Source organism: Oncorhynchus nerka, linkage group LG7, assembly GCF_034236695.1.
Source record: "Oncorhynchus nerka isolate Pitt River linkage group LG7, Oner_Uvic_2.0, whole genome shotgun sequence".
In the NCBI taxonomy this organism is placed as follows: Eukaryota; Metazoa; Chordata; class Actinopteri; order Salmoniformes; family Salmonidae; genus Oncorhynchus; species Oncorhynchus nerka.
Genome location: NC_088402.1, coordinates 59,340,950 through 59,413,038, shown reverse-complemented (window position 1 = coordinate 59,413,038; position 72,089 = coordinate 59,340,950). Strand labels below are relative to the sequence as shown.

Here is a 72,089-nt window from a genome sequence, read left to right as displayed (position 1 = left end):
TTTTAAAAATATAACAAAAAAAGACATCAGCACAGACCATTCTGGGAGCAAACCAACAACAGCTGCCGTGGCAACACAGCAACACAGTGTGGACACAATGTCACGCCCTGGCCATAGAGAGGTTTTTATTCTCTATTTTGGTTAGGCTAGGGTGGGCATTCTATGTTATTTTTTCTATGTTTTTGTATTTCTTTGTTTTGGCCGGGTATGGTTCTCAATCATGGACAGCTGTCTATCATTGTCTCTGATTGGGAACCATACTTAGGTAGCTTTTTCCCACAGGGTTTTTGTGGGTAGTTGTTTTCTGTTTTTGTGTCGGCACCAGACAGAACTGTTTCGGTTTCGTTCGATCTCTTTGTTATTTCAGTGTTCAGTTCAAATAAAAGTATGAACACGTACCACGCTGCGCTTTGGTCCACTTCTTCATGCACCGATGACCGTTACACACAAGACATTCCACTGCATGCAAACTCTACCCGTGCAGTATTAAGTGCCGGATTTGAAGAAGCCATCAGAGCCAAATGTGTCACCAAGACAAAGTCCATTGCAGTAAACAACGCGCAATACAATGTAGGAGATTCTTCAGTTTTCCTACTCATATTAATTCACACTAATAACCTTTTTACACCATTGAGCCTACCCAGGCCATAATTTGCTGACTTGAATATGTTCTTCTCACATTGTTAAACCATCACATTTCCAGCATCATAAGAAGACCATCTCTAGTCTGCTCCTCTGACATCAGTCCCAATAATCCGCCATGACATTTCTCCTCTCCATATAACATTTTTTAAGGAGTGATGGCAAGGCATGATAAGTAATACATACAAATAAGAAAGGCAGCCACTTGCACACGTTGCATAAGTGCAGGAAATGCAGAGGCTTGGGAGGCAAGGGAAAAAAATAACCCAGATGACACCCAAAACTGAAGACCCAACTAAAATAGCCAAGGTAACTGCATACAAATAATGGCCGATATTCAGTGTTTCAAAGTCGAACCGCTGATCCCGGATTAGTTTTTAAGATCATAAATAAGATTGTATGTAACGGTGAGGACCTGATCCTAGATCAGCACTCTGAGATGTTTTGTGAATACGGGACATTTAGCCTTTTTCTATACTTTGATCTTGTTTGATGCTGTATGTATCAATATTTGATCATATTGCCAGGTTGCAATTGTAAATGAGAACTTGTTCTCAACTTGCCTACCTGGTTAAATAAAGGTGAAATAAAATAAATAAATAAAATACTTCATTTTCAGATTGAGACTTGTGAAGAATCCTTCAGTCAGAAGTTGCATGTTGAAAAGTGCCAAAAAAAAGAGGCCGAACATAAGTTCTCTACAAGACCAAACCAAAAGGACTGAAAAAGGAACCTTTTTATAAAACAAGGCACCAAGGACATATTAAAACAGTACCCAGCACTCCGTTTGTCAGCCATTGTAAGTAGACAAAAAGTCTGATAGAAAGAAATGGTAAAAAGCACAACTAATGTAACATAGCCAAGTACTGTCATTTGAATCCAAGATATATTGATGATCCATTATAAACAAATTGACTTTCAGATTTTCTCAGAGATGAGAAGCAAATTCTGTATGGATGTGAACGGAAATATTCCGAAATATGGCACAATAGCTGGCAAAAATCGTTGCAGAAACGGAGAGGAGGGGTATGGCCGTGGAATTGCTAAAGCTCTACAAGACAGCACTTCTCTCACACACGGAGGAGGCTCACAAAGTTGTTGTTTTTTAAATCAATGTTACTGCACTGCATGTAAAATATACCTTTAACAGAATGGAACCATTCTAATTCTATTCATTCTAATCCAGCCTTTTTATTACACACCCTCCAATTTAAGGTCTGAGGATAACTGCAGCCATTTTGCTCCTCCCCTATCTGTACGTCACACACAGTATGTATTTCCCAGTAGAAAAATAAATACATGTAAAGTTAGTAGTACTGTGTAAGGTGTACTGTGCTCAGTTGTCAACTTACGGTTTGAAATATGACTTGAGTAACCTTCATTTGACTTTTTATTTTATTTAGTGTGTAAAGTTCCTATCACCAACCATTAGAATAGAGGGGAATCCCTTTGCGGATGAGAGCCACATCCAACTCTTCCTGGATGGAAAGGAGCTACACATTGAAGAGCCGGAGGACATCTCCATGGGATTGGGAGTGGCAAATAGATGACACTCAAAAATATTGAGTATGCAGTATCAGTGAAAAGCACTATGTTGTTCATTCAGAAATGTGTTCTGGGCATTGATGACGGGGGCAAATCACCAACAAATGTTGTACGAATGACAAACTTTTTTGCTGTAGAGAGGGATAAGGAAGAACAGAGATTTCTGTGATGTCTGCAAGTGAGATTTCCGTGACTTTTAAAGTTAATCAAATTAATTTGTGAATTTACAAGTTTGCCACTCAATGTTATTTGTATTATTGTTAATATTATTATTATTCAGAATAGAATACATGGGACAAATGGTTCCTACAGTTCCTACCTTAACAATCTGAAAGGTTCTTCGAGGGGTTCCGCAGGTGTTGCCATCTGAGAATCTCCGAAAGGTGCCACCAGGAACCTTATCTTTTTAGAGTGCAGCTTGAAAGAAGTACTCTATGTTCTCCATTGGCTTTTTCTGTTGAGTGTCTGAAAGCACATTTTTCAAAGGTTTATCACTCTCTTCCCACTGGGCACACACTGGATGAATCAATGTTGTTTCCACGTCCTTTCAATGAGATTACGTTGAACCAACGTGGAATAGACGTTGAATTGACATCTGTGCCCAGTGGGTACACACTTGAATTTATGTATGTAATTATACCGATTTGTCATTTAACTTCAATACTAGATCTTCAGAGCTACCATTAATAAAATATGAAGTCATTTTCAATAGAGGCCAAAATGCAGAGGATTTCCTACCATGAAATGATGTGTCAGGGGCGCCCCATTCTATTGAGTAGGGTCATAAAATCCCAGTGATTGCGTGCTTGAACAAGTACAGCATAGTCTAGCGAGCTTGTGACCATCAATGTTTTGGAACATCTAATGCATAGTCTCCACAGGTCTCGCTGAATAAATGATAGGGTTAGTTTATCTTGGATATTAAACTGGATGTTATATTGAATGCCTGCTGAGATGGCAAATGTCATGGGCACTAATGATGAGTTAGGCCTATAAAAGTGTATGCGCCATTGGTACAGGAACACATTAACTTCAGCCTTAGTCAAGTGTGTGCCATGGCCATAATTGTGCTTGAGTTTTTATATGTCTATATGGCCATTTCAGTCAAGTAAAACTTCCATGAATGGTTGGAATTGTTGCCTTGTGACCTATGTTTTTCTCCTCAACATACGAAGCCTACTCATGAACAGTCATTGGTGACGTCAACGTCTTTCAAACGTCCTTTCAACGTTGCAACACTTGGTCTCCTTTTCTCATCTAGCGATCAACAGAACCCTCTCATGTACAGTAGCCATTAGCCAATGGCCCATGGGGTTGCAGCCCTCAATGCCATTGATAACTTTGCATGCGTTAATTGGCAAAGACACCCTTATCTTTGGGATGAGGAACTCATTAGGAACAAAGAATCGTGTCGTGTTGTCAGTCCGTGGTCATAATTGAGAAACCGACGCCAGGGACACGGGACCGCAGGGACCAATAGTTACCATCCATGTGAATTAAACTGTCACAACAGTTAATGCACAGAAAAACAACTGTCACAAAATGTGGCAGGGTGGGTGTGTGTGCAATTAATATCATACGGAGCAATACAGTCCACTGACATAATTTACACAAAAACAAATAGTTGAAAAGCTTAAAGGGCTCTCTGGTTTATAAGCCAGCCAGATTGCTGTTGTTGCGGCATTGATCTGTAAAGGCTGTGTTATTGGTCTCTGCTAGCCTCTTCTACTCCTTTGTGTCCAGCACTAAAAAATACTCCACCCTAGACATATCTTTCCCAAACAGAGGAATACAGGCCAGACCTGAGTTCAAATATGATTTAAAATCTTTCAAATACTTGTAGCATTTGTTTTAGCCTGCCTGGAGTGCCAGGTGGGCAGGATTTGCAGTTTTGCTGCTATTCTATTGGTTCATTGCACTAGGCAAACTCAACTAATCCCAGCTAGAGTACCTAAAATGATTTCAAATAGTGTTTGAACCCAGGTCTGATATAGATACACAGTGTTGACATTTAGATGCTGAAGTTAGTGATAGAATCAGGGGTATGGGATCATATTTGAGAGCCATTGTCCCATGGGGAATCCATTAATGCAACTCGAAAGATTGTGTATTGAGTGCAAGACATAGAACATGGGTAAAGCATGGTTGTAAAAATAAGATTGATTCTGAACACTGCAAGCTGTCATTGAAAAAAAGGTAGTATCCATCCCAAAAAGTATCCCCCAATCATCATTTATTGCATTGTTTTGTTGAATGCCAGAGGTGTTTTGGTCCGAATTGTGAACTCAATATGAAGCAATTTGCTGTGGGTAATTTCTAAACTCTGAACCAAACAACTTTAGTCTATACAATATTATTTGGTGGTATTAATCCCTGGACCCCCAGGATTAATGGAGATCCGGTCCAGTAGCAAGCATCAGTATGGCTTTGGAGGAACCTGCCATATACTAAATCAAACAGGCTCATAATTTCTATAGACAAACCTAAACAGGCTTTTCATTTGCTCTGGAGAGGAAAGACAATACTCCTACAGGATTAAGGCAAACCCAGCTCCGGCATATTTATACACAACTATAAAAATAAGCCTCTCGATTCGACAACTCCACCTAGTCTCTATAAATACAGCCTATAAAGTGCCGTGTTGTGCAGAACACTTCCAGACTCAAGATCTCATGAATGAATGCCTCATAAAACATGAATTCTAATGTCTGAGCCAATGTGACATATCTGTGAATTTATATAATGACCTATTCATGGTGCTGTTCTATGACAGCTTGGACTAAGTCTCAGTCTCTGTCTTTGTCTCACACATGTAAAATAATATAATTAGTTCTTTAGGTTGGTGCTGTTTGGGTGAAGATTATATATGAGTAGGTTATAGAATAGCCTATAGAGATGACCAGACACTTATAAACAATACAACAATAACTATATTATAAACATACAGCTTGGTCAGTGTTAAAAAGAAAGTCTAGCTTAGGATCATCTGATAGCCACTAGGGGGAACTATTTATCTAATTCTATGGCAAACCCAATAACCTGGTACAGAAATGGGTAGTGTAGAGCAAGGTTCCCCGACTGGCAGCCCACGGGTGGTTTTATTTGGTCTCACAAGTTTTCTGAGAAAAATATATATACGTTCCCAAGTATTCCCACGCATAATAAAGAGACACATGATCGTATATAAATGTAAGCAAGGTTTGAAATGATTATATTTAGTCAAATATTATATCTGTTTGGCCTTTTTGCGGTCAATTTGCAGTCTAACATTTTTTTGTTGTAATTATGTTCAGTCCCCCTGACCATCCGCTCAAGAACAAAATCTGCCCATGGCTGAATCTAGTCGATGATCCCTGGTGTAGAGGTTCCAGCCTTTCATAAAGTCTTGAACTGTACTCCCGGCACTCAGGGGTTGTTGTATTCAGAAAGTCAGAACCCGATTCTCAGTCATGTATAAATAAGACACTATGTCATCTCTACATATTACATGTCATTTTTCCCCATTTTTTTTCGGGGGGGTGGCCATAGAATTGAATTGCACTCCATTGGGGGCCATGCTTGATTTGGCAGTGCTAACATTTGATCAGACTTAAGAGTCAGGTCTGTCCTAAGGGTTGGGGTGGACATTCACGACATCCACATTTTTAAAGATAATACAAAACTTTTACATCAAGTTCCTTTACTGTCTTGACAGCCTGGCTTTGTCACATCGTCTGAGGTTTGTAGGTAATGGATCTGTATGTGTTCCTACCTGACAAGAAGGTGATAATACTGTCATAGTATCTAACATTCAAATCAGTGCTCACTATTAATCTACATTTCACACCCCTTAGATTTCAATACCCCATATTGGTATTGAACATAATGAATGTGGTCTCTTGTTTTCTATGCGATTGCAACACATTATGAGACAAATATATTTGTCACAACCTACTATGCAAGCCAATTATGTGTGAGCGAGGTTTGATCACCCTTCAACCTGTGGAATGAAATCAAATGTTTAGGGTGTGAAGTTCCCTAATGCATACAGTACTAATGTGAAGAACTTGGTGACAGGAGGACATTTGTAATCGTTTTCTGAAGATGTTGCTCTTTAATAAAAAATCCTAATAACACAGTTGTCAAAATGCTATAGGGACGGCATGAAATACACAAACCGTTCCAAACTCCACTTCTAAGCTGACACTGATTCAGGAAGCTTTGTTTCAATGAATATCTTCTCATTTCAACAATAGGAGGCGCTATTGTTTATGTTGACGAATGATCCATGCACTTTCCTAAGAAAAGATTGTGTAAAAAAACACGATTGAAAAACAACAACGCTAGCTCGATGATGTAGCACTCATTAAATCAGCTGAAGGACACTTTTTGTAGTCCACTTGATAGACAGACAGTTTATCTTCTGGCAATATAGCTGCTGCATAGGCCTATTCTTCACCATAGTCCTCCTTTGATGCCACAAAATTATGTTTTGTCCATCCTCCTACACCATGGAGGAAGCAGCAACGTTCCAGTGATAATCCATGCCAAGGTCCGAGTCATGAGAAAACAATGACAAAACACACTTTGGTTCTCTATTACGCATCTGTCCGTCGGCTTCGATGTGGGCGATGTGTTTGGAGAGTTCTCGTCTTTTGAGCCACCGGCATCGAACTCAGAGATTAGATAGACCAACTGGGGCTGTAAGGGAAGACAGACTAAAAGACGCCCACTCAACTGTATTTACATGGCAAGGTCATCCCTGTCTTTGTTGTGAATAAACCCTGTTTGCGGTCCAGGGTGGGGGTTAGGTTATATAACAAACCTATTGAACAGTACACGGCGATGCTCAAACCTCCAGGTCTCTTAATAAGTAGACAGGTTAACGATAACTGGGAGATAAATTGCACTTTTATTTTGGCACTAGGCATATTCATTTTAGACTCCAGTAATCTAACATAGCCCTTGAAGTGAATTGCTCTAAGGGGTAGCCGGTGAATTGATTGGAGGACACACAGGGGCTGTAATTAGTGGTCCGGCAATTAGAAACTGAAAGGTCAGGCCTTCTTTTTGCAGGCATGTTTGGAGGTGCTGTCAATCCCTCTTCCTGTTTTTACGGCAGGGGTCTCAAACTACTTGGTGGCCAATGTGATAGTTCTATTTACTGTTCTCATAGGGGCCATTTCCAGTATCGCCAGCATTGCGCAAAATCGTATCATATACTGTGATTTCGGGGGCTCATTAACATTCCCTGTTAGTGATTGGAGTTGTTCCACAAGATTGTTGTACCGGTTTACGTGTGTAACGATGTGCACTGAGAGTTGGGAAGCAAGTTCAGGGAGTGAGTGTTTTAATCAATGAAAATGTAATACAAAACAAGAACGCACAGACATGACCCAGGAACAGAAACAATGACACCTGGTGAAGGAACCAAAGGGAGTGACATATATAGGGAAGGTAATCATGGAAGTGATGAAGTCCAGGTGAGTCTGATGACGTGCAGTTGCGCGTAACGATGGCTATAATGCGCCATAATGAACAGCCGGGTGACCTAGAGGCCGGAGAGGGAGCACACGTGACAGTACCTCCTCCCTGACGAGAGGCTCCAGACGCAGAACGCTGACCAAAAAGATGATCCCGGGGATCAGGAGTGGTCACCTCTGCTGAGGCGCGGGAAACCTGTCAATCTGGCTGAGACGCAGGAACATGGAGACCTAAGAGCGCTGGAGAAAGAATCATACGTGACGGTACCCCCTTGCCGGCGCCTCCAGCCACAACCAAAGGTACGATCCCGGGGATCAGGAGCTGACCGGTCACCCCTGCTGATGCACGGGAACCTGTCGCCGGCTGAGACAAGGAAGCCTGGCGATTTGGTTGAGGTATGAGAGCCTGACGAGCCGGTGGAAGCAGGGGAGCCTGGCGATCCGGCGAAGGCATGAAAGCCAGACAAGTCGGCTGAGGCAAGGGAGCCTGTAGAGGCTCCCGGACCCAACGTCATTCCCACTGAAACAAAACAAAAACTTCCTGATGCTTCCCTTAGGTGAGGCGTTATTCTTTAACGATGTGCGCTGAGAGTCGGGAAGCAAGTTCAGGGAGTGAGTGTTTCAATAAATAAACGAAACCATAATACGAAACACAAACAATGCACAGACATGAAACAGAAACAATAATGCCTGGGGAAGAAACCAAAGGGAGTGACATATATAGGGAAGGTAATCAGGGAAGTGATGGGGTCCAGGTGAGTCTGATGACATGCAGGTGCGCGTAACGATGGTGACAGGTGTGTGCTATAATGAGTAGCCTGGTGACCTAGAGGCTGGAGAGGGAGCACACGTGACAATGTGGTTTGTGGTTACTTAAATATGGCCTGTAATATGCCATAGTACTAAATAAACCTGTTTGTGTACATGGCTTGATTCCAAATAGTATAGAAATCAGTCTAGGGGCCACAAAAAATCTGCTTTTGGACCTGATATGGTTCCCAGGACTTGAGTTTAAGACTCCTATTTTTCTGTTTCCCTCACTAAAGTTATGTTCTTTAAACCATTCAAGTCATTGAAATGAAATGTGCTCTCCTTCCCTTGACCCCAATTATAGAGCCCTGATCCCTTTCAGTCTTCTAATTCCTTCCAATGGTGAGAGTCCAGTGCACTGGACAGGCCCTATCCTATAGTATCTTATCTGGGCTAAGACGCTGACGGGTCTACCTCCTCTGGTCTACATTGGCCAGGCGATTAGCGTCCTCTGGGCTAAGGATTAGGAGGAGCTTCAGATGTAGGATTTTAATTTGATCACCCTTTTGCAGGAGAACTTTCCTGCAATGCAGATCATTTACAAGTTGTAGTGTATTTGAGGTTTGAAAAGGCTTCTGAAGCTTGTAATTTCCACTTTGAAATGTCAGAATTGATTTTCCCTTACGAAAAATATTTCAACCCATAAACAAATTCTCCATGAATTATAATCCACATAATAATTCACATTTCCCATTGCTGCAGGATTATTTTCCTGCTGTAGCAAACTGGCTCAAATAAAGATCCTACATCTGTAGCTGTATGTGACAATACAACATTATTTCTTTATTTTACTCATAACACAAGCCAGTTAATTAAATTGTGCTAATCCTTCTTACAAACAATCTACTCCCCTTTCTTCTCTCCATGCAGGACCTTTTTGGTGACAGACTAACGTCACACTGTTTTTTTTTGACATGCCATCAGATAAAGTGTGAATGGACACGTCACTGCATGGCAAAGGACGCATGTTGTGAGTCCCTTGCTCTGTGGTTTCAGGTTGGCCCGTGATTTGTACTCGGTTGTCAGTGTTAATGAGGCATAGAGTGGATTAACTTTAGGTAGGTTAACACACCAGATAGCATTGGTTACATTTTTTTTTTCACTAGTATGTGGTACATTTTCAGAACTGGTAGTACAAATATTTTCTATAATCAAGCTAAGTACATTTTCAATTGACTGAGTACAACAAACAAAGTCACTTGTTCACTGCACCAAATCAATCTTTCAATTTGCGTACATTTTCATTTTAAGTATCTTCTTTTCAAAATGAAATATTCACATTACTTTAATATGACTATCTTGCTATTTGTTAACAATACATTTAACTATCCCTTAATAAAACTGCTCAAAACTGATGACTACTGAACCAAAACTGTATGGTGTTTAGTTTACGTACTGTATAAAGTGTGAGAAATGCTGAATACTGTAAATTCAATATTTTTAAATCATGCATAAAACAACTGACATCAATTTACTTTGAAATGTTAACAACTATACCAAATACTATGTGGATGTGGCAGTAAATACACATTATCATTCTCCATCAGCCAGTGTGCTTCAATAGGACAAAGTGGAAAGACAAGTGTGTGCTACTATTTGAAATGATTGTGTAGTGTATGTACAATGCAGTGGTGAAATACCTGGGTTGTATATAACAATATATTCCACCCATTATCGGAATTTCATTGATACACTTTAAGCTGATCAATTTCAAGCAGAGAGACAGGCGATACTGTATCAGAAAAGGTAATCGTGTACAATGTTGCATCAGGCAGAAATGGAATACAACACTGTGCTACGTTTTTACAGTAGCCAACTGGTTAACACTTTACATTAAATTGCCCCTATTACTATGTAACAAACACAGTAATAACGATGTTATTAACATAGTAGTTCTGTAAGGGATATTTAGTGAGAGGCTATGCGTTCCATAGAAAAATAATGAACGGCATGGAAGGTGTGTTCCATGATGCGCTAGAGGTGTGGAACTATAACCTTCCACTGAGTTGCATTATTTCCCAGAGAATGCAGAGCCTTGAGTTGATTATCCCTTTTATACCATGGCTATAAATTACCACATTTGCCGCTAGCAATGTGTTCATGAGCAGTTAAATGTGTTTACTAGATAGTTACAGTAGTTGCCTAGGTAACCAAACAAACAGACTTGCTAGTTTCTCTAACCAATTACACTTTTCCTTTGAAAAGCAGCTCAAACATAGAACCTGTAAGAATGAACTAAAGCCATTGCATTCTACAGGGCTGATTATATACCGTTCAAAAGTTTGGGGTCACTTAGAAATGTCCTTGTTTTTGAAAGAAAAGCAAATTTTTTGTCCATTAAAATAACAGCAAATTGATCAGAAATACAGTGTAGACATTGTTAATGTTGTAAATGACTATTGTAGCTGGAAACGATTTTTAATGAAATATCTACATAGGCATACGGAGGCCCATTATCAGCAGCCATCACTCCTGTGTTCCAATGGCACGTTGTGTTAGCTAATCCAAGTTTATAATTTAAAAGGCTAGTTGATCATTAGAAAACACTTTTGCAATTATGTTAGGACAGCTGGAAACTGTTGTTCTGATTAAAGAAGCAATAAAATTGGCTTTCTTTAGACTATTTAAGTATCTGGAGCATCAGCATTTGTGGGTTTGATTACAGGCTCAAAATGGCCAGAAACAAAGACCTTTCTTCTGAAACTCGTCAGTCTATTATTGTTCTGAGAATTTAAGGCTATTCCATGCGAGAAAATGCAAAGAAACTGAAGATCTCATACAACCTGTGTACCTACTCCCTTCACACAACAGTGCAAACCGGCTCTAACCAGAATAGAAAGAGGAGTGGGAGGCGGGTTGCAGGGAGCCAAGTGCTGAGGCTAAGGCTGGAGTGAGGGGCAGTTTCCAGGTACAATAGTCATTTACAACATTAACAATGTCTACACTGTACTTTTGATCAATTTGATGTCATTTTAATGGACACATTTTTTTGCTTTTCTTTCAAAAACAAGGACATTTCTTAAGTGACCCCAAAATTTTGAATGGTAGTGTGTGTTATATATAATATATACACGCAGTACCAGTCAAAAGTTTGGACACACACCTACACATTCAAGGGTTTTTCTTTATTGTACTATTTTCTACATTGTAGAATAATAGTGAAGATATCAAAAATATGAAATAACACATACGGAATCATCTAGTAACCAAAAAAGTGTTAAAGCAAATCCAAATATATTTTGGATTTTAGATTCTTCAAAGTAGCCACCCTTTGTCTTAATGACAGCTTTGCACGCTCTTGGCATTCTCTCAACCAGCTCCACCTGGAATGCTTTTCCAACAGTCTTGAAGGAGTTTCCGAATATGTTGAGCTTATTCTCCTTCACTCTGCGGTCCAACTCATCCCAAACCATCTCACTTGGGATGAGGTTGAGTGATAGTGGAGGCCAGGTCTCTGACGCAGCACTCCATCACTCTCCTTCTCATTGTCCTGTTGAACAACAAATAATAGTCCCACTACGCGCAAACCAGATTGGATGGCGTATCGCTACAGAATGCTGTGGTAGCCATGCTGGTTAAGTGTGCCTTCAAGTCTAAATAAATCACTGATAGTGTCACCAGCAAAGCACCCCCACACTATCACACCTCCTCCTTCATTCTTCACGGTGGGAACCACACATGCAGAGATCATCCTTTCACCTACTCTGCGTCTCACAAAGACACTGCGGTTGGAACCAAAAATCTCAAATTTGGACTCATCAGACCAAAGGACAGATTTCCACCGGTCTAATGTCCCTTGCTCATGTTTCCTGGCCCAAGCAAGTATCTTCTTCTTATTGGTGTCCTTTAGTAGTGGTTTCTTTGCAGAAATTCGACCACGAAGGCCTGATTCACGCAGTCTCCTCTGAACAGTTGATGGTGAGATGTGTATCAGGTATGAAGGTAAGACCCAGATGCAAACAACGTCGAATTAACAATGGTTTAATAATACAACAGGGGCAGGCAATAGACAGATCAAGGCAGGCAGGGGTCAGTAATAATCCAGAGGTGGGGCAAAGGTACAGGACGGCAGGCCGACTCAGGGGCAGGCAGAGAATTCAGGCAGGTGGGCTCAGAGTCAGGAAAGGTAAGGGTCAAAAGCAGGAGGGCGAGAAAAAGAGAGACTGGGAAAAGCAGGAGCCGAGGCAAAAACGCTGGCTGACTTGACAAACAGAGAACACAGGTATAAATACACAGGTGATAATGGGGAAGATGGGCTACACCTGGAGGGGGTGGAAACAATCACAAAGACAGGAGAAACAAATCAGGGTGTGACAGTACCCCCCCACCCCCCTTCTAGGGGAACCACCTGGTGTCCTACCTGGGCGCATACCTGGTTGACCGGGGTGCCAGTGGTGGAATTCGGCGATGAGGGCTGGGTCCAGGATGTCTTTAGCGGGGACCCAACACCTCCCTCCAGTCCATAACACTCCCAGTCAACCAGGTACTGGAAACCAGGTGAGGAGTCTCACAGGGTTTGCCGGATGGCCATCAATGACACGGCGGGGGAGGTGTGGGCCTGGAAACAGAAGGCAGTGAGATACGGGCTTAATTCTAGACACATGGAAAGTAGGGTGAATACGGAGGGTACGGGTTAACAAAAGACGAACAGCAGTGGGGCTATTGACTCTAGAGATGGGGAACAGGCCAATGAAACGGGGGAACGTTTTCAGGACTCCACCCGGAGGGGCAGGTCCCGGGTGGAGAGCCTTACCCTGCCCGAGCTGATAGCATGGAGCAGGGGTCCGGTGGAGATCCGCTTGACGCCTATACCTGGAAGTGGTCTTCAACAGAGCGGCCCGGGCTCTCTTCCAGGTACGGCGACAGCGGTGGATGAACATCTGGGCAGAGGGATTGCTGACCTCCTCCTCTTGCTCAGGGAAGAGCGGAGGCTGATATCCCAAGGAACACTCGAAGGGCGAGAGACCCCTGGCAGAGCAAGGAAGGGTGTTGCGGGCATACTCAACTCATACCAGTTGCTGACTCTAGGTGGTAGGGTTGGTGGAGACTAGGCAGTGAAGAGTCATCTCCAAGTCCTGGTTGGCTCGCTCCAACTGGCCGTTGGACTGGGGGTGGAATCTGGAGGACAGGTTGGCTGACATCCCAATGAGCATGCAGAAAGCCTTCCAGAACCGGGACAAGAATTGCAGACCCCGGTCGGACACCATGTCCACCGGGAGTCCGTGGATTCAGAAGATGTGCTGCACCATAAGCTGGGCCGTCTCCTTGGCCGAGGGTAGTTTGGGGAGAGGAATGAAGTGGGCGGCTTTGGAAAACGGGTCGACCACAGTCAGGATGGCAGTGTTCCCCTCAGATGGGGGGAGACCCATGACAAAATCCAGGGATATATGGGACCAGGGACGATGAGGGACAGGCAGTGGTTGGAGAAGACCAGCCGGAGCTTGCCGAGGAGTTTTGTTCTGTGTGCAGACCGTGCTGGCGGCAACAAACGTGGCAACATCAGGAACCATAGTAGGACACCAAAAGTGTTGTCGCACGAAGGCCAGGGTCCAACTAGAGCCCAGGTGACAGACAAGCCTGGAGGAATGGGCCCACACCAGGACCGTGGAGCGAACAGCGCCAGGCACAAACATCTGGCCAGGCACAAACATCCGGTTATCTGGGCCTCCCCCAGGGTTCGGCTGGGACCTCTGCACCAGGCACGAGGTGGGAAGGATGGTCTCGGGCTCCGGGGTGGTAACCGTGGGGTTATAGCTGCGAGACAGGGCATCCGGCTTGACATGTTTTGACCCCGGCTGGTAGGAGAGGGAAAAGTTGAACTGGGTAAACAACAGGGCCCATCTCGCTTGCCTGGAGTTGAGGCGCTTGACAGTGCAGAGATACTCCAGGTTTTGTGGTTGGCCCACACAATGAACGGATGTTCTGCCCCTTTTAGCCAGTGCCTCCATTCCTCCAACACCATCTTCACCACGAGAAGCTCCCAATTCCCCACATAGTAGTTCCTCTCTGTGACGTTGTGGCGGTGGGAGAAGAAGGCGCAGGGATGCAGCTGAAGGTCTAGCGCAGAACGTTGGGACAGGACAGCCCCCACTCTGACATTTGACGCATCGGATGTGGTGGTGAAGCTGTCTTTAAGGTCCCGGAACGCCCGGTCAGCGGCAGAGGACCACGTGAACGGAACCTTGGTAGATGTGAGTGCAGACAGGGGGGTGGCCATTGTGCTGTAACCCCGGATAAAGTGGCGATCAAAGTTGTCGAACCCCAGGAAGTGTTGCAGCTGCACACTGGACGTAGGCTGAGGCCAATCCACCACTACTCTCACTTTCTCTGGATCCATCTGGACACTCCCAGCAGAGATGATGTAGCCAAGAAAGGGAATGGTGGAGCGATGGAACTCACACTTCCGCACTGTTACTTGAACTCTGTGAAGCATTTATTTGGGCTGCAATTTCTGGGGCTGGTAACTCTACTGAACTTACCCTCTGCAGCAGAGGTAACTCTGGGTCTTCCCACTCCTACCTTGTCACAACACAACTAATTGGCTCAAACACATTAAGAAGGAAAGAAATTCCACAAATGAACTTTTAACAAGGCACACTTGTTAATTGAAATGCATTCCAGGTGACTACCTCATGAAGCTGGTTGAGAGAATGCCAAGAGTGTGCAAAGCTGTCATCAAGGTAAATGGTGGCTACTTTGAGGAACTGTAAATATAAAATATATTTTGATTTGTTTAACACTTTTTTGGTTACCACATGATTCCATGTGTTATTTCATAGTTTTGATGTCTTCACTATTAGAAAAATGCAGAAAATAGTAAAATAAAGAAAAACCCTTGAATGAGTAGGTGTGTCCAAACTTTTGACTGCTGCTGTATATATATATATATATACACACATTATTTGGCCAATTTGAAATACTTCACATGTATCCTAAAAAATGTATCTAAAAATATATTTCACATTTATTTTTTACCATATGGGAGTGAAGAGAAATAGTGATATTGCAAAGAAATAGTAGAGTATGTTTGCGTGTGTGTGTGCATAGCCACGAGAAATACGGGTGCTGAGGGCGCTACAGCACCCAATGAAAAAAATCTGATTTTGTAAAAAGAATAATAATAATAATTGCACTGGGCCTTTACTAGTCCTGTATTAGCAGACCGATATAGCCATCTGTAGCGGGGGGTAAAAAAGTATTAATCATCTTAAGATAGCTATGTGGGACAACCACATATCACAGTCATAGTAAATACATAGTAAATACATTTTTCCTCATAGCTTTCAGCAAAGTCAGAGCTAGTAAGAGGGAAAGAGTAAAGTGCAAGAAACGAGTCAAGTGCTGTGGGTTTATTTAAGATACTCTTTTAAGAGGTAAGGTTTCAGATGTGGGAGAATTTTAGGAAGGTTAAACACCAGGCGGGCTGCAGCGTTCTGGATAAGCTCCAACAGTTTGTTGCAGTAGTCCAGACGGGTGATGATAAGTGGCTGGATTAAGACCTGTGCCGCTTTCTGTGTGAGGTAGGATCGGCCTTCCCCGGTAGGAAGAGCAACTCTGTCTTGTCGAGGTTGAGCTTGAGGTGGTGGACCGACATCCAAGCTGAGATATCTGCCGGTCATGCAGAGATGCGTGTCGCCACCTGGGTGTAAGAAGGGGGGAAGGAGAAAAGTACTTGCGTTTCATCCGCATAGCAATGATAGGAGAGACCATGTGAGGATATGACAGAGCCTAGCATAGACAGAAGGGGAGAGGACCTAGAACCGAGCCCTGCGGAATACCAGTAGTGAGAGTATGTGATGCAGACACAGATCTTCTCCACGTCACCTGGTAGGAGCGGCCTGCCAGGTAGGATGCAATTTGAGAGCGTGTAGAACCTAAAACACCCAGCCACGAGAGGGTGGGGAGAGGGATCTGATGGTTCACGGTGTCAAATACAGCGAATAGATCTAGGAGGATGAGAACAGAGGAGAGAGAGTCAGCTTTGGCAGTGCGGAGAGCCTCCATGACACAGAGAAGAGCAGTCCTCGTTTGAGTGACCCGTCTTGAAGCCTGACTGATTAGGGTCAAGAAGATCATTCTGAGAGAGATACCGAGATAGCACGCTCAAGTGTTTTGGAAAGAAATAAAGAAGGGATATCGGTCTGTAGTTTTTGACAACGGGTTTGAGTGTTGCTTTCATGAGGAGGGGAGCGACTCGGGCCATTTTGAAGTCAGTGGTCAGTTAATGAGGGAAGTTAGGAATGGGAGGTCTCCAGAGTTGGTCTGGAGAAGGGAGGAATGAGGTCGAGCGGGCATGTAGTCAGGAAGCCAGACCTCACTAGTCGCAGGATTTCATCTGGAGAGGGAGGTGAGAAAGAGGTCAAGGCTTAGGGTAGTTATTTGTAAGCAGGACCAGTGGATTCAATAGGCTGAGTGAATGAGGAGCGGATATTGTGAACCTTCTTTTCAAAGTGGTTGATGAAGTCATCCACAGAGAAGTAGGAGGGAGGTGGGGTGGAGGATTAAGGAGGGAGGAGAAGGTGGAAAAGCGTTTCCGAGGGCAGAATCTTGAAATTTAGAGTGATAGAAAGTGGCTTCAGCAGCGGATACATTTTTGCACAGCTGCCCACAGCCCTGCTCTGTAAAGCTTGCAATGAGTCACTCAGAGCCACAGAGCAGGAGGGGAGGTCCGAGCCAGCCGGGAGGAAAGGGGACAGTGCGAGTTTTTCTAGTCTAGGTGTTTGTCTATGGTTGCCTAGATTGGTTCTCAATCAGAGGCAGCTGTTTATCATTGTCTCTGATTGGGAATCATATTTAGGTAGCCATATTCCTTGGTTATTTTGTGGGTTGTTATTCTATGTTAATTAAGTTGCCTGTTCTGCACTAGCCATATTGCCTCACGGTTCATTTTGTTGTTTTGTTTAGTTCTATTCAGTGTTCTCTCTTTTATTAAAGAGTTATGTTCGCTTATCACGCTTCGCCTTTTTATTTATTTTATTTAACCTTTATTTAACCAGGATCATTGAGATAAATCTCTTTTTCAAGAGCGCCCTGACTAAGATAGGCAGCACCAAGTCCTTACAAAGAAATTACAGACAGACAACATGAAAAACTACAAGTAATCTAGTAAAAACCATTGAATTCACAAGAGTATAAAACAGCAAATTAAAAACATTGACAGGTCAGGGAATCAGCCTCAAAATCCTTCATCAGTGATTTAAAAGTATTTTGTAAGGTGTTCCAAGACGATGGCGCAGAGTACATAAAAGCCCTTTTACCAAATTCAGTTCGGACATTTGGAACAGTTGGCAGGATAAAGTCCAGCGAACGAAGAAAGTACCCACCACATTTCTGAACAATAAAAATGCACAAATAAAAAGGTAGTAAACCCAAAATGGCTATGTAAATAAAAGTATACCAGTGACTAGAAAAGGCCAGCCAACCCTGGTATACAAAGTGCAGTGGTGCGTAAGGGTTTTGCAGTTTAAAATAAATCTCAAAGTGCCATGGTAAAGAGTGTCAATTGATCTCAAACACTGAGCGGAAGCATTCATATAAAATATCCCCATAGTCTAGTAAAGGCATAAATGTAGCTGAAACTAGCCTCCTTCTGGCTTCAAAAGAAAAACAGGCCTTATTCCTAAAATAAAAGTTGTTGAATATGCACTTTAAAAGAGAGGCCGTCATTAATTAAAATTCCAAGATATTTATGAGGTTACAACCTCAATCTCCTTGCCCTGACAGGTAGTAATAGGTGAAAGGTTCAGAGGTCTATTTATTGCATTACAAAACACCATTAGTGTAGTTTTGTCAGTATTGAGGATAAGCTTCAATTGACACAAGGTATGTTGAACAGTATAAAAAGCAGTTTGCATGTTCTGGAAAGCTTTTGTAAGAGACAAGACACAACAGTAAATAACAGTATCATCAGCATAAAAATGAAGTTGTGCATTTTGGACATTTTTGTCTAAATCATTTATAGAAATAGTGAATAAGAGAGGACCAAGTACAGACAGACAATTTAACAGACATAAGCCCATCAAATTGAGTGCACTGAGTCTATCAGACAGATAGTTAGCAAACCATGCAACTGCATGCTCCGAAAGACCTACACTCGACAATCTCTGCCTTAGTATAGCATGATTAACTGTATCAAAAGCCTTAGAGATCAATAAAAAGTGAGACAGTGCTGTTTTTTGTTAATGGCTTCAGTGATATCATTTAAAACCTTCATGGCTGCTGTAATTGTGCTATGCTTCTTCCTGAAGCCCGATTGGTACATTGATCAAATAGAGTTAGTAAATAAAATACTCTTTTAGCTGTTCACTTACAACGGCTGTTCACTTACAAGGGTTTCAAGTATTCTCACCATTTTGACAGCTTTGAGATTGGCCTATAATTATTTAAAAGAGTTAGATCTCCCCCTTTTAAAAGTGGTAGGACAAATGCTGATTTCCAGATCTTTGGAATTTCATTACATTCCAGGGTTAGATTGAACAGAGATGTAAGTGGTTCAGCTATGAAATCAGCTGCCAGATTTAAAAAGCAGGGATTCAAAAGATCAGGACCTGCAGGCTTTCTCTGATCTAAGGATTTTAGGGCTTTATGTACCACCTGCACTAAGAATGGAAAAAAGCTAAAAGTTTGAACAGTTGTCACTGGTTCATCCACACAGGGTTGTACAGAGACAGAGGACACTGAATCAAACAGCCTACCAGATGATACAAAGTGCTCATTGAAACAATTCAGCATTTCAGTTTTGTCATACAGTGGGGCAAAAAAGTATTTTGTCAGCCACCAATTGTGCAAGTTCTCCCACTTAAAAAGATGAGACGCCTGTAATTTTCATCATAGGTACACTTCAACTATGACAGACAAAATGAGAAAAAAATCCAGAAAATCACATTGTAGGATTGTTAATGAATTTATTTGCAAATTATTATTAACCCATCATGGTCTCATCAATATAACGAACGTGACAATCGCCATAAAAAAGTCAGACTACGGTTTGCAACTGCACATGGGGACAAAGATCGTACTTTTTGGAGAAATGTCCTCTGGTCTGACAAAAATAGAACTATTTGGCCATAATGACCATCGTTATGTTTGGAGGAAAAGGGGGAGGATTGCAAGCCGAAGAACACCATCCCAACCGTGAAGCACGGGGGTGGCAGCATCATGTTGTGGGGGTGCTTTGCTGCAGGAGGGACTGGTGCACTTCACAAAATAGATGGCTTCATGAGGAAGGAAAATGATGTGGATATATTGAAGCAACAGCTCAAGACATCTGTCCGGAATTTAAAGATTGGTCGCAAATGGGTCTTCCAAATGGACAATGATACTTCCAAGCATACTTCCAAAGTTGTGTTAAAATGGCTTAAGGTGAACAAAGTCAAGGTATTGGAGTGGCCATCACAAAGCCCTGACCTCAATCCTATAGAAAATATGTGGGCAGAACTGAAAAAGCGTGTGTGATTAAGGAGGCCTACACACCTGACTCCGTTACACCAGATCTGTCAGGAGGATTGTGGGAAGTTTGTGGAAGGCTACCCAAAAACGTTTGACCCAATTTTTAAAATGTAAAGGCAATGCTACCAAATACTAATTGAGTGCATGTAAACTTCTGACCCACTGGGAATGTGATGAAAGAAATAAAAGCTGAAATAAATAATTCTCTCTACTATTATTCTGACATTTCACATTCTTAAAATTAAGTGGTGATCCTAATCGAACTAAAACAGGATTAAATGTCAGGAATTGTGAAAAACTGAGTTAAAATATATTTGGCTAAGGTGTATGTAAACTTCCGACTTCAACTGTAGCTTTTAGGGAATATGGTATGGCTCATAAACCCCCCCGCCAGATCAATATATTTAAAATCATCCAGTGTAATCCAGACTCCACATCACCTGACAACTTCAAATGTCATAACAACAGAACAGAGAAGTGCATAAGATGGACAGATGCAATGCCTATGATGGCTCATAGGGGGCACTCTTGCCACGGTATGTTAGTTCAGGGCCATGTGTGGGTTTAGTGGTCTGTAGCCTACTGCCTATAGACGTCACTTCTCTAACCTCTGGTCCCAGCCTAGCTCACAGCACGCAGTCCACTCACAATACAGAACACTATGTACTAGTGGAGACATTGTACTAGTGAACATTTGTTTCTTTATCTGTGTATTGTAATGTGTCGTTTAAAAAAAATCACTGATTGACATAGGGGCTCATTTTCTTAGGACATTTTCGTCTTGTTTTTGTTATACAGAACATAGAAAAGCATGTCCTAAATCTCTCTCAACCCTCTCTAAAATCATTTTGTGTGGTTTGTGTATCAAGTTCATGTGAGGCTCTTGTCCAGATAGCATTTACAACTCCAGTCTTGGAGGGCTACTGGGCTTTTACTAACACACCTGATTAAAATATTAATCAACTAATTATGGTCTGCAGTTTGGAACATGATTAGGTGAATCAGGTGTGTTATTGCAACGCTAGAAGGAAAGTCCTGAAGTTGGAGTGCTCTTGTCAGTTAGATATTGTGAAATGTTTCATACCTGTTTGTGTCTGTTGTCACAGGGAAGGGGTCCTTTAGTCATCCTGGAAAGTTCTATTTCAATTCAGGAAATTATTCTAGAATCATTTCCATTCATCTGCCGATTTAGTTTGAAGTTAGTAGAATTAGCCCTGAAGTTAGAGAAGGATGTTTGGAGGATGAACCCTGTTGTAGAGGCTTTAAGAGTGGTGTTACATACTAAAAGGACACGCTTTTCATTCACTTTCCCATTATATTTTCCATAAGCCATCTAGCCAGTTGCCTGTCAGTGCTATACAATTGTATTCAGCAGGGAAACCCTTGTGTGGTGGCATCAGCAGATATTGCACCAATTGGATTCCCATTACCTACATGCAGTCTATTTAAGTTGACCAGTTCTACACATCCCACTGGGCACACACTGGTTGAAGCAATATTGTGAAATGACATGGGAACAATGTTGTATTGACGTTGATATGATATGTGACCAATGGAATGCTTCCTCAACGCTGGATGTCACGTTCACGCAAGCGCTGGTGTCTCTTGCTGCCATTGTTGCTGCTGTAACTAGCTGTTACTCGCTACGCTTGCCGTTTTCTGATATCCCCCTTATTCCTTCAGGGGTTTTGGTAGAGCATATCATCACGGAACAATGAGACAGATATTTCACCGGATGCATCCGCTTGGCGTTTCCACTCACTAGTGAGAGGAAGCCCATTGCCAGAAGTGAGAGAAGATGGAACGAGATGGATTTTTGGCCAACATTCTGCTAATCTTCTCATCAATGAAACATTTGATCTCAATACCGTTTTCTGTTCCCAAAACTAGAATATGTTACGAACAAATCAAATCAAATCAAATTTATTTATATAACCCTTCGTACATCAGCTGATATCTCAAAGTGCTGTACAGAAACCCAGCCTAAAACCCCAAACAGCAAGCAATGCAGGTGTAGAAGCACGGTGGCTAGGAAAAACTCCCTAGAAAGGCCAAACCCTAGGAAGAAACCTAGAGAGGAACCAGGCTATGTGGGGTGGCCAGTCCTCTTCTGGCTGTGCCGGGTGGAGATTATAACAGAACATGGCCAAGATGTTCAAATGTTCATAAATGATCAGCATGGTCGAATAATAATAAGGCAGAACAGTTGAAACTGGAGCAGCAGCACAGTCAGGTGGAAGTTGAAACTGGAGCAGCAGCATGGCCAGGTGGACTGGGGACAGCAAGGAGTCATCATGTCAGGTAGTCCTGGGGCATGGTCCTAGGGCTCAGGTCAGTTGAAACTGGAACAGCAGCATGGCCAGGTGGACTGGGGACAGCAAGGAGTCATCATGTCAGGTAGTCCTGGGGCATGGTCCTAGGGCTCAGGTCCCCCGAGAGAGAGAAAGAAAGAGAGAAGGAGAGAATTAGAGAACGCACACTTAGATTCACACAGGACACCGAATAGGGCAGGAGAAGTACTCCAGATATAACAAACTGACCCCAGCCCCCCGACACATAAACTACTGCAGCATAAATACTGGAGGCTGAGACAGGAGGGGTCAGGAGACACTGTGGCCCCATCCGAGGACACCCCCGGACAGGGCCAAACAGGAAGGATATAACCCCACCCACTTCGCCAAAGCACAGCCCCCACACCACAACAGAGTGGACTAAGTTGTGGAGACTTTATAATTTGACAAAGTTGTAAAAAATGGTGTTGTTCAGAAGGCGTGCAAAGGCAAATTTAGTTATTGCAAACGTGCAATTCCCAGAGTAGGCGTTCCCTAATGGAAATATGCAAATGCAGGTTTAGGTTACACCTCCGAAGAATGACGAAGGCCACTTATACATATTCTCGATTTGGGTGTGGGAATTTCCACCTGTATTTGATAATCACCAACAAATAGGGCACTGACAGCTGTCAGTGTAGCTAGCTAGTTAGCATGCTAACCTTATTTAGCTAGCTAATGTTATCTGTTGTTGCTGTTTTTATAACTACACCATATTCAAAAGATTAGCCAGCTGGCTCTATAGCTGGTTCTGGAGCTGGATTTGTCATAAGAATTGATTTAGGGAAAACATGCTACAGATGGAATCCACTGGACTATCTTTGACTTCGCCATCTATTGTCATGTCCAACGTTTTGGCATCTTCCATAAATTGCGACCGCGAATCCGCTAAAGAAATAGTTAGAAAGAATAAAATAAAGCTCCGGTAATATGGATAACTATTGAACGATAGCTGATATGCGGTTTTCTACATTGTAATGGACACAGTGCCTTTGCAACCTTTGCTAAGTAGGCTGCTGGCAAGCTTCGGCTGTGGTACAAGGGAAATGATAGGCTTCAATGATTTTGCTCATGTTGCTCATGATCATGCATGCTGCAAACAACATTGAACTTTGCAGGTGTTTCTTATTAATAAACAATGCCATGCTGGTGGGTGGTAACATTCAAATAAAGTCCAGCCCCGAAACTGAATGTAGACTGAAAATAATTTGTAGGTTATATCATAGGAAAGACACCACATTCACACGGATATGCACAAGTAGGCAGTTTGGGTTTGTCAATTCAAGACCAAATACCTCATACTTTGACTAAAACGATGACGTATTGTCTTAAATCGTTTTGCAACATCGTGGGTAAACTCTGGCCATCGTCTTTCAGCCCGAAACAGTGGATTTCTACTAGAGTGGGTGTTTAAATGAACACGTGCTGTTGCCTTTCTGAACTCCCATATGTCTTTAAACCACATTTACATTTAAGTCATTTAGCAGACGCTCTTATCCAGAGCGACTTACATTCTTACATTCTTATTCTTACTTACATACATTCACATTCTGGAACAGTGTTTGGATGGAAAAAATGTGGCATTAAATATTACATTAGCTTTATCTATAGAGCTCAGTGAGGTAGAATAATAGATTAATGGATGTCTCACTCAACTAATTGAAACTGTTTCCTGATGTTGTCAATGCATATTTTTACATGTGATCAAGGTGGCTGTGTGATACTTACTAAGTGGAATGCGGGTGTTACAGATTTCAGAGAGATGGTTGAGCAAGTTATGTGCTGATGCATGAAAAAGCCACCACTGTCTGTCCATCTGTGTTTGGGTGCATGACTGTGTACTGCAGGAGGTTGGTGGCACGTTAATTGGGGAGGACAGGCTCTTAGTAATGTTTGGAACGGAATTAATGGAATCGAACTCAAACACATAGATTCCATGTGTGTGATACCATTCCATTTACTCCATTCCAGACATTATGATCCATCCTCCCCTCTCCTCTGCAGCCTTCTGTGGTGTGTACCGTGCATGTGTCAGTCTACAGTACATTCTGTCCTAACCATGATTTCCTGTCAAAGGCTTTCATGGCACGTGCCACTTTCAGAAGTCCCCTCGTCCTCCGTCTCTCTTACAAAACCTTTTTCAATTTCCACTCATCTGGGTCACAGGAGGCTGTAGAACAATGCTGGTGCTATTGACTCCCTGCCCACGTCTCGACATGTTACTGATACTCTAATGGCACAAGTGCCAGTGCCTTATCGCACAACAGCCCTTGCCCTTGAATACTACACAAGTGGTTCCACAGTGGAATATAGCAATCAGGAGGCAGATAAAGGGCCACCTTCTTAGGGGTGAATTCCAACTTTCACTTAAGTAACATTTTCTCTTTGTCATGCATTGATGTCAATGGGAGAGTAAGCGAAAACTTGACTTAACTGGAAGTAGGGATTTGCCCCTTAGGCCTTTACTGGCAAACTAAACTCCCCTGTCTACAAATGAAATCAGGGATCAGCTCTTGGCCCAATCAGTTATTAGTCAAAAGTTGCCATATTGTGATGACTGACATAAAACCTCTTTAACCCTTTTGATTGGCAAGACAGCGACAGGTGTTCTGTGACTTTCAGAACAGTACAGTGTATCCTCTGTCAGGTGGCTGTACTGCAAGTTACATCACCTCATCTAATGTGCTTCTCTTGCAAGGTAGTTCACATGTGAGAACATATTTGGCTACAGCCCCAGTCAGTGTGAATGTGAAACGCCCTACTCTGCTAACATTACCTGAAGGTGAGTTATTGAGAAGTGAGAGACTGGTCTGACTGTATGTACGGCCTGTGTGTAGCCCATAAGATATCATACAATGTGTAACCAATGTGTGTAAGTGTGTAGATGTGGTCCGTGTGTGTGTGCGCGTGTGTGTTATGCAAGCATATAAGTGTCTTTGTTTCCATGAGTATGTGGGTCGATGCGTGTCTACATTTACAAAACATTAAGAACACCTGCTCTTTCCATGACAGACCAGGTGAAAGCTATAATCCCTTATTGATATCACTTGTTAAATCCACTTCAATCAGTGTAGATGAGACAGTTGAGACATGGATTGTGTGTGTGTGCCATTCAGAGGGTGAATGGGCAAGACAAAAGATCTATTAAGTGCCTTTGACTGGGATATGGTAGTCGGTAGGTCCTCAGCTGTCCCACAACTACTTTTCCAACGTCGCTCACTCTCCCTTTCTTTCTTGCTTTGCCTCTGCAGCTCCATGGGCATAATAACACCCACTCCCCGCCTGGCCCCACCTTACTCTCCTGTTCAAATATGGTTACTTATCTCCAGCCCGCTCTCACTCTCCCAACCTATAGCCCATGTTAAAGTACACGTTGTACCCTGGCACGTTCCCCTGTTAAAGGCCGCCCTTCTGTTCTATAGGCGACGCTAGCTTCGTGTTGTTTTCTCCCAGCTGTGCACAGTCCAAGACCAAATGTGTTGGATTGGAGAATCTGAGTTTTGAGTGATGAGATCATGTGAAAGTAGGCTGCAATGCATGTATTTGTCATGCTTTTTTAAATTAGATTATTATTTTTATTTTTTTACATATGCCGTATATAGGTGACACATAGGGAAAGAAGCTAGTGCATCTGGTGAAGACATGCAAACCTGTGACACACAACTCCAGATGTATGATGACTCTAATTATTTCTTTCTCTCTGTCAGCTTTCTAATAAATATCAATTATCCTCATCTCATCATTAGCATACACATGCAGGATTATCCTAATTTTATCATTAGCATACACATGCAGGATTATCCTAATTTTATCATTAGCATACACATGCAGGATTATCCTAATTTTATCATTAGCATACACATGCAGGATTGTCCTCATATTATCATTAGCATACACATGCAGGGGTAATATGGGCAAAATCTTTGTAATAATTGGTTAGAACCAGCTCAAGACTGGATGACAATGAAGACGTTACCCGTCACTGTGAATTTATTTCGGTTCAAGGAGCGTTGTGAACGGACATGGCCCTTGGCTGTTCCTAGTAGAGGTCGACCGATTATGATTTTTCAACGCCGATACCGATTATTGGAGGACCAAAAAAGCCGATACCGATTAATCGGCCCGTTTATTTATTTGTAATAATGACAATTACAACAATACTGAATGAACACTTATTTTAACTTAATATAATATCAATAAAATCAATTTAGCCTCAAGTAAATAATGAAACGTTCAATTTGGTTTAAATAATGCAAAAACAAAGTGTTGGAGAAGAAAGTAAAAGTGCAATATGTGCTATGTAAGAAAGCTAACGTTTCAGTTCCTTGCTCAGAACTTGAGAACATATGAAAGCTGGTGGTTTCTTTTAACATGAGTCTTCAATATTCCCAGGTAAGACGTTTTAGGTTGTAGTTATAGGAATTATAGGACTATTTCCCTCTATACCATTTGTATTTCATTAACCTTTGACTATTGGATGTTCTTATAGGCACTTGAGTATTGCCAGTGTAACAGTATAGCTTCCGTCCCTCTCCTCGCTCCTCCCTGGGCTCGATTCCGTCCCTCTCCTCGCTCCTCCCTGGGCTCGAACCAGCAACACAAAGACAACAGCCACCATCGAAGCAGCGTTACCCATGCAGAGCAAGGGAAACAACTACTAGAAGGCTCAGAGCTAGTGATGTTTGAAACGCTATTAGCGCGCGCGCTTACTAGCCAGCCATTTCACTTAGGTTACAACAGCCTCATCTCGGGAGTTGATAGGCTTGAAGTCATAAACAGCGCAATGCTTGCCGGACAACGAAAGTGCTGTTTGAACGAATGTTTACGAGCCTGCTTCTGCCTACCACCGCTCAATCAGATACTTAGATACTTGTATGCTCAGTCAGATTATATGCAACACAGGACACTCTAGATAATATCTAGTAATATCATCAACCATGTGTAAACTAGTGATTACGATTGATTGTTTTTTATAAAATACATTTAATTCTAGCTAGCAACTTACCTTCGCTTACTTTCGGGTAACAGGCATTGTGGAGTCCAACGAAAGAGAGGCAGGTCGTTATTGCGTTGGACTATTGCAAGATTGAATCGCCCGAGCTGACAAGGTGAACATCTATCGTTCTGCCCCTGAACGAGGCAGTTAACCCACCATTCCTAGGCCGTCATTGAAAATAAGAATGTGTTCTTAACTGACTTGCCTAGTTAAATAAAGGTATACATTATCAGTTGGAGCTCGGCTTTACTGCAGCTTGGCTCCCAAATAAAAGGTAGTCTCCGTGGTCTTTAAAATGACTATATAAAAGTTATTTTGAAAGTGGTTTATTAGATTTCATTTTCAGGGATCCACCTCAATGAACAATATATAAAGCGTATAAAACACCCAGTTATATAATACCAGTACAAACAGTAATGTTATTTTTGAGGAATACAATGGTGAGAGACAGGGTAATGTGTTGAGCTCGTTAAAACCATAGTATTGCAACAAAGACACAGCACCTGCGGGTTACCACTGGATTTCTTAACAGCTACTAACGGAGATTACACGGAAATCCGAGCCACAAAAAAAAAAACTGGTTGCAGCGAAAAACTGTAGAATACAACTAGCAGACCATCTGAACTAAATCAAAACAGGAAAAAGATACATGGAAGACTGACATCAATAAAATGATCAGACTGGAAATGTAGCCTACGCCAACTACGATCATTTAGTTAGCACATTTATTTACAGACAAATACAGCACAGGAGGCTGCTCTGCTGAGAAGATGACGTCTCACAATAGTGGCTGGAATGGAGTGAATGGAATGGTATCATTGTTCAAAACCATTCCATTTATTCTGTTTCAACCATTACTATAAATTATAATAAATTACATTTGTAAAGACTAGGACCAAAATGGTAATACATTCTTAAATGTGGGAGTATCATTTGTTAATGCAATCTGTCTATTCTAGTTGTGCCATGCACTTGGTGGTTAGATACTATAGGTGGTTCAACCAGTTTATAAACGATTAGATCGCTAGCAGAGGTTTGTTTGAGCCCAATGTATATTGGACAATTAATTATAAAATGCAGTTTGTCATATGTAATGAAAGATTTGGTCTGATGATTTGGTCCAAATAAAAAAACAAGACTTCTTTTTTTATAATTTATTTCAAGAGAAACTGAAGTTGTCAAACATTTACAGCAACAACAAAAAATATGCTTTACTAAAACATCTAAATGGCTCAAGTTAGCTTCTTAAACAAAATAGGTTCATAATTTACATGATACGTACTGTATACACACTTTGACATAGGTGCTGAAAGTAGTAGTTCAGGAGAACAGAACACCAGGAATGGTTTGGTTCCTTGTACAGTGAAAGAAAGTTGCATAGAGTGGGTTGGTTTTTAAGCATAATCATTACGGTAGCTGTATGACTAGTGCTCCCCTTAAACCATGGCAATACACATGTAACCTACACGCAAAGTCTTCACTACTCCCAACAAGATACGACATCATGTATGAACAATAGGTGGTGGAAAGAACTTCAGTTCCCTTATCATATACAGTATATTTCAACGTAAAACATGAACGTAGAGTAGTCATGCAACAGTAGGTGTTGCCATGACGTTAAAGCGAGTGCTCACTTACTTGTTAACACCGAAAGAGGTCAGAGGTTACAAGAGGTTTTCCAGGTAACAAACTGGTCTCTTAAGTAAAGCTGAGTGTCACTGGGTGTACAGTTTAACATTAAAATAGAGGTATCTGAGAAAGAGGTGTGTTAATTTTTATTTTTTTACAGATAATCTCAGAAGTTATCTAAAAAGGCAAAGTTATCTGGAGAGAAGCTTGAAGGTAAAGTATTCAAAATCTCAAACGGCGATCAGAGTAGCTAACGGTAGCGAAAAAATAATCTAAAAGCATTTTAGAGGAGTTTGACCAGTGAGGTTGGTTGAGGTTAAAGAAAAACTGACTCAGGTCTAAACCTATCACAGTTAAAGAAATGGCCCTCTAAAAACGCAAATTAAAACAGGTCTAGAACTAAACCAGTTTAAAAGAAATCTAGTGAGACGGTCTAGTGAAAGACAACGGTCAGAGAAGGAGACTGAGGTAGGACTAGACTATCAAACACAGATCTGAGTGTTTGTCAATAGCCGTTAACGTTAACGAAAGAAGAAAAAAACTGGAAACTAGACTAATAAAAAAAAGGAAAGAATGAGTTGCCTTGACACAAGATACGGTCCCGACTGAATCCTGGAAACACGTCTATGAATCAATAGTCAACTACCGTGCTCACTTAAAATAAAAGCGAATAGATAACACAGAGAACATTCCCAATTTGCTGTGGTTCAACTGTTTGTTGGTTGGTGCTTGCTGAAGTCCACATTCTGCAATCCAGGATTAGCGTTTTGGAAAGATCCAGACTGTCAACCATTACGTGAACGGGTATAGTCTCTCGGACTTACTAAAATACTAGGAAGAGTCATTACAAGTCAGAAACATTGCAAAAAGACACTTCACAATCTAGATTTTAGACTCTTAAGTGGTAGTGTTTGAAAAACGACGACGATGACTATGCATTTTTGTGTGTGTACAATAGTATCTGTCCATTCAACTGTTATTCCCACACACATCTCGTTTATAGTGAAGTGACACGACTAAAAACGGCTCTATGGTGAGCGAGGAAAAGGTGATTTTTTAAAAACCACTTTTTTTTTAGTCGTGGTGCTAATTGGGGGAACTATTCCAATGCCAAACAATCGACATCCTAAGCTGAAGACCCTCCAACAGATATTCAAAAGCCATTCAATTACAAAGATCAGACGTTGTTGATCACAACTGTCCTTTTGATCCCATTCCATAGCATTATTTACATGATGTTATCAGCTAATTTTATGGTTACAATAGTCAAAGAAGTAAATGAGAGTTTAAAAGGAATTTCAAAGCGCTCAAAGTTGCCTGCTTTGCCCTTAATTTGCACTAGGCTTAAAGTGAGTCTAAAATCCCCTTTGGTGAGGGTCCTGAATCTTCATACACAAACCTCACATTGAAACCATAACATGCTCACAGTAGCCAACAGCCACATTTCATTATTCATTTCTGTATAAAAAAAAAAGACACTGTCAATGTCAACTTAATAGTGAGTGACATACAATAATGTAAGACTTTTCATCGTAGTTACTAGCTAATCAGTCAATTTTTCGGTCTGAAATTAACATGATTCCGTTTCATACAAAATTTTTGGGATATATAACATAATCAATTTATATTTAGCCCAATATTAAAATTGTGACATCAGTGTCCACAACTCTGGTACAATTTGGTTTACGCAATAGGTAATTCCCCTAAAACCATTTTATGATCTTATATAGGGAGATGGCACAGTTTGGCTTCAAATGCACGACATAACAATATTATCATATTATATAGGCCTGCTACCAAGGGAAAATGATATACTGCATGTAAAAAAAGAAACCATCAAACTACTTAGGAATCAAATTGGTTACCCCTCCATTCGATGAAAGTCTAATAAGGCACAAGGGTGTAGAGGGAGGGGAACAGGGTTGTTGATGATGCTGCTTGGTTGATACTAGTGCAATGTGTCCACATTGAGGACAGGGGACATGGGGCGCTGTGTACTGAACTACCCAATATAACCCACCTTTATAAATTGTCTATAAATAAAGTTGTATTGAACTGAATTCACATTTCCAATTCACAGTATACAAGTCCCTTCTTCTACATCATTATCGTCGGTGGTTTTAGGAATACTTAAAAAAAAAAAAAACTCTGGTATAGAGGGTACACAGTGCAACCTGTTATCCTCTCCGGTATATACGTGAACGATTATCCATCCATACTAGCCTATGTGGCCCCATCCAACACACGTCAACATCGGAGAAGAAGGAAGAAACAGTACATGTCCGGACCAATTCAAATAAAAAAACAACATTGAGAAAAATGTATTTTGAAGACCAGCTCATCAAATAACAAATCATTATTACTCCTTGTGGCCATTAAGATATACTTTATTAGTCCCTACAGGATGGACATTTTATCTAACCCCCCGGATACACACACATCCACACATTAGGTTGGAGAGGTAGGTGGCACCTGCTGGCTCACTCCCTCCATATTTTTTGCCCTCTTCAGCAGTGGGATTCGAACCGGCAACCCTCCAGCTGCTGGCCTGCTTCTCCAACCTCAAGGCTACTGCCACCTCCATTCCAAACCAGGTGTGCCAAGGAACACTTTGTGTTCTGGCATACTTGACCGTCGTCCATTGGTGAATGTCTTTGGGCTTTTAAAAAATAAAAGGTGCGGTGGGGGAAGGGGAGAGGACCTGACTTCTCACATGACTTATTGCATAGCTTTCCCGATAAAGGTGTCCTGATTTTAGAAACGCTGACCGCAAACCCTCCATTCTTTCACATTTGGGAGCAATTGTAGAGGTTTCACAGTTCAGAGTCCCTTTTTACACCTCTGTACAGATGTGGAATCCCACCTTCAGTTTGTATACCAATCTGTGGAGAAAGAGAGAGAACCAGATGATTGAATGTTCGTCAATATGAAATACAGGCCCACAGGTTATCATAATTCTTTAGGCAGTGCTAATAGTGTACTGTGGAACTCCAGTGCATTCACTGATCTGTGCATACAAAATGTATAGCCTATAGAAATATTCCATTATGCAAGGCCATTCAGATGTGTGAGATTGGTGGGATTTAGACCCTGATTGGTTGACAAGTCCGAGATTTCCGATAGTGTCATGGTATAAATACCATGACAACCACTCCAAAAAACAAACAAACACTGAAACTGTTGATGACGTAACCCAGATCCTTTAGTTTTCACTTTAATCTCAATGATGCACACTATTAAGTAGTGAAGTACGTGCCATGGATAGGTTGCATAACTCATACCACATGGTATGTGCACAAGTGGGCCAGCTGGACTGATGCATAAAAATAACCCACTTGACATGAAAAAGACAAACTGCTCGAATGTCATTTTTTTTTAAATGACACTGATAATTATATTGATATATTGATGATTTTTACAAGTTTAAAAAATAGCTTCTTTACAGTGGTCTCCACTGAGGCTGTAAAAAGTCTGCACAACCCCATGAATCTCCCCCTTATGCAGCAACTACTGCAGCACTTGTGTTCCATGAGCAAAAGGGCCCCTTTCCTTCACTAACTGCTTGCAGCACTCTCAGCTGCTGTAAGGGCCCTGCAGCAGCTGACACTGTCAGGCTAAAAGCCAACCATTATGGATTGCTCTTAAGCCCAGGGGGGAATCGATCGATGGTGGTAGCAGACTTCACCTCCCATTCATGTGCAGGCTTGTTGAGGAGGAAGACTGTGCCAGGGTCACAAGCAAAATACAATGCGTTCAAATTTTTTGCAACGGAAAAATGGAAATGAGCGGTTCTTATTGGAAGAGTCCATGTAGTCCCTTCCTGTTGGTCTGTTAGTGCCTAATGAACACAACCCAGCTAAAGATCCTGTCAAGACTCGTGGGAGGTGGGAGACACCTATTCTGAGCAGAGGGCCATTTAAAAAGTCTGCTGAAACACAACTTTCACCCATGCCACTAGCATGCAGAGCAATTTCTCAAGCAAGACTTTTGCTAGGACTGTCAATGGTTTGAACTGGGGGAGGGGAAAACTGAACATTTGCTGTTGGCAAAGAGGTTTGGAACTCTATTTTTGATCTATTAACTAATTTACCGCATGGTGCTGTCACCATGGAAGGCCAAAACTGTGTAATGATCATGCCGTTTAATCAGCTTCTTGATATGCCTCACTTGTCAGGTGGATGGATTTTCTTGGCAAAGGAGAAATGCACCTTAACAGGGATGTAAACACATTTTTGCACAAAATTGGAGAGAAATAAGCTTTTTGTGTTTTTGGAATATTTCAGGGATCATTTCAGCTCATGCAACCAACAGTTTAAATGTTGCGTTTATATATAAAACACAGGGAAATCACGTTTTTGACTGCACTGGGTCTTTAAGCTCCTCTTTAGATCTCCAATGTGCCACCCTCTTATACTCAACTAACTATAATCATTTCTGCTCCTGCGTTTTAAAAAGGACTGAAAAGCCTCAGTCCGCCCACCACTGCCAGGCAAGTTCTGTAACAGTGAGTGTGAGTGAGTGCAAGCAATTAAAACTAGCAGAGGAGTCTGGTCCTCACCCAAACTCGAAACCAGTTATAACATTCTTTGTACGACCACAACAGCACCAGCGAAAACCATTAAAAGCGCTTAGGGAAAAGAAAGCAAGAGAGAGAAACTGACAAACTTATGCAACGCAACTTACGCAATGCCCAAGCTCACACCGAGGTTGGCTGTGCCTGCCTGTTTGTTTTCAGGTTTGGGAGGAATTCACCGTTCCAGCCTCAGGTAATTCACCCATCTTGAAGTGATTAGATATCAACGGGGGTTGAGTATTTGTGGGATAGTGGTGATTCATGGTTTCGGTCAGGGTTGGCAAACGTGTGTGGATCTTTGAGACACTCAGTGAAGCTAATCAGTGAGACTTAAAAAATCTGAGTTCATCACAAAAAATATCCCTGAGAGCAAAAGCTCCTAACTACTTTTTTTGCAACAACACCAGCTGATCACGCACGTCTTATCAATAAATGAGAGTTTAAAAAGGCTCCAGCCAGAAGACCAAAACTGAGGCTCAGCAGAACAATGCTCAAAGACGCACTGTATAGCCTACTCCAGAGTGTGCCTGACAAAAGAAAGTGATTGAAACCAAAACACAGCACAGATAGGGTCGACTCACAACTGTACATGCCAATGCAGAACCCCAGCACTGCCAGTCAGTAACCCAGGCAGTGGAAGGCAGGGTGAAACGAGACCGAGGGGTGCATACAGCAAAACAAAGTTCAAAACACCCCGGTTACATAACTAGGCAAAAACGCTCTCGTTCTTGGACACCCGCCCTCCACTCCCCCCAAAAATCATATATAAAAAGTGACCCCCTGTTGGCATTTCTCAATCAACTCAAATATTGTGTTTAGCTTTCACTGACTTCAGTCCCCCCCCCAACCGGTTTCCATGACAACAAACCTCTATACATATGGTGAGACACACCCACAGAACACATTGAGTACATAATGTACCATACAGCCAAATCACTGTCTAAACGACACCATTTCCATATAGACTGATAGTAGATGGAGAGAGAGAGAGAGACTTCCAAGTTTGAACATGCGTTCTTCTGCTCACCTAAAGTGTACCGTGTGCCCTAGGATAGGGTTGAACTAGACCCAGTTTGGAACCTATACGCTGTACATAGAAAGACTTGCGTAAGGCACCACAGTCAATATTCCCTGTTGATGTTACTCATGTGCAGGGCACTCGAAATCTCAATAAAAAAAAGATGGCCAACAAAACACAGATGCTCAAAATAAAAACAGAACCTCAGTTTAAGTAAAGGCGGGGGAAAAGCTAAAGCGCATTGGCCTGGTTTATCTGGGTAGAGGCACACAGATACACAGGCTGGCAGGCAGAGGACAAAATGTTCCAAACGTGAGCCTCAGTAAACCCTTGCATAGAAGGAGCTAACAGTAACCATAGACCGCTCTGAGAGTGCGCAAGTGTGTGTGTGTGTGTGTGTGTGTGAGAGAGACGTTGGACAACAACAACAGCGATGGAGGATGCCCACGGCAGTGGTTGTGGTACTGGACAGAGAAGATGTCACTTTCAGTTCAGCCTGATCCTTGAACACTGAAAGGATTTGTATTTAACACAGGTTTAAAACCTCACCACCTCACTGTAAGCCCCCGATAACCCCCTCAACCTACCATATTCACCCCCTCCACCCGCTCTGTGTTCTCAAGATCTAATCCCCCCCCCGTGTGACAGATGATGGATTCTCCCATCAGACAGGGTACCAGGGGTGGGTTACATAACAGGCATAACAGCTAAAATGAGGCCACTCCACACCGGTCGAGAGGCACGCAACACTACGCAGCTGGGCGATGTGACCTAAAAATCATCTTGATTCTTTTCAAATTTATAGGTGGAGATATATATATATATATATATATACATATACATACATGTGAGAGAGAGAGAGATTCTTTTTTAAATGTTCTCTAAGTAAGCTTTGTTGTACAATTAACTTTCAAATACACTGCATTTCAAACAGTCAGCAAAAATCTAATGAATTCAGGGCTTGTGAAGTTATACCTAGGCTAAATATAAGCATTCCACAACCATAATACCCACCAATAATTGAATTATTTTATCAAAATAGTTTTACCAGCTTTTTTGCAATATTCACTGATATTGCTTTCAAGTCAGTCTATGAAAATGCCCTTTTTGTTCAAATTTAACCAGAACAGCTAGTATATCGGTCTTTGGCTAAAATGCTTCTAACAGTAAGTGGTACCGCACAACAATCAATATTCATTGATACTTCTGTTTTAGTAGTCTGCTCTGCGTGCAGTTTGAGGAGTTGAAACATAAAAAGAGGAGCAATAGAAAGGTTAACTTCTATATTACAGTAAAATAAAGTCAATGTCTTTCGGTGTCCATATGATTCTGTTGGGCCAAATCAGTCAGGAAGACGTGATCGCTCATCTTTGATGTGGTGAGTGGCCGGGGGGAGGGGTTTGCTGTATGTGTGGACATGAGAAGGTGAACAGTAACAGCAGGAGTGAAGCTGATGAGACCAAAAAGACAGCCCGAGAACAAACATTTCTACAAAACCTTGATTTTTGCGCCCGGCCCTACTTCACAGTTAACTCACTGTCACTCATGGCACACTGGGCAGCTGGGAGGGGAGTGGCGAGGGGGAAAAAAGGTGAACAGCAGTCTAAAGCATTGGGGATTGGTCGGAGTGCCCCAAAAACTCTGACCATCTGGGTTCAAGTTCAGAGCGTCAGATTGGAACTTCAGATATCTAAACTGTCCAGTCCTCAATCTCATCTACAAGAGATTAGGGTTATTAGAAGGATCCTTAGAGATTGAGCACAATCTAACACATTCAACCAATTCCATTAAAATGTGAGCTAACGTAGCGTGAGGCTACTGTCTTAATCCACAGAGGTTTTGATTTGACACGTTTTTGACGGGATTCTTGACAAGATTGCCCCATTCCTCTGAGCTGTCTGCTGCATGAAGTCTCAGTTGTATCCCATGCAACCAAGCAGAGCGCTGCATTCCCGTGGGCCCCGACAGAGATCATTGCGGCGCGATCAGCGTTTTTCATGCTGCGGGCGGGAGAAGGTGGTCAGACAGACAACTTTTTAAGTCCAGCATATTTTCTAAAAGGTTGTCTTTCTGTTGTTTCTATTGTATTAAAAGCACCTCTGTCGCACTATTCATAAAGGCTAATTCTCGCTATCTGCATTGATCCTGCTTTGTACTAACTCTTCTGACTCATCACATACGCTGCTGCTACTGCTCATCATCTATCCTGTTGCCTAGTCACATTACTCCTACCCATACAGAGCCTTCAGAAAGTATTCATACCCCTTAACTTATTCCAGATTTTGTTGTGTTAAACCCACTGTGCCGAAGACGTGGATGTCGATTAAGGCAGCCACCTGCACCTCTCTGAATCAGAGAGGTTGTGTTAAATGCGGAAGACACATTTCAGTTGAATACATTCCTTGGCTGAGATGGGAGAACCTGCCAGAATGACAACAGTCTCTAAAGCACTTCACCAATCTGGGATTTATGGGAGAGTGGCCCGACAGAAGCCACTCCTGAGAAAAAGGCTAATGATAGCACGCTTGGAGTTTGCAAAAAGGCACATGAAAAGACAGGCAAAATATTCTATGGTCTCATGAGAAAATGTTAACTCTTTAGCCTGAATGCAAAGTGCTATGTCTGGAGAAAACCAGAGGAGAACCTCGTTCATACAGGACAATGACCCCAAGCACAGACAAAACAACACCGTAATAGCTTCAGAACAAGAATGTGAAAGTCCTTGAGTGGCCCAGACATGAATCACATTGAACATATGTGGAAAGACTTGAAGATTGCTGTTCACTGCCGCTCCCCATCTAACTTAAGAGCTTGAGAAAATCTGCAAGGAAGAAAATCCCCAGATCCATATGTGCAAAGCAGATAGAGACGTAACCAAAGACAACTCAAAGCCGCAAAGGTGCTTCTACAAAGTATTTCAATAAATTTGCAGAGAATTCTAAAAACATGTTTTCACTTTGTCATTATGGGTTATTGTGTATAGATGGGTGACTTAAAATATATTTAACCCATTTTGAATTTAGTCTGTAACAACATTTGGAATAAGTCAAGGGGCATGAATACTTTCTTAAGGGACTGTGTACATATCTATCTTTACTCATTGTGCATTTAATCCTTATGTTATTATCTTTCTATTATATTTCAATGTTTATCTCAGCATTGTTGGGAAGGACCAGTAAGTAAACATTTCACTGTTAATCTACACCGGTTGTTTACGAAGCATGTGACAAAAAAATTGGATATGATGGGCTCCAACATCGACTAAATATTAATAACATTTATTTTACTCCCACTCCTAAACGTATGCAAAACATAGCTCAAGTCAAGTGTCTGATCTCCTATTCCATTTCGCCCCAACTCTGCTCTCTTCCAAACTATATGTCTAGCCTGTTGGCTGAAATAGCCCAATAATGGGCACTACTGATAGCCAAAAATAAGACGTCCCATGTGAGAATCTCTGGTATTTTTGATCTTGCCTATATGGTGTTAAATTCCTGGGACAGGGGCTGCCAAGCAAGCTGCGTCACATACGCCTAAAATAACATTTTCAGGACTAGCTCTTGTGGGATGAACAAAATCAGTCCCCCACAGACTTAATTAAATCAGCTCATGAAGAATGGAGCCTGTGGCCTACCCAGTGTCTGACAGTTACTCTTTAAGGGTTTATCAGATCAAAAATGTGTACGCCTAGCACAACAGCAGTGTTGTAGAATATTGGACGATTGTTTTGCAGCTGAGAACTGTGGGGAGGTCCGTGTTCGGGATTATTATCCACCGCGGATGGTGGTCTCAGAGCCTTGTAGCTATGTCACAATGGGAACCCGGACTATTGTGTCTCAGCGTCTGTGGACTATGATTTACACTTTTTGTTCCGTGCTGCATTTCACCCTGGCAATGAGTGTGCCGAAACCTGGGTTCAAAGTACTGGTTTTCTTTCAAATACTTTGAGTGCGCGCAGATCAAGTATTCAAAAGAAACGGGTGTCTTACAGCCAACCACAGAGGCACTGGGAGTAGTCTACTTAGTCTCTCCGAAAAACAAGGTGAGGACATCCACGGCCCAAAGACTAACATGGCACAATGTCCTTAGACGCCCTGAAAGTCCAAATGGCTAAGACAACTGGAATTAAGCAGCCTGCCAAGAAATTCCAATAAATCATGATCAAATGTGATGTGAGTGTACCTGAGAGGTAAGCAAAGGGCATCTGTTACTCAACTCAGCCCAAGAAGAATAGGGCTTGTTTACAGAGCACTGATACCATCTCCCATACTCACGCAGAGGAGGAGCAGCAGGAAGTGGAGGGCTGGGCCAGGTTTGGCTTTGGAAAGCGGACGAGCCCGGCTGATCTGCTCATCTACAGGCAAACATAGTGTTAAACTAAAGGCCCCTGAGGGGATGATCTGTCAGAGCAGGAGAGCGTTATGAAAGAACGGAAAATGGGCCAGAGAGAGGGAGGGAGCGATGCAGTTTGGAATGGCACTGGCAACCGTACAGGGTACACTTTGCCCCTCAGGGCAGGTAGCATGGTTTTGATTAAAGCCAGAGAGAAAGAAGAAATAGAAAAAATAAAAAGGGGGGGGGGGGGGAGCAGTCAGATGAATAAGCAGAAAAACGAGTGAGTCGTAAGAGACTGAGCGAGGGATCTCTGGCATGCAGAATTGCTTGTCTGGACTCAGGACCAGCATGTTTGTATTTGAAATAGCAGTCAGTGCGTCAAGGCATTACCAGCAAACCAGTTCTCTTGTGTTGCGGCACAGAGTGCGACTGAACAGAGAGGGGAGGCCAAAGCCTCTGCTAAATCAAGAACAGTTAATCTCAGATTAAAGTCAATGTGGCAGTGAGGAGAATAGCTTTCACTGATTTACATGGGTATTAATACAAGGCTCCCGAGTGGTGCAGCGGTCTAAGGCACTGCATCTCAGTGCTAGAGGCGTCACTACAGACCCTGGTTAGATTCCAGGCTGTCTCACAACGGGCCGTGATTGGGAGTCCCATAGGGCGGCGCAGAATTGGCCCAGCGTCGTTAGGGTTTGGCCGTCATTGTAAATAACATTGTAAATTTGTTCTTAACTGACTTGCCTAGTTAAATAAAAGTTCAATAAAAATAAAATAAATAAAAAAAGAACTGACCCCCTAGGAATGCAAAGGAATGCGATTCTTGAAAGTTAAATGGAGGCAGACCAAATACATGAGTGACATACTAACAAATCAGGAGGGCACTGACAGGGCTGCTAAACAGCTGACTGATATAGGATCAATTGACAGTGAAATAGGAGCAACTGCTATTAGGTCACATGTAATAAGGGTCAACTCTTCAGTGAAGCTATATGAGTGAGTGAGCAGGTGAAATGTATGTGTGTCTATGTGAGAAGGAAGATAACCTACCTGGTAAAAGAGCAGTCCCTTCTCTGACAGACCAGGGGTTGGAAAGGGGAACGGGAACGGTGTCACGCAGCACGCGTGACTTGGTCCACCCGCTCCTCCAGCTGGAAGGCGTCGGGCCGGTCCTGGGGGTTGACCGCCAGCATGTCCTGCAGCAGCTTCTTCACCCCCTCCGACATGGTGCTGCGTGTCTTCTGCGGGATATGCAGGACCATCTTGGGGTTCCCCAGCAGCGCCTCACCCACTGGCACGATCTCGCTGCCCTGCCGCACATAGGTGCCCAGCAGCTCGCGCTTCGACTCAGCGTCAATGAAGGTGATCCGCTCCAGCATGGCCCAGATGATAATGCCCAGGGCGAAGATGTCCGCCTTGGCCGTGTAATGGCCCTCCCACACCTCGGGCGCCATGAAGAAGTCCGAGCCGCAAGTCGACGACAGCCAGAACTTGTTCACGTTCTTGTTGTTGCTGCCGCCCCCGCCACCAGCTGTGGGTTGCTCTTCGCCCTCGTTGCCACCGGCGCCAAAGCCAGCGCAGACCTTGCTGAGGCCGAAGTCGGCCACTTTGAGTACAGGAAAGCCTGACTTCTGGGAGATGAGGATGTTGTCGGGCTTGAGGTCGCGGTGCACAATGTTGTTCTTGTGTAGGAAGGCCACGGCGCTGGTCAGCTGACGCATGAAGCTCTTGTTGGTGCGCGGGTCAGGCCGCCGTGACAGGATGTACTGGTTAAGGTCCCCGCCCTCGCAGAACTCCATGACGAACCACAGGTAGCACGGCTCCTCTGGGTAGCCCAGAATCCGCTCACCTGGGGAAAGACAAAACGGCATTAAAGGGTAGCAAAAACACACACACTTGACAGTGAGAGGCCTCATACACTAGGCTTAATTTATTGTAGCTCAGCAATATTGTGGAGGCCTCGGATACCCGCTTACACCCGCTCACTCCCCTATGCCTTGAGATGACTCTTGGATGAAGTAAAAAGAACAGTGTGCGACTCAGCGTTTTGAGCATACAACAAAGACTGAAGGGAACACAAAGCCAATCTGGTGGCAAGCACCATGGTGCTTTTAATCACTAACATTTGTGACAATATTTGTGACAATATGGGATTTCAAGTGTGCCATGACAAAAACTTGGAAAAACAACAATTCATGTAGGCTAATGAATGGGACTCTAACATGCTGACCAGACCACTTGAGTTAGCATGCGAGCGCTGAAAAATAAACGTACACATACATGTTATTCAATCATTTCACCCAAACTGCTCACGCACGTTAACGTGCGCATGCGTAGCCAGTCGCTAAAATAGAACTAGGTTCTATTTTTGACGCGCTGCAAGTCCCGCCGCCTCATTGGTTTTTAGGATCATATACCCACGTGGGTGACTGAAAGATGAACTGAGGTCCACATTCCAGTGCAGTTGGTGGTGGTAATGCACCTTAAAGTTGGTTGCCAACCTACATATAAAGTCCGAAAAAGAAGCATGAAGGATGAGAAATTACTAGAAACTAACTAGGTTTACCCTTTTATCTGTGGATTAATTGTCAGAGTAGAGGACCTCGTGCATTTCAGGTAAAATAACAACCTAATGTTTATATCCCAGGACAAATTAGCAAGCAACAGCAAGCTAAATTGCCATGAATGTTTCATGCATTTCGACCTGTCCCCAAATTAATATAGTTGGTTCAGAGTTTGTTTTGATATTTCAACCTGCGTGTCCTGATCACATCTGGTGTGGATGGACAAACTCAACATGTGTGCGATGGCGCGACCCCGGTCAGCATGTAATGGTCTATGGTTTCATTCTGGTCCCCATCAACCAGTAGACTAACATTCTCAATGGGCGGCAAATAATAAATGTACTTTTAGCATTATCCCCAACTTGCAACGCGTCCTACATGTTCATGCAACTGTGGAGGAGAGAAATGCTTGAACCAAAACAAACAATGTCTCGCTAATTTGATCCAGATCTGAGGGAAATGACAGAGTGCTCAAGTAACGTATGGTACGAAACGGATGCTTCCGATGCTGAGTCATAGGTCAGTCTTTTTATGCTGGCTCGTTAGAAGTTAAATCAGGTTAGGTCGGTTTTAAACATCAAAGCGGGTTTAGCAAGGGTAGGCTGCCATCGTCGTGAGCGGCTTTCCGCTTTGAAAACACTAACTGCGCCCCGCCCCCTTCCACATCATGTGCAACGATCTCTATTATAATACATGGGACTTGTTGCTTAGGCCTAAATAAACTGTCGGGCACTATCTACACACATTAAGATAGGGCTGTGTGCAACAGTGCAATCAGCAATGCACTGATCTTGGCTAGGGTATCTGGGACTGTGTCCAAAGACTACAACTCAATGCAAACACAGGTAATCTGTCTGTGCCCTACAATGTTCGGGCTTAGTCAGCATATTTGAGAGCCGAGGAGGGTGAGTTGAACGAATACAAGCTATAGGACTACAAATCCCTTCAGACAGTTGAGGCCAAGTCCCTCTAGTGTCAGCAACATGATGGGGTTGCACCTGGGATTTAAATGGGTATGTAAACAGTATCCCAATAACCCCCTTTATCCTATTTGTTTTTCATCCCTGCACTGCCTTCAACAATGTCACACCCCCAGTGGGACAAGGGCAGAGATAAGTTGGAAGAAAAAAAACAATAGGCACAACTACCTGTCTCATGAATTGTTTTAAACTACAATGTCAACCATTGTTTTGGTATTGGCTAACGCATTAATTGACTTGCTGATATTGGTAAGGTCCGAATAGGCAACATCTTTGCTCATGCAGCTTCTGAGTTCTGAAAACCTATGGGGAAATTTAAATAAAACTTGTTTCAAAATGTAGTATTTCAGTTTATAAAATGCAGGGAGTAACCTAATTGTGCAAGATACAATACAACAACTAGCTTACAATACAACAACTAGCTTACTTTATCAACTCAGACAGAAACTTGTTCCAAGATGGGATCAAGTTGATATTTTCCTGCCGGACAAGCCCTGAGCAACACAATGCAGCTTTGTGAGATGGCATTGCAGACAACACTACAGTGCCGTATCCATGTAGCCTAGCCTACATATAAGAGAGTGCTGAAGTGTGTTACCTGAGCACATATTGACCAACAAGCTTTCATAAATATGATGATCATCCTATGTTCATTAGACTTCAGAACACTATCCTCTCATATCTGTGCAGAAAGTGGGTTAACCTGACCAATATTGATGATAATGTTTTAAAAAATGCCAAAACATTTCTATTGACTTTACACTATTTAGCCCAGAGAAGCTCCTTCTGTCTTTAAAATGATGGCTATTGGCTAAAAATAAGTCTAGATTAATATTTAATTTGTTGACAAGTGTAATGGCCCGAATGGTGACACTTACATAAGGGCATTTCCATGTAAAAGGACCCATGAGCACCAACATGTGAAGTTTATAGGAGCATGTAAAATAAAAGCTAATAGTCACATATATATTTTATTTTATTTATTTAATTAAGGCATATATACATTTTTCAACCATTTTCCATCCTAAAAATTAGGAATACACAAAGGTTCTGATTTCTGGTCAAACAGATAGAAAAGGGGTCTTAGATAACATCTACCAGAAAAAGACTTAAGGTAATATAAATAACACACAATAATCTTGATGTAAAGAACCCTGCCAACTATGACCTACACATATTTAGTTTTGATAAATTATTTGCCTTCTGTACGTTCAGAAAACATTGCCTTGTGCTTTGTAATTTTTAAGATATTTTCTCATTTCTCTCCCTCATGAGGAGGATCATGAAATTTCACAGAAGGTAGACCTACCTACCAATTAGTTACAGTATTTTTACCGATATCATGTTTGTTTTAATAATTAAGTTATAAAAACTCATAATTCTGTTACCAAACTTAGCATCTGCACAGTTCTTTCAGTAAATGTGTTTTTGTAAAATGTTCAGTGGAAATAGTTCAAATGTGTCCTTGTCTAGAGAGTTGTATAGATTGATGAACTTTGAAATCAATGGTTTTTGTTTTGCAACATTTTGAAGTAAAAAAAAGTCAGCCTAATTTAGTTACCGTGGAATTGCCCATTGACAACTATAAAAAGGGCAGCAAAGGCAGTAAGTACAGGGGCTAAAATCTCTCAACTTTAAGCCTAGAGATTAAAAACAAGATTCAGAAGTATATTTTTCTCAAATTATAAAAATGTATACTCCTATTTAATATACATTTTACATTTAGGTTATATAAACTTGATTAGGAAAAAATATTATTAAATGCACTCCACTTAATTGTAAGAAAAATTAGGAAATAGCATAGGTTAATATCATAAATTGCATGAAATATTGATTGCTTAATTAAAAAATGTATGCAAATTTGCAACCAGGAGAAGTTTAACTGATGGCCAACTAGAACACTGTGTTCTCTCAAGTGCTGGAAATAGCAAACTGCCTATACAACAGTATGGCAGCATGAACCTATAGGTGGGACAATATTTTTTTTACTAAAAACAAATGTATGACACTGAGCAACGTACAATTTATTACGAAATCAATAATGATGGATAATCTATTCTAGATGTTTACATACTGCCATGCCATCTAACAAGTATCCTAATAGAAACAATAGGTAACGTGTTACACAATGTTTTCAACACTTTTGGTTTATTTCCCTTATCCACCTCGTTTTTTTTATATGCTGATCAACACTTTTGCAAAATTAGCCTACTTTTTGCAAACAATGGGTAAAACACTGAGCTAGCAGCTAGCTTGCTAATGAAACCATTGTTTTGATTGGCCTGTTCTGTATTGATCACAGATATAACTAGCAAGCTATTTATCAATTCAATCGAGTTATTGTCATTAAAAGGGTTACAAGACAACCAAACAGGCAGTGGATTTCGTCAACGTAAACATGAACTAGCTAACGTTAGTTACCTTTTAGTGAAGTCTCCACCAACCGCAGGTATTGTTTGGACCTTTTATTTCCATGACTCATTTTCTGGGCCATGCCATTCCTTTGTAGCACACATTCCTCAAGCTGCACCACATTCTCGTGTTTCGTCTCCAGGCTTGCCAAGGCCCAGAATTCGGCCAGAGCGAGTTCCACATTTTCGGGAGCGTTGCACTGCAGTTTTTTAACCGCTACCCTTGCCCCAGTCCTCAGAGCAATTGCCTCGAACACTACCCCATAGCTGCCCCTTCCCACCTCCCGCAACAGATTGTATCGTGGTGCCATTACTATAGCATGCTCCAGGTTCTCGTTCTTGGAAAAGTTCATAGAGAAACAGTCCTCCTCCATAGGGACATCGATGTCTTCATTGTTGTTCCCCACCACCAGCGCCCTCAAGACTTTGACCACCTCTTGTTTCACCTCCCGTTTCGTCTTCATTGTGGCGTTCTGTGCTTCAACCAGCCTTTTGAAAGCCCGCAGACTTCTTGGGGTTCTTATCTTTCGCCTTCTCGCGTTGCATATATCCATGACTTCTTTTTAGTTGAAAACAAGTGTTTAGGAAAAATATGTGTATCTTTCATTACTTGAGTCAAAACGAATGATCAAACCTGTGACGTTTAATTGTAGATTAAACGTCAGATAGCCCTCTCTACTTATATGATGCCGCTCTTTGAACAAATTTGATTAATAAACAACTGTACAGCCCCCAATGTACAAAAAGGGAGAGGAGGGAGTGGCTTGCTCCGAATTCTTCTTCTATGATATCATGGCGGTCGGCAAACAATAGTTTAAGTGCATGCCGCCACTTACTGTGCTGGAATGTATGATCAATCATGATCAGCCCAATTCTGTACTACCATGAAAATACAATTCTAAACCAAATAAATCACTAACTTCCACCACACCCTGCTGCTTTACACAACAAGAGTCAATTGATAACCTTACCAATAAAAGCAATCAACTTTATTCATTATCAAAGTGTCTTTTGACATCGCACATTCATGAGCACAATATTTCTGAACAGGCCTCGAAACCCTGCCAGGACCATCAGAAGCACCAGACCCGACTGTAGGTCCACTTATTACAGGTACATCCATGTAAGCTCCATCAGTCCGCACTGTAGTTCTACCAATCTGTTTTACAGCCTCTGCATACGATACACCATGACTGATCCTATATCTCTGAGCCTCTCTAGACTCTCCCTGTACCTGGCATCCACCAAATGGTGCATTGTGTTCTCCCCCAGAATTACAGCACTTAACCTTCACATTGCTTCCACATTCACCGTAATCATGAGCCCCTCCACACATCTTTTCTTTCCTTTACACTGAGCAGCTACATGTCCTATTCTTTGGCATTTAAAACACTGCAGTGCATATGGGACAAATTCTCTAACATTCAAACTAAGGAATCATATCTGTGCTTTTCCCGGCAAGACTTTCTCAAACCTCAGCATCACTGATAAGCTTTCACTTCTTTGACCCTCTTTAATCTGTGGACAAATATATTCCAATCAAATAAAATGTTATTGGTCACATACACATGGTTAGCAGATGTTATTGCGAGTGTAGCGAAATGCTTGTGCTTCTAGTTCTGACAGTGCAGTAATATCTAACAGTATGTAGCAATTCCACAAAACTACCTAATACATACAAAAGCTCCCTCTGCTGTTTCCTGAAGTCCTCAGTCATCTCCTTTGTTTTGTTGATGTTGAGTGAGAGGTTTTTTTCCTGACACGACACTCCGAGTGCCCTCACCTCCTCCCTGTAGGCTGTCTCATTGTTGTTTGTAATCAAGCCTACAACTGTTGTGTTGTCTGCAAACTTGATGATTGAGTTGGAGGCGTGCATGGCCACACGGTCATGGGTGAACAGGGATTACAGCAGGGGGCTGAGCACGCACCCCTGTCGGGCCCCAGTGTTAAGGATCAGCGAAGTGGAGATGTTGTTTCCTACCTTCACCACCTGGGGGCGGCCCATCAGGAAGTCCAGGACCCAATTGCACAGGGTGTGGTTGAGACCCAGGGCCTCAAGCATATTGATGAGTTTGGAGGGTACTATGGTGTTGAATGCTGAGCTGTAGTCAATGAACAGCATTCTTACATAGGTATTCCTCTTGTCCAGATGGGATAGGGCAGTGTTGTAGTGTGATGGCGATTGTATTGTCTGTGGACCTATTGGGGCGGTATGCAAATTGAAGTGGGTCTAGGGTGGCAGGTAAGGTGGAGGTGATATGATCCTTGAATAGTCTCTCAAAGCACTTCATGATGACAGAAGTGAATGCTACGGGGCTTTAGTCATTTAGTTCAGTTACCTTGGCTTTCTTGGGAACAGAAACAATGGTGGCCATCTTGATGCATGTGGGGACAGCAGACTGGGATAGGTATAGATTGACTATGTCCGTAAACACACCAGCCAGCTGGTCTGCGTATGCTCTGAGGACATGGCTAGGGATGTCGTCTGGGCCGGCAGCCTTGCGAGGGTTAACACATTTAAATGTTTTACTCAAGTCGGCCACGGAGAAGGAGAGCCCACTGCCTTTGGTAGTGGTTTACGTCGGTGGCACTGTATTGTTCTCAAAGTGCGCAAAGAAGTTGTTTAATTTGTCTGGAAGCAAGACGTCAATGTCCGCAACTGGGCTAGTTTCCTTTTTGTAATCCATGATTGTCTGTAGACCGTGCCACATACGTCTCGTATTTGCGCCTTTGAATTGCGACTCCACTATGTCTCTATACTGACACTTTGCTTGTTTGATTGCCTTGTGGAGGGAATAACTACACTGTTTGTTTTCAGCCATATTCCCAGTTGCCTTACCATGATTAAATGCGGTGGAATGTGTTTTCAGTTTTGCGCGAATGCTGCCATCTATCCAGGGTTTCTGGTTAGGGTAGGTTTTAATAGTCACAGTGGACTTCCTTATAAACTCACTCACAGAATCAGCGTATAAATCGATATTATTCTGAGGCTGCCCGGAACATTTCCCAGTCTGTGTAATCAAAACAATCTTGAAGGGTGGATTACGATTGGTCAGACCAGCATTGAATAGTTCTTGTCACGGGTACATCCTGTTTGAGTTTCTGCCTATAAGACGGGAGGAGCAAATTGGAATTGTGGTCAGATTTGCAGAAGGGAGGGCGGGGGAGGGACTTTTATGCATCGCGGAAGTTAGAGTAGCAGTGATCCAGTGTATTGCCCGCACGAGTGCTACAATCAATATGCTGATAGAATTTAGGTCAACTTGTTCTCAAATTTGCTTTGTTAAAATCCAGAGATACAATAAATGCAGCCTTGGGATATATGGTTTCCAGTTTGCATAGAGTCCAGTGAAGTTCCTTGAGGGCTGTCGTGGTATCGGCTTGAGGGGGGATATACACGGCTATGACAATAACCGATGATAATTATCTTGGGAGATAATATATTCGGCAATTGATTGTGAGGAATTATATATAGGTCAGGTGAACAAAAGGATTTAAGTTCCTGTATGTTGTTACGATTACACCATGAGTCGTTAATCATGAAGCAGTGATGACTCCCCTCAATCTAGCATAAGCACCAGAGACATGGCTATTAATCCCTTTCCCATTAAGCTTTTACATTTTCAAAATATGATCTCTCTTCTTCCTGTCTTTCAACTAACGACCATTCCGGCCCTTGACCCTTATCCTCCATACCATCAGAACAGGCACCCATATTGTTCATATTCCAGCACAGCTGTTGTTTCACCAACTTTTTTGTCCACACTACTTGCCACCATTTCCCATTAACCTCAACGTAATCAAACAACTCTCACTCAAACAATCAGTCTCATTCGTTTCTAGTCGCACTGCCCTGCGCATCAGAACCCTGACACACGTTTGCCCTTGCTCCATCTCACGGAAAAAGCAGGGCCATGTTCAATTGCCAAATGTTCTCGAACTTTACAGATAGAAATGCCATGCATAGAACGAATGTGATTCTTTATTCTACATGTCAGTGAGGGATGTTTGTCCTACATAGGGTATTTCCATCTGATACTTCTAAAATGTTCAAATCAAATCACCTGCACCACATTGAGTATGTTATAATTCTCCACTGTTACTTAACTTTTAAACGTAAACAATGATCATGCCCATTATATCAAAATGTGTTATGTAATATAAACCAAATAAAAAATCCCAGAAACGTAGGAAAAATATTGTAATATTGTTCATAACCAAGTGGGAAGGTGGTAGCCTAGCCCTCCAACTGGTAATTACTAGTGGGAAACTTGTGTCATCCCTGACAAAGGCACCATGCACATTTGGGGGTACGTGCCATCTCAGATGTTTTTCTTCTATTTTTTCCTCTGTAATATTACTAGCCACTTAGCAATATTATGATGTTCGCTTCAGCTAGCCTAGATAGGTTCCCAATCTCCCAACATCATAACTACAGTAGCTACCAAGAAGCCATTTCCTGCTATCAATCAAGTTAAAGTGTAATGAACACAATGGGAGACAGAGAGCTGGTTTCAAGTGCAGGGCGCAGAAGGTGTTTATTTGTAAAGGACCACACAAGGAGGCAGGTATCTGGGTCCAGGGGCAGGCAGATGGTCATACACAGGGGTTCCAAAAAGGCAACAGTACGGGCAGGGAAAAGGCTAGTAACATTGTCCGGGAGATCAGGCAATAGTTTGATAACTGGAAATCCGAAATCCGGCTAAAGTAGAGGCAGGGAATAGGCAAAAGGCGTAGTTAGTAAGGCAGGCCAAAACTATCATACACGGGAACATTAAATCACGGGAGGATTAAATCACAGGAGTATTAAATCATGGGGAAACACAGCTCCAACTAGAAGTGTGTCACAAAACAAACACTACCTCACAATGATGGGGTGCAAAGAACTGAACTAAATAGTGGGTGATAATGACATACAGTTGTGTGAACAGGTGACCAGAATTTAGGTGATTGGGATCTGGAGAGTGAGCTGAGTTCAGGGGATTTATGTGTTTGAGAGTGTGAGTGGGCTGGAAAGTGAGCTGCGTTCAGAGGATCTATGTGTTTGAGAGTGTGAGTTGGAAGCAGATGTTACATAAAGTAGCTAGCTTGTCTAACTATCTTAGCTGGCATGCCTGCTGGCAAGGTTGGTGTACTTTAGAAAAGCAATAAATAACTAAATGTACTGTATATTTTAGCAGAGATGCATATGTAGTATTTTTAAGAAAATAACGACCATACAGACAGCTCAAGAGGTATGCTTAGATATGTAGAAAAATATACATATTTTTAAGTTGAATGAAGCATGATTATGACACAGCTGGTGCTCTCATGCATGGCTCAGTGTTGCTTGCCTCGAAGTGAGCTTAGAAGGCATTTTGCTTGTCTGGTAGGCTTGCGTCACTGGGCAGCTCGTAGCCGGGTTTCCCTTTGTAATCAGTGATAGTTTTCAAGCCCTGCCACATCCGACGAGCGTCAGAGCCGGCGTAGTAGGATTCAATCTTAGTCCTGTATTGACGTTTTGCCGGTTTGATGAGTCGGAGGTCGTAGCAGGATTTATTATTAGTGTCCAGATTAGAGACCCGTTGCTTGAATGTGATAGCTCTAGTTTTTAGCTCAGTGTGGATGTTGCCTGTAATCCATGGCTTCTGGTTGGGATATGTATGTACTGTCACTGTGGGGGTGATGTCGTCAATGTACTTATGAATGAAGTCGGTGACTGAGGTGGTATCAGATGTTATCAGATGAATCCCAGAAAATATTCCAGTCTGTGCTGGAGAAACAGTCCTGTAGCTTGGCATCTGTTTCAATGGACCCCTTCCATATTGAGCGTGTCACTGGTACTTCCTGTTTAAGTTTTCCTTGTAAGCATAAATCAGGAGGATGGAGTTAGGGTGAGATTTGCCAAAGGGAGGGCGAGGAACAGCCTTGTATGCGTTTTTGTTTTGTGGAGTAAAGGTGATCTAGAGTTTTGTTGCCTCTATTGGCACAGGTGACATGCTGTGAAAAATCTAGTTAAAATTATTTCAGTTTCCCTGCATTAAAATCACTTGCCTTGAGAAGGCCGCCTCTGGATGCGCATTTTCTTGTTTGCTTATGGTCATATACAGCTCTGAGTGTGGTCTTAGTGACAGCACCGGTTTCTGGTGGTAAGTAGACTGCTACATAAAATATAGATAAAAACTCTTGCTAAATTGTATAGTCTGCAGCTTATAATGGGGTATACTCAGGTGAGCAAAAATGTGAGAGTTCCTTAATATTAGTGCCTCATCACTAAGATGGGCCAATATAACATAGCACACCTCATCTTACCCAGGTGAAGTAACCCAGCCTTACCTATTGCGCTTTTTATCTCTGCCATGATAAATGGTGCATTCAAAGCATCATTGACATCCTCCCTCCTATCCTCCTATCACTTCTGACCCCACTCATCCTCTTAATCATCCCTCACATTTCTTCCACAGGTGTCGCCCTACCAATGGTGTCACACAACTGACGCCATCATGACCTCTTTGCCTGACGGATAGTTCTCCTCACAAGGGCCTGGGCCTGCTTATGTTGAATCAGATGTTGAAAGTTATGCGTCCTTTTCAGCACTCAAAATGCTCTGTTCCTACTCCCCACCATTGCCCCACAATCCTCCGCCTACCATTGGACTGCTGTTCTCTCCTGCACCACACTCCTCCCATTTTGCCCTTCCAAACACCCACCTGCCTACTCCATTCACTGATACCTCCCACCGGCCTACTGTGCATACTATGAGGTAATGATCACTCCCTACTGTCAACTCCTCCCATACCTCCCACTCACAGATTCCTGCCATCGTACTACAGTAGTTACCAGTGAGGTCCAAGGCAGACTCTTTCCCTGTGGCTACATCAATCCTAGTCCCTCGGCCATCATTCAGGCACATCAGATATTTCTATCAGATTGTCCATCACTTGGTCATTTCCATCCATTCGTTTCCCCCTCCCCCCAAAAGCGTGTTGTGGGCATTAAAATCCTCACAACACATTACCTTACTTCTGACTTGGCCCTCCACCCTCTCCAGCACTTCCAGGTCCAATATCTGACAATGATTATAGTAGTTCACTACTTCAGAGGCATTCAGAGACGCTTCCCCTGTTGTTTCGAGCTCATTCGCATACGCATCAACAAAACTCTTGCTTACAACAGTTTATATTTGGGGTTCTCCCGACGGCACTAAGAAGATGGAGTACTGGATGTTTTTGTTTACTCTGCTGCAAGCCACAGTGAGGTGTGAGACTGTAGAGTGTACCAAACACTCAGATAATGCAGAGACCTTGATAACATACAGCCGGGATGCACTCCATGCCCTACAGCCAAGTAATGTTGGCCGACGTCAGCTAGATCTGCCACCTAAAATTAAATGAAGGAAAAAGAGATGCAGAAATCAAATCAAATTTTATTTGTCACGTGTCGAATACAATAAGTGTAGACCTTACCGTGAAATACTTACTTACAAGCCCTTAACCAACAGTGCAGTTCAAGAAGAGTTAAGAAAATATTTACCAAATAAACTAGTGTAAAAAATAAAAACTATCACAATAAAATAACAATATAGAGGCTATATATACGATACCGATTGCCGTGCGGTAGCAGAGAGAACAGTCTTTGAAAACGTAGTCTCTTCAGGATGGCGACACATCTGTCTTTCTTGCGCCATCGCTTCCACTTTCAAGACCCGTGGATTAGGGCCTGGTCCGGAGTAAGCAGAATGTCCAGAGCTGCCGATTAATTGAAGTAGAAATTGCAATCCAAATCGAGGTTAGTGATCGCTGTTCTGATGTCCAGAAGCTGTTTTCTGTCATAAGAAATGATGACAGAGACATTATTTACAAAACAAGTTACGATCAGCGTAAAAAACACACATAAAATAGGAAAATTGTCCACTGTAGCACCGTCTAATGTGGCCAACTGGAATGTACAACTTCACAACTGGTAAATACCACCTTCCCACTTGGTTATGAATGTAGCGATAGTGAGGTGCCATTAATATGCAAATGGCGGAGAGACAACTATGGTCGTACGGGTGAAGCATAGTTAGAGCACTTTAGTTTAAAAAAAAATTAAAAATGGGATTGAGTGCCGCATTCACATGCTAGCCGGAACTCTAACTGTTTGTACTTATACACGTGCCACATTCAAACTGTTAGCAAGTCGGAAGTTTCATAGTTCCGAATAGCACGTGAATGCAATATTCCCACAATAACATTGATTTTACACCGAACAACAATAAACGCAACATGTAAAGTGTTAGTCCCATGTTTCATGAGCTGGAATAAAAGATCACAGAAATGTTCCATACGCACAAAAAAAGAGTATTTCTCTAAAGTTTTGTGTGCAAATTTGTTTACATCCCTGTTAGTGAGCATTTCTCCTTTGCCAAAATGATCCATCCACCTGACAGGTGTGGCATATCAAGAAGTTGATTAAACATTACACAGGTGCACCTTGTGCTGAGGACAATAAAAGGCCACTCTAAAATGTGCAATTGGCATGTCTGGTGCCAGAGAATTGAATGTTCATTTCTCTACCATAAGCCGCCTCCAACGTAATTTTAGAGAATTTGGCAGTACGTCTAACGGGCCTCACAGCCGCAGACCACGTCTATGGGTTGTGTGGGCGAGCAGTTTGCTGATGTCAATGTTGTGAACAGAGTGCCCCATGTTGGCGGTGGGGTTATGGTATGGGCAGCCATAAGCTACAGACAACGAACACAATTGCATTTTATCAATGGCAATTTGAATGCCCAGAGATACCGTGACAAGATCATGAGGCCCATTGTCGTGCCATTCATCCGCTGCCAACACCTCATGTTTCAGCATGATAATGCACAGCCCCATGCCGCAAGGATCTGTACACAATTCCATGAAGCTAAAAATGTCCCAGTTCTTTCATGGCCTGCATACTTACCAGACATGTCATCAATTGAGCATGTTTGGGAAGCTAAGGATTGACCTGTACGACAGCGTGTTCCAGTTCCTTCCAATATCCAGCAACTTCACACAGCCATTGAAGAGGAGTGGGAGAAGATGCCACAGGCCACAACCAACAGCCTTATTAACTCCATGCGAAGGAGATGTGTTGCGCTGCATGAGGCAAATGGTGGTCACACCAGATACTGACTGGTTTTCTGATCCACGCCCCTGACTTTTTTTTTATGGTATCTGTGACCAAAAGATACATATCTGTATCCCCAGTCATGTGAAACACATAGATTAGGGCCTAATTAATTTCTTTCAAATGACTGATTTACTTTTATGAACTGTAACTCAGTTAAATCTTTGAAATTGTTGCATTTTGAGTTTACATTTTTGTTCAGTGTATATTCAAAATGCAAGTTTAAAAATATGTTCTCATAAATTCATAGTGGATAATGCATTTATCTTGTGCATTTGGTCATATTTCTTTCTTTCTCAGCATCCCATCGTGCTCATTGTAAACATGTATTTCATCCAGTGCAGCATGTACTTTCATGTGCGCTCAAGCCTGGTACTGAGGGCATGTGTATTAAGGCATGCAATTGTACTGAGATGGGCGTGGGGCCCAGTCAATAATGCCATAATAAAAAAAAGTGGATTTATCCATTTCAGAGCTAAACCATTGAATAAACATCTTCAATATGCCTCATTAAAACACATTTACAGGTTATGAAATTACAACCGTGTGGATAGATACATTGTTATTGTTAATAATGAACAATGACAATAAGTCAATTCAGCTATCCACATATCATATAGTTATTGGTATTACTATTATTGTTGAAATATTATTTATGTTGTGTTTTTGTTGTTATTGTACTATTAACTGTACACCAGTAATAGCTCATAAACATTTTGCAACATTAAGATGGACATTGAAAGTGTGTCAACCACATTCCAGATACAAAATGATCAACTTTGCCAATCAACAAACTGAATGTGTCCAGTCTGCATCTTTGTACCACCCTGGAATTCAATACAGTGCACACCAAACACATAAACAGCTTACTGGGCATGTTGTCTGGCAGCTGGGCCATCGCCTATTGGTCAGTGCAGTGTTTTCTGCAACTGCGATCAAAAGGGGTATTCAGCGGGGCTTAGGAGAGTCCACTGTTGTCAGCAGGAATATAATTGGACTATCAAGACTGTGCTGAGCAGTTTTCATTGATATAAACATGTGTTCACAATCACAATGGATTTTGAATGGAGCAAATAGTTTTAAAAGGAATTGCAATAATTAACTCTCAGTAGAGACCTCGACTGGCTAGAACAATGTAGTCAAGTTGGCACACCTGATAAATAAGATGCAAACAACTTTAAAATGTATTTTTTGGGGGGCTTTGAGCTACATTCTGGATTATTGCATTGCTCTTTTTTTTATATTCCTTGTCATTCAAGTACAAAGACAACACTGGTGGCAGTAAATACATTTAATCTGATGGACCATCATCGTAAATCATTGATATAAGGTAATATTGGCTTGGGAAATTGAAAGCAAAAGGCAAAGTGGCGGCATCATTTAGTTATTAGTGTGCCTGCGAAGCAACACACTACTGTTATTCGTCATACAATTGCTTCTTATTATTATTCCCACGGCTACTCCTCTTACAGCTTTTAAGCGAAACATACCATTTCAACTTTACAGTGCATTCGGAAAGTATTCAGACCCCTTCACTTTTTGTTACAGCCTTATTAAAAATGGATTAAATAGTTTTCCCCTTCATCAATCAACACACAATACCGCATAATGACAAGGCAAAACCTTTTTAACATTTAATTTTAGCAAATGTATAAACAAATTAAAAACAAAAATATCACATTTACATAAGTATTCAGACCCTTTACTCAGTACTTTATTAAAGCACCTTTGACAGTGATTACAGCCTCGAGTCTTCTTGTGTATGACTCTACAAGCTTGGCACACCTGTATTTGTGGAGCTTCTCCAATTCCTCTCTGCAGATCCTCTCAAGCTCTGTTCGGTTGGATGGGGAGCGTAGCTGCACAGCTATTTTCAGGTCTCTCCAGAGATGTTCGATTGGGTTCAAGTCCGGGCTCTGGCTGGGCCACTCATGGACATTCAGAGACTTGTCCCGAAGCCACTCCTGCGTTGTCTTGGCTGTTTCCTTAGGGTCGTTGTCCTGTTGGTAGGTGAACCTTCGCCCCAGTCTGAGGTCCTGAGGGCTCTGGAGCAGGTTTTCATCAAGGATCTCTCTGTACTTTGCTCCGTTCGTCTTTCCCTTGATCCTGACTAGTCTCCCAGTCCCTGCCACTACCATGCTTCACCGTATGGATGGTGGCAGGTTTCCTCCAGACGTGACGCTTGGCAATCAGGCCAAAGAGTTCAATATTGGTTTCATCAGACCAGAGAATCTTGTTTATCATGGTCTGAGAGTCCTTTAGGTGCCTTTTGGCAAACTCCAAGCGGGCTCATGTGCCTTTTACTGAGGAGTGGCTTCCGTCCGGCGAATCCAACATAAAGGCCTGATTGGTGGAGTACTGCAGAGATTGTCATTCTGGAAGGTTCTCCGATCTCCACAGAGGAACTCTAGAGCTCTGTCAGAGTGACCATCAGGCTCTTGGTCACCTCTCTGACCAAGGCCCTTCTCCCCCGATTGCCAGCTCTAGGAAGAGTCTTGGTGGTTCCAAACTTCTTCCATTTAAGAATGATGGAGGCCACTGCATTCTTGGGGACCTTCAATGCTGCAAAAAAATGTTTGGTACCCTTCCCCAGATCTGTGCCATGACACAATCCTGTCTCGGAGCTCTACAAACAATTCCTTCGACCTCATGGCTTGGTTTTTTCTTTGACATGCACTGTCAACTGTGGGGCCTTATATAGACAGGTGTGTACCTTTCCAAATCATGTCTAATCAATTTAATTTATGACAAGTGGTCTCCAATCAAATTGTATAAACATCTCAAGGATGATCATTGGAAACAGGATGCACCCGAGGTCAATTTCCAGTCTCATAGCAAAGGGTGTGAATACTTATATAAATAAGGTATTTCTATGTTTCATTTTTAATACATTTGCAAAAAATTCAAAACATATTTTCACTTTGTCCTTATGGGGTATTTTGTGTAGATTGATGAAGAATATTTTGTATTTAATCCATTTTAGAATAAGGCTGTAACGTAAAATAATGTAGAAAAGGTCAAGGGGTATGAATACTTTGCGATTGCACTGTACATGTAACACAGGCCTTTAATGTGTATTCTTCTTCTTTTCAACGTCACCAAAGTAGAGTCGTAATTCAACGGCTCAGACACGGGACTCATGTGGCAAGGTCTACAGACAATCACGGATTACAAAGGGAAAACTCCCCACGTCGAGGACACCGATTTCTTGCTTCCGGACTAGCTAAACAAACACCTTCTTCGCCTGCTTTGAGGATAACACAGTGCCACCGACGCGGTCCGCTGCAAAGGACTGTGGATTCTGCTTCTCCGTGGCCGACATGTGTAAGACATTTAAGCATGTTAACCCTTGCAAGGCTGCCGGCCCAGACGGCATCCCTAGCCGCGTCCTCAGAGCATACGCAGACCAGCTGGCTGGTGTGTTTATGGACATTTTCAATCTCTCCCTATCCCAGTCTGTTGCCCCCACATGCTTCAAGATGTCCACCATTGTTCCTGTACCCAAGAAAGCCAAGGTAACTGAACTAAATGACTATCGCCTCACTTCATGACTCACTTCTGTCATCATGAAGTGCTTTGAGAGACTCGTCAAAGATCATATCACCTCTACCTTACCTGATACCCTAAACTCCTTAACATATCCACAGACAATGCAATTTCCATCACACTGCACCCCCCTATCCACATCGACGGGACCGCAGTGGAGAACGTAGAAAGCTTCAAGGTCCTCGGCGTACATATCACGGACAAACTGAAATGGTCCACCCGCACAGACAGTGTGGTGAAGAAGGCGCAATAGCGTCTCTTCAACCTCAGGAGGCTGAAAACATTTGGCTTGACACCTAAAATCCTCACAAACCTTTACAGATGCACAATTGAGAACATCCTGTCGGACTGTATCACAGCCTGGTACGGCAACTGCACCACCTGCAACCGCAGGGCTCTCCAGAGGGTGGTGCGGTCTGCACAACGCATCATCGGGGGCAAACTACCTGCCCTCCAGGACACCTACAGCACCCGATGTCACTGGAAGGCCAATAATCAAGGGCAACAACCACCCGAGCCCCGGCCTGGTCACTCCATTATCATCCAGAAGGTGAGGTCAGTACAGGTGCATCAAAGCGGGGACCGAGAGACTGAAAAACAGCTTCTGTCTCAAAGCCATCAGACTGTTAAATCAAATCAAAGTTTATTTGTCACATGCGCCAAATACAACAGTGAAATGTTTACTTACAGGCTCTAACCAATAGTGCAAAAAAGCTGTTAGGTGAACAACAGGTAAGTAAAGAAATAAAACAACAGTAAGACAGGCTATAAAAGTAGCGAGGCTACATACAGACACCGGTTAGTCAGGCTGATTGAGGTAGTATGTACATGTAGATATGGTTAAAGTGACTATGCATATATGATGAACAGAGAGTAGCAGTAGCGTAAAAGAGGGGTTGGCGGGTGGTGGGACACAATGCAGATAGCCCGGTTAGCCAATGTGCGGGTGCACTGGTTGGTCGGCCCAATTGAGGTAGTATGTACATGAATGTATAGTTAAAATGACTATGCATATATGATAAACAGAGAGTAGCAGCAGCTTAAAAAGAGGCACACAATGCAAATAGTCTGGATAGCCATTTGATTACCTGTTCAGGAGTCTTATGGCTTGGGGGTAAAAACCGTTGAGAAGCCTTTTTGTCCTAGATTTGGCCCTCTGGTACCGCTTGCCAAGCTGTAGTAGAGAGAACAGTCTATGACTGGGGTGGCTGGAGTCTTTGACAATTTTTAGGGCCTTCCTCTGACACCGCCTGGTGTAGAGGTCCTGGATGGCAGGCAGCTTAGCCCCAGTGATGTACTGGGCCGTACGCACTACCCTCTGTAGTGCCTTGAGGTCAGAGGCCGAGCAATTGCTGTACCAGGCAGTGATGCAACCAGTCAGGATGCTCTCGATGTTGCAGCTGTAGAACCTTTTGAGGATCTCAGGACCCATGCCAAATCTTTTTAGTTTCCTGAGGGGGAATAGGCTTTGTCTTGTCCTCTTCACGACTGTCCTGGTGTGTTTGGATCATTCTAGTTTGTTGGTGATGTGGACACCGAGGACCTTGAAGCTCTCAACCTGCTCCACTACAGCCCCGTCGATGAGAATGGGGGCGTGCTCGGGTCCTCCTTTTCCTGTAGTCCACAATGATCTCCTTAGTCTTGGTTATGTTGAGGGATAGGTTGTTATTCTGGCACCCTACGGCCAGGTCTCTGACCTCCTCCCTATAGGCTGTCTCGCCGTTGTCTGTGATCAGGCCTACCACTGTTGTGTCGTCTGCATCCATCACTAGCACATTCGAGGCTGCTGCCCTATACATAGACTTGAAATCACTGGCCACTTTAATAATATGAACACTAGTCACTTTAATAATGTTTACATATTTTGCATTTTCATCTCATGTATACTGTATTCTGTTTTATTCTACTGTATCTTAGTCTATACCGCTCTGACATTGCTCATCCAAATATTTATATATTCTTAATTTAATTCCTTTACTTTAGATTGTGTGTAGATACATTGTTGTTAGATACATCATAGATGATCATCCCTAAAGCCAACACTTCATTTGGCCGCCTTTCCTTCCAGTTTTCTGCTGCCTGTGACTGGAACGAATTGCAAAAATCGCTGAAGTTGGAGACCTTTATCTCCCTCACCAACTTTAAACATCTGCTATCTGAGCAGCTAACCGATCGCTGCAGATGTACATAGTCCATCGGTAAATAGCCCACCCAATTTACCTACCTCATCCCCATACTGTTTTTATTTATTTACTTTTCTGCTCTTTTGCACACCAATATCTCTACCTGTACATGACCATCTGATCATTTATCACTCCAGTGTTAATCTGCTAAATTGTAATTATTCGCCTACCTCCTCATGCCTTTTGCACACAATGTATATAGACTTTATTTTTTTTATTTTTTTTTTCTACTGTGTTATTGACTTGTTTATTGTTTACTCCATGTGTAACTCTGTGTTGTTGTCTGTTTTACATTTACATTTACATTTAAGTCATTTCACACTGCTATGCTTTATCTTGGCCAGGTCGCAGTTGTAAATGAGAACTTGTTCTCAACTAGCCTACCTGGTTAAATAAAGGTGAAAAAAACGATATTACTTGTTTGATATTACTGCACTGTTGGGGCAAGAAAGACCTGCATTTCACTACACATCTGCTAAGCATGTGTATGTGACAATTACAATTTGATTTGACTTTGATTTGACCATGTCACGTTCTGACCATAGTTCTTTTGTGTTTTCCTTGTTTTAGTGTTGGTCAGGACGTGAGCTGGGTGGGCATTTTATGTTGGATGTCTATGTTAGTTGCTTGTGTCAGCACAGTTCTCATTATAGCTTCACAGTCGTTATTCGTTTATTGTTTTTGTATAGTTTGTTTTCAGTGTTCAGTGCTTTCTTTAATCTAAAAATCATCATGAACACATACCACGCTGCATTTTGGTCCGCTCCTTACGACGATCGTGACAGAATCACCCACCAACCAAGGACCAAGCGGCGTGGTGACAGGCAGCAGCAGCAGGAGCAGCGCAAGGAGGACTGGACATGGGAGGGCGAGTTGGACGGTAAAGGACCCTGGGCACAGCCAGGAGAATATCGCCGCCCCAATGAAGAGCTGGAGGCGGTGAAGGCGGAGAGGCGCTGGTATGAGGAGGCAGCACGGCGGCGTGGATGGAAGCCCGAGAGTCAGCCCCAAAAATGTCTGGCGAAGCCAGGTAGGAGACCTGCGCCAACTTCCTGTGCTTACCGGAGGGCGAGAGAGACCGGGCAGGCACCGTGTTATGCTGTGGAGCGCATGGTGCCCCCAGTGCGGATGCATAGCCCGGTGCGGTACATGCCAGCTCCTCGTATCGGCCGGGCTAGAGTGGGCATCGAGCCAGGTGTCATGAAGCCGGCTCTACGCATCTGGTCTCCAGTGCGTCTCCTTGGGCCAGCGTACATGGCACCAGCCTTACGCATGGTGTCCCCGGTTCGCCTGCACAACCCAGTGCGGGCTATTCCACCTCTCCGCACTGGCAGGGCAACTGGGAGCATTCAACCAGGTAAGGTTGGGCAGGCTCGGTGCTCAAGAGCTCCAGTGCGCCTGCACGGTCCGGTCTATCCAGTACCACCTCCACGCACCAGCCCTCCGGTGGCAGCCCCCCGCACTAGGCTGTCTCTCCGTCTCATCCCTACAGGTGCTCCCGCCTGTCCAGCGCTGCCGGAGCCTTCCTCCTCTCCAGCGCTGCCGGAGTCTCCCGCCTGTCCGGCGCTGCCAGAGCTTCCGCCCCTCAGTCCAGAGGCACCAGAGCCCCTCAGTCCAGAGGCGCCAGAGCCCCTCAGTCCAGCGCTGCTGGAGCCTTCCTCCTCTACGGCGTTGCCGGAGTCTCCCGCCTGTCTGGCGCTGCCAGAGCTTCCGCCCCTCAGTCCAGAGGCGCCAGAGCCCCTCAATCCAGAGGCGCCAGAGCTCCTCCGTCCAGCGCTGCAAGAGCCTTCCTCCTCACCAGCGCTGCTGGAGTCTCCAGTCTTCCCAGCGCCGCCTGAGCTGCCCCTCAGTCCCGAGCTGCCCCTCAGTCCAGTGGGGCCATTTAGGAGGGTCGCCACTCAAAGGACGCTAAGAAGGTGGACAAAGACAATGATAGAGTGGGGTCCACGTCCAGTGCCAGAGCCGCCACCGCGGACAGATGCCCACCCAGACCCTCCCCTATAAGTTTAGGTTGGGCGGTCGGAGTCCGCACCTTGGGGGGGGAGTACTGTCACGTTCTGACCATAGTTCTTTTGTGTTTTCCTTGTTTTAGTGTTGGTCAGGACGTGAGCTGGGTGGGCATTTTATGTTGGATGTCTATGTTAGTTGCTTGTGTCAGCACAGTTCTCATTATAGCTTCACGGTCGTTATTCGTTTATTGTTTTTGTATAGTTTGTATTCAGTGTTCAGTGCTTTCTTTAATCTAAAAATCATCATGAACACATACCACGCTGCATTTTGGTCCGCTCCTTACGACGTTCGTGACAGACCATCCCGATAGGTTTGACCAAGTAGTCGGCTAATGGTATGTGCTTGATACTGCTACACCACAGACACCACACTTCTACATGTACTGAAAATAATAAGAAAAAAAGTACCAGTTCAGACGGTCCACATGTCAAATGGGAAAAGTGTTGCAGCTGTGTGGGGGGTCATAGTGTGGCATATAGTGAGTGGGAGGCAATGAAGCAGGCAGTGGAGGTGCAACAAGTGAGAGTGGAGAGAAGGGTGTCATATGCTGAGGCAGTGAGGGTGGTCCAGATCCAGGGAGATACAGGTTCAAGGGAGAGATGGGTAGGAGCATCTAGACCGGGGATTACGGGGCAGGTGGGCGGCGATATGTTATACATAGATAAGAGAAAGATGATGACGTTCATAGGAGGAGCTATCAATAACACTGCTAAAGTAGAGTCTAAAACAGAGAGGATTGAGCTAATAGCGAAGACATCTGTGTCTGAGAGCGTTCACATGGGAAGAGGTTTGAGATGACCTCAATCAGCCGAGGGTGGAGTCATGTACAGTTGAAGTTGGAAGTTTACATACACTTAGGTTGGAGTCATTAAAACTCGTTTTTCATCCATTCCACAAATTTCTTGTTAACAAACTATAGTTTTGGAAAGTCGGTCAGGACATCTACTTTGTGCATGACACAAGTTATTTTTCCAACATTTGTTGACAGACAGATTATTTCACTTATAATTCACTGTATCACAATTCCATTGGGTCAGAAATGTACATACACTACATTGATTGTGCCTTTAAACAGCTTGGAAAATTCCAGAAAATGATTTCATGGCTTTACAAGCTTCTGATAGGCTAAATGACATAATTTGAGTCAATTGGAGGTGTACCTGTGGATGTATTTCAAGGTCTACCTTCAAACTCAGTGCCTCTTTGCTTGACATCATGGGAAAATCAAAAGAAATCAGCCAATACCTTTGAAAAAAATTTGTAGACCTCCACAAGTCTGGTTCATCCTTGGGAGCAATTTCCAAACGCCTGAAGGTACCATGTTCATCTGTACAAACAATAGTAAGCAAGTATAAACACCATGGGATCACGCAGCCGTCATACCACTCAGGAAGGAGACGCGTTCTGTCTCCTAGTGATGAACATACTTTGGTGTGAAAAGTGCAAATCAATCCAAGAACAACCACAAAGGACCTTGTGAAGATACTGGATGAAACAGGTACAAAAGTATCTATATCCACAGTAAAAACGAGTCCTATATCGACATAACCTGAAAAGCCGCTCTGCAAGGAAGAAGCCACTCCTCCAAAACCACCATGAAAAAGCCAGACTACGGTTTGCAACTTGGGGACAAAAATTGTACTTTTTGGAGAAATGTCCTCTGGTCTGATGAAACAAAAATATAACTGTTTGGCCATAATGACCATCGTTATGTTTGGAGGAAAAAGGGGGACGCTTGCAAGCTGAAGAACACCATCCCAAACGTGAAGCACGGGGGTGGCAGCATCATGTTGTGGGGGTGCTTTGCTGCTGGAGGGACTGGTGCAGCTACAAAATAGATGGCATCATGAGGCAGGAAAATTATGTGTATATATTGAAGCAACATCTCAAGACATCAGGAAGTTAAAGCTTGGTCACAAATGGGTCTTCCAAATGGACAATGACCCCAAGCATACTTCCAAAATTGTGGCAAAATGTCTGAAGGAGAACAAAGTCAAGGTATTGGAGTGACCATCATAAAACAATGACCTCAATCCGCTAGAATAATTGTGGGCAGAACTGAAAAAGCGTGTGCAAGCAAGGAGGCCTACAAACCTGACTCAATTACACCAGCTCTGTCAGGAGTATTCGTCCAAAATTCACCAAACTTATTGTGAGAAGCTTGTGGAAGGCTACCCAAAACGTTTGACCCAAGTTAAACAATTTAAAGACAATGCTACCAAATACTAATTGAGTGTATGTAAACTTCTGACCCACTGGGAATGTGATGAAAGAAATAAAAGCTGAAATAAATAATTCTCTCAACTATTATTCTGACATTTCACATTTTAAAATAAAGTGGTGATCCTAACTGACCTAAGACAGGGAATTTTTACTAGGATGGATTAAATGTCAGGAATTGTGAAAAACTGAGTTTAAATGTACTTGGCTAAGGTGTATGTAAACTTCGGACTTCAACTTTAGGTCACTACAATCACCACAGCACTGCTGTAGAACATACAGTGCCTTTTGTCATATACGTTAAAATATCTCAGCTTCCCTAAATAGTACAGTCTGGATTGGGCTTTTTTGTAGACTGAGATGTCTCCTTCCAGTTCAGTCTGTTGTCTACTATTACACCCAAGTACCTATAAGAGTCAACAGTGCCAATCTCTTCACAATTAGTAGAAATGGATTTAAAAACATATATTTTTTTTCTTCTAAAATCTACCACTAGACCCTTGGTCTTCAGTACATTCAGGTCCAAGTAATTGTCCTCGCACCATTTCACAAAGATATATCCCTGTGATGAGCATCGTCTCCTCTCATGACACAGTTTACTATAGCAGTCTCCTCTCATGACACAGCTTACTATAGCAGAGTCTTCTCTCATGACACAGTTTACTATAGCAGTCTCCTCTCATGACACAGCTTACTATAGCAGAGTCTCCTCTCATGACACAGCTTACTATAGCAGAGTCTCCTCTCATGACACAGCTTACTATAGCAGAGTCTCCTCTCATGACACAGTTTACTATAGCAGTCTCCTCTCATGACACAGCTTACTATAGCAGTCTTCTCTCATGACACAGTTTACTATAGCAGTCTCCTCTCATGACACAGCTTACTATAGCAGTCTCCTCTCATAACACAGTTTACTATAGCAGAGTCTCCTCTCATGACACAGCTTTCTATAGCAGAGTCTCCTCTCATAACACAGTTTACTACAGCAGAGTCTCCTCTCACGACACAGCTTACTATAGCAGAGTCTCCTCTCATGACACAGCTTACTATAGCAGAGTCTCCTCTCGTGACACAGCTTACTATAGCAGAGTCTCCTCTCGTGACACAGTTTACTATAGCAGAGTCTCCTCTCACGACACAGCTTACTATAGCAGAGTCTCCTCTCATGACACAGCTTACTATAGCAGAGTCTCCTCTCATGACACAGCTTACTATAGCAGAGTCTCCTCTTGTGACACAGTTTACTATGGCAGAGTCTCCTCTCATGACTCAGTTTACTATAGCAGAGTCTCCTCTCATGACTCAGTTTACTATAGCAGAGTCTCCTCTCATGACTCAGTTTACTATAGCAGAGTCTCCTCTCATAACACAGTTTACTACAGCAGAGTCTCCTCTCACGACACAGCTTACTATAGCAGAGTCTCCTCTCATGACACAGCTTACTATAGCAGAGTCTCCTCTCGTGACACAGCTTACTATAGCAGAGTCTCCTCTCGTGACACAGTTTACTATAGCAGAGTCTCCTCTCACGACACAGCTTACTATAGCAGAGTCTCCTCTCGTGACACAGTTTACTATAGCAGAGTCTCCTCTCACGACACAGCTTACTATAGCAGAGTCTCCTCTCGTGACACAGTTTACTATAGCAGAGTCTCCTCTCACGACACAGCTTACTATAGCAGAGTCTCCTCTCATGACACAGCTTACTATAGCAGAGTCTCCTCTCGTGACACAGTTTACTATAGCAGAGTCTCCTCTCATGACACAGCTTACTATAGCAGAGTCTCCTCTTGTGACACAGTTTACTATGGCAGAGTCTCCTCTCATGACTCAGTTTACTATAGCAGAGTCTCCTCTCATGACTCAGTTTACTATAGCAGAGTCTCCTCTCATGACTCAGTTTATTATAGCTGAGTGATCAGAGAATTTCTGTAAGTGGCTGAGTTCATTGTTGTTGTGTGAAGTAATTTGTGTAAAGGGTAAACAGAAAAGGTGACAGGACCGTCCCCTGCAGTGCCCCCGTGTTAGTACACATCCGATCTGATACTACATGGTTCAGTCTTACGAACTGTGGTCTATTGGTCAGGTAGTTCACAATCCATTTGATTTTGTGTAGATTTACGCGAATGTCCTTTAGCTTTTGAGCCAGCAGGTGGGGTTGTATGATATTGAAAGAACTTAAGAAGTCAAAGAACATTATTCTCACCACACAGCCGGGCTTCTCCAGGTGCTCATACACTCTGTGGAGGAAATAGAGCCGAGCATCTTCAACACCGGTTTTGGGTGGTAGGAAAATCGCAAAGAATCCAGATAGGCTGCCACCTCAACTCTTAATAAGGGTATTAAAACATGTCAAAGCCATTGGTCTAAAGTCTTTCAGTCCCTCCTGCTTTCTTTGAGATAGGCACTATGCAGGATGTTTTCCATTTAGTAGGAATATCTGATCGTATTAGGGACAGGTTGAAAATATACTGCAGAATGAAAGCCAGTTAATTAGCACGTACCTTGAGTCCTCTGGCTTTAACTCCATCAGGCCCTGCTGACTTAATGGGATTGATCCTCTTCAGCTGCTTCACTACTTGTTCCTCTGAGATGCTCATGGGCTCAGTGCTTCCCAGATCAGAGTCCAGCACCTCCCATATCTGCTGTTGCTCTGCTGAGAAATCATGCTTATCGAATCTGGTAGAAAACTGGTTAAACTCTGTGACTCTCTCCCTTCCCTCATCACGCTGTAGTTGTAATGTAGCCTGTTATCTTCTTCATACCATCCCAGACATCCGTCATGTTATTCGCTTGCAGCTTGCATTCTAGCTTCAGTTTCTATACATAATTGCCTTTCCTGATCAGCCCTTTAATTTCCTTCTGTACCACTCTCACCCTTATTTACAGTTTCAAAAGAGGTATTTTTCCTGTTCAGTGCGTCCTGGGTTTCCGTTGTGACCCATGGCTTATTATTTGCATTTCACAGTTTTGCTTGGCACCACATTGTCAGGACAGAAGTTAACATAGTCTGTTCAGAAAATACCATTAAGAGCCTCCTCCCAATTGTCTATAAATAAATTCCAATCTGTACCTTCTGTTAGTTTTGACTCTGTTTATTTAGAACCCAACGGACAACTAGTCAAAGCTCAAACCAAGTTTACAAGCACATGTATTTCATACCTTCCTCCTATGCTGAGTATGATCCTTGCACACCTGGACAGCCAATACATCTCCGTTGCTAGACAGGATTTTAGTGATGCTTGTTCTTTCTCACTTCATCTGACCTGCCCCCAGCCCAAATTCCTCACTCCTCCCCAACTCACGGCTGTCCTACCTTATCTGTTGACTGGAACCAGACTGTGGCCCTCCTCCTCTCCTTAGGATACCTGCGATTTAGCAATAACATGTTCTTCCTGCACTCCCCTTTCTCTCTCAGTAGATGTCCATACCCTCAGTTCTAATATGATAACATGAAAAAGGATATTTAATACTTCAAGTTTAGAAGTTAGTACCCAACACTTCAAAGCAGCTCTGTAGTGCCACTCCAGCTTCGGATGTCCATTCGTGAATCACCGCCTGAGTGACGAGATGCCTCTGGACCAGTGGGCGGTATTTTGGTAGCAGCTGGATGAGGTTGTGGTCCGACTGTTCCAGCGGAGGCAGAGCAGTCAAACAGTAGGCATCATTCACATTGGCGAAGAGAAGGTCAACGGTCTTTGAAAGTAGGAAGTGTCGCGGACGGCAAACAGTGGTTGAAATCTCCAGACATAACAACAGCCGACTCGTGTGATCGATTGAGTAGGCCTGTGGTGAATTTGTGGATAGAGTCTGTGGCCAGGTTTGTGTTTGCGGTCGGCGGGATGTAGACAACCATCACTATCACCCTAGGGAAGGTCTGCAGCCCACTGCTAATAGCTCCACACGAGGAGAACAAACCCTCACCTTCACTGTGACATGGTTAGTGTGGCACCATTGATTGTTCACATACAGACAGACACCTCCTTCCTACTTTTCCCTGAAGGTTCTGAGCTCCTGTCAGCTCTGACGATTGTGGAACCATCCAGCTCCACACGGGAATCAGATATGACCTCCATTAGCAAAGCATACTAGACTTGTTTGCCGATGTAATCTCATATATGAAGTTGTTGCCTATAGTTCCTCTGTCTATTTTACAAGCGAGCGGACATTTCTCATGATAATGGATGGGAGACAGGGCTTATTTCCTCTCCTCTTGCTTTGTAGTCGTACACCTCGTCAAATGGCCACCGGACTATTTACATTGACCCCCCCCCTCCATTTGTTTTGTACACTGCTGCTAGTCGCTGTTTATTATCTATGCATAGTCACTTCACCCCTACCTACATGTTCAAATGACCTCAACTAACCTGTACCCCCGGACACTGACTGGGTACCGGTACCACCTGTATATAGCCTCGTTATTGTTATATTATTGTGTTACTTTTTATTAATTTGTGATTTTTTTACACTAGTTTATTTGGTAAATATTTTCTTAACTCTTCTTGAACTGCACTGTTGGTTAAAACTTCTTAGGGATAGGGGGCAGTATTTTCACGTCCGGATGAAAAGCATGCCCAAAGTAACCTGGTTGCAGTTCCTAAGGCCTCCGCTAGATGTCAACCGTCTTTAGAAATTGATTGATGTTTTCTTTTGAGAAATGAGGAAGTAGGGTTGTTCTTTGTGAGTGTCAAGCCTAGTGGACTCTTCTGTTTGGTAGAGAACTGGAACGCGCTTCACGTTGTATTTATCCGGTATTAAACACAGTATATTCCGTCTTGAATTTGATCGATTATTTACGTTTTAGGATACCTAAGGTTGGATTAGGAACGTTGTTTGAAATGTTTGGACCAAGTTTACAGGTAACTTATTAGATCATTTGTAGACATGTTGGGCAAGTTGGAACCGGTGTATTTCTGAATCAAATGCGCCAAATAAATTGACATTTTTGGGACATAAAGAAGGACATTATCAAACAAAAGGACCATTTGTGATGTTTCTGGGACATGAATGGATGGAAATGGCCAAGTGATGGATAATCTGATAGAAATCCAAGATCTGATGTGACTGAATGATGGCTGAGAGACCGGGATTGATGTAGCCACAGGGAAAGAGTCTGCCTTGGAACTCACTGGTAACTACTGTAGTACGATGGCAGGAATCTGTGAGTGGGAGGTATGGGAGGAGTTGACAGTAGGGAGTGATCATTAACCCATAGTATGCACAGTAGGCCGGTGGGAGGTGTCAGTGAATGGAGTAGGCAGGTGGGTGTTTGGAAGGGCAAAATGGGATCAGTTTCAGGAGCTGAGTGAGCAGGTGATGACTCGGGTGGATATGAGAAGGGATGTGGATAGTATGAATAACTGGGTGAGAACAGCAGTCCAATGGTGGACAGAGGATTGTTTTTGATGTGGAGAAGGTGTATAATATGATGTGGAGAAGGTGTATAATATGATGTGGAAGGAGGGGTTGTTAATCAACCTTGATATTATGGGGATAGGAGGAAGAATGTACAAATGGATAAAGGATTTCCTGTTTGGAAGTTCTATCCAGGTGAGGTGGGGAAGTTTCTACCTGATGGATAACGGTACATTGCAGGGGAGCGTGATTAGTGCTCTGTTGTTCTCAATCATGATCAATGATGTTTACTCTCAAGTACAGACAGATATTGGGAGGTCGTTATTTGCAGGTGACGGGGCCTTATGGACTCAATCAATCAAATGTATTTATAAAGCCCTTCTTACATCAGCTGATGTCACAAAGTGTTGTACAGAAACCCAGCCTAAAACCCCAAACAGTAAGCAATGCAGGTGTAGAAGCATGGTGGCTTGGAAAAACTAGAACCTAGAAAGAAACCTAGAGAGGAACCAGGCTATGAACCAGTCCTCTTCTGGCCAGTCCTAGCCAGTCCTCTTCTGGTTGTGCCGGGTGGAGATTATAACAGAACATGGCCAAGATGTTCAAATGTTCATAGATGAACAGCAGGGTCAAATACTTATAATCACAGTGGTTGTAGAGGGTGCAACAGTTCAGCACCCCAGGAGTAAATGTCAGTTGGCTTTTCATAGCTGATCATTCAGAGTATCTCTACCGCTCCTGCTGTCTCTAGAGAGTTGAAAACAGCAGGTCTGGGACAAGGTAGCACGTCCGGTGAACAGGTCAGGGTTCCATAGCCGCAGGCAGAACAGTTGAAACTGGAGCAGCAGCACAACCAGGTGGACTGGGGACAGCAAGGAGTCATCAGGCCAGGTAGTCCTGAGGCATGGTCCTAGGGTTCTGGTCCTCCGAGAGAAATGGAGAAAGAGAGAGAAAGAGAGAGAGAGAGAGAAAGAGAAAGAGAAAGAGAAAGAGAGAGAGAATACTTAAATTCACATAAGAATAAGACAGGAGAAATACTCCAGAAAATACAGACTGACCCTAGCCCCCTGACACAAACTATTGCAGCATAAATACTGGAGGCTGAGACAGGAGGGGTCGGGAGACACTGTGGCCCCGGCCGACGATACCCCCGGACAGGGCCAAACAGGCAGGATATAACCCCACCCACTTTGCCAAAGCACAGCCCCCACACCACTAGAGGGATATCTTCAACCACCAACTTGCCTGGATCCACATTGGTCTGCTTGATTTACAGCAGGGTCTCTTTCTTTTTAACAGAGAAATTATTGAGATAATGAGTTAATGTTTTCAAATATTTTTGTTCCTCGGATTGGACATAGTCCACCATACTCAATTGTGAAGGATAGACTACCGCGCAACACCCAATGCTATTCCTATTATTCATTCTGGATATAATAACAACAAATTGCATAGTCTAGTGGGCTTATTCACAACATGATCTGGTAATGAAATAACATGACAAATACATTTTGGTTTCCATGTTACACCTGCCATTTTAAACAATTACAAGGGGCTTGAAGTCTCCTACTTGAACTTGAAGCTCAGAAATTCAAGTATTGGAATAGGCCTACCTTGAAAATCTGACATTTCCTCAATTTGGTTCTTGAAAAGTCATTTTATAATCTATAATTTCTCCTACGCCCTTATAATTATCTGTGATTTAATTTTTGATCCGTTAGTGAGAGATGTGGCCACTTTTGTTTGTTTCCTGTCGCTTCAGTTGAAGGGTGTTGCGCTACTCTGTTGCGGTAAAATCACGTGCGGTTATTACAAGGAGAACAATATCTGTTGGCTTCAAGTTGGCTTTCTATACAAATCCTTCCATTAAAAATGGAATCTGTTTTTGGTCACTTTTTCATTATAAAAACAGCGATGGTGAGATTAATGCTACCTTTATTCATGTATTTATTATGTGTCCCTGTGTCGGCCACATAAGCTACAGAAGCATCGCCATGCATCCAATCGATTTGACAGGAGTGAAAACCTACAGGACCGTGGCTCTCCAGGAACAGGGTTGGAGAGCCCTGAAGTAGAACCCCTGTGATGGCAATTCAACACTAGGGACACCTGAAGTCAATCTTAAAATGAATCACTCTTTCTTATCAGCAAGCTGGGGAGATTACAACAAACTCTGCACACCCTACAGGTCTATCAGAAGCTGTTGGGGTGGTCCCAGCAGTTGTCTTATATGCGGCTATACACAGACAAGTTATATTTGCATGATTTAGCATAATTAATTAATCACTACTGGTGGCTCACGAGGATCTCTCTCTCTCTCCAAGTTGAGACCATGAAACTGAGATGCCTCGGGTTGTTCCCATAGTAATATTCTGGGCGTACCGCCAAGTTGAGGAACAGTAATAGTGAGGGTTCCATCATACACGATCAGTCAGTCACCTGTATGAAACTTTCTAATTAGTTATTAGAAAGTAGCATTGATTCGATACTTTGTAGTATTGATTTGATACATAAACATAACATTTCCCTCACATTCCCTCCTATCCCTTCTATCAAAGAAGGTTATATTAAAGTAAGTGAAATCAACTCGTTGCACCAAACACTCCATCCTTACAAGCCCTTCACTCTGGGTTATACAACCTAAAATGCACACACATAGACAAGGGATCTGGACACTTAGGCTTGACTAAATCTCTCAATGTTTAACCATTGTTCATATAGTTTTTACCACCATTGGGCTGCAGCGACATCTATTCTGCACCGACTGTTCCTGAGACCACCGGATCTGGCGGTAGCCCCATCTTTTCTAGGATCAGGAACTTGTCTGCAGTGCGTTATCCTTGATCCAGGTATCTCTTTCAGAAACCTTCACCACAGTGGGGGTGGTCAGAAGAACTTGGTATGGC

General features: G+C 42.9%; 1 protein-coding gene and 1 long non-coding RNA gene across 2 annotated transcripts; both read right to left on the bottom strand.

Moving 5' to 3' along the window:
- Window positions 1-21,814: 21,814 nt before the first annotated feature.
- Window positions 21,815-27,527, bottom strand: LOC135572540 (uncharacterized). The gene is made up of 2 exons (XR_010464377.1): window positions 27,243-27,527; window positions 21,815-22,323 (listed from the first exon to the last, which is right to left on the bottom strand). It is a non-coding gene; the product is annotated as an uncharacterized LOC135572540 (long non-coding RNA).
- Window positions 27,528-28,372: 845 nt separating this feature from the next.
- LOC115132072 (serine/threonine-protein kinase 35-like) lies at window positions 28,373-45,486 on the bottom strand. The gene is made up of 3 exons (XM_029664301.2): window positions 44,754-45,486; window positions 39,839-40,637; window positions 28,373-31,744 (listed from the first exon to the last, which is right to left on the bottom strand). The coding sequence occupies exons 1-2, from the start codon at window positions 45,295-45,297 to the stop codon at window positions 39,901-39,903; spliced, it is 1,281 nt and encodes a 426-aa protein (XP_029520161.1). The 5' UTR covers window positions 45,298-45,486; the 3' UTR covers window positions 28,373-31,744; window positions 39,839-39,900.
- Between the last annotated feature and the right edge of the window lie 26,603 nt (window positions 45,487-72,089).

Excerpts from the sequence above, each read along its gene's own strand:
- LOC115132072 (XM_029664301.2), bottom strand. The coding sequence starts at position 45,297 with ATGGATATATGCAACGCGAGAAGGCGAAAGATAAGAACCCCAAGAAGT. Across the intron at positions 40,638-44,753 it reads GGTGGAGACTTCACTAAAAG|GTGAGCGGATTCTGGGCTAC; the intron begins GTAACTAACGTT and ends GTCTTTCCCCAG.